The sequence below is a fragment of the Oreochromis niloticus genome, unplaced genomic scaffold (assembly GCF_001858045.2).
Source record: "Oreochromis niloticus isolate F11D_XX unplaced genomic scaffold, O_niloticus_UMD_NMBU tig00007310_pilon, whole genome shotgun sequence".
NCBI classification, from domain to species: domain Eukaryota; kingdom Metazoa; phylum Chordata; class Actinopteri; order Cichliformes; family Cichlidae; genus Oreochromis; species Oreochromis niloticus.
This window is the reverse complement of record NW_020328478.1, coordinates 1-60,843: the sequence shown is the minus strand read 5'-3', so window position 1 is coordinate 60,843 and position 60,843 is coordinate 1. Positions and strand designations below refer to the sequence as shown.

Sequence of the window (60,843 nt, the reverse complement as noted above, 5' to 3'; positions counted from 1 at the left end):
TCGTGATAACTCTGCTAGACTCCAAATTGCTTGTCCATGCGGGAGTATCCCAAAATTAAATGAAACCACTTAACACTTTTCCCCTAAAACGGACTGACATGGGACACATTAAAGTCGGATCGGAACCAGCTAATCAGTCTGAAGGTAAGTGTTTTTTTCACTTATTCGAGAGAAGTCCGAAATGCGTTCTTATTACTGTTTGTTTTGACTTTTCAGCTACCCTACCAGGATATTTTCATTCAAATGCTAAGACAAAATGTCAATATCTATGAATGTGGAGACTCAAAAGACTAGTTAGGTAATAGTTGCCGATGGATTTATGAGACTTGATAGAAACTTGGACGTTTGCAACAGGTAAATCGGTGAACTACCAAGGTTGCGCCCAAATGCTTAAAGCTGTTAGCTGGTCAGTGTTTTCAGGTGTGCTTGTACTACCTGTACGGTGCGGAGTGCTGACTAAGTCATGTTAAACCCATTAAAGCGTCGAGCTCAAATATCTTTTCGTTTTTGTGCACTGTTCTCTTGTCGGCACACATTTTCTGTTTATTGAAGCCTTTTGTGAATAATTTTGATCATGTAAAAACTGGGAATTGGTCCCTACTGACAATACTCTTATTTTTTGCATTGCATATGTCATTCAGGAAAGGTAATTGGTCACTGAACTTTTTGCAACTGTGTATTTCTAAATTTTGTGGCTTCAGTGCACGCAAATTTATATTGTTCAGTTTGCATGTTAAAAGCCTGCCAAGCACCCCAAGGCTGATTATGCTTGGTAAGAAGTCATTTATGAAATAGAGCTGATTAGACCATATTAAAATTTCTGTTTGGCACAGGAGCTTTTCGTGGACACAAGTATCCAGTCTCTGTTTTGTTAGCTCAAATTTCTGTAATTTCCTTTATAAACCAAGGTTGTTGGACATGTGTCTCAGTGAATCCAGCAAAGTAACAATATCAAATTTCACATTACATATTACTGATCAACATAGTAATCTAGCTACACCAACAGCATAAATACTGAAGTCAATACTGTAAAGTTTAACAGCAGAACAAACTATAAACTCCAAAATAACCATACAGTTGATTCATCTCCGGTAATTTAACTGGGCTGACTCTTTGTTAGGTGTGTTTAATGGGCAGAATAATTTCCAATTATGTACAATTATAATATGTTAAAACGGACTTATGTACATAAGGCCATTAATAATTAACTGTACATAGCTATTTGCTTTTTGATTATCTAGACAGTGTGAAGAAGTGAAGTATTGAAATTATTTTATGTTGCATAATGACAACATGTTGCCCCTATACATTTAAGGACAAAGTTCAATGACCGCCACCTGCTGGATGATGAGTGCAGAGGGGCGTGTAATTGTTGAGCTGGACAAAGAGAACATCTTTGCTGATGCAATGTCAGTCTTCTTTGGTTCATTCTATGTATTGAACCTGGAATATCAGGAGTCAGCGTGTGCAAGGTTTTTTGTAAGGATAAACCCTGAAGAGGGAACAAAATGTACCTCCAAGGTTGGGACAAGCAGAAGGACTGGGACCACTGTGAAGCGAAAGGTTGTTCACATTAACCCTCATGTCACAACTTTCCTCCAGTGGCTTACTGAATTTGAGTGGAGAACTTCAAATTAGGTAACTGTTTTTGCCATTTTTAGTGAATTTCTTGTATAATTTAAGTGACCAATGTGTTGTTACCTGTGTCTCCACAGATGATCCATGGCCCATGCTTTCTGGACATTTACACAAGATGAGCAACAATGAAGACAAGCTCTCTTGCCATCTTGCAAGACGCTGTCTCTGTCCAACAGGTTTTTTGAGTGCAACAGTGTTGATTTTTTTTCCTTCTTTTACCCGTTTGTTAAAAATTATTGCATCTACTTACACTTTAATTGTCACATGTATTGGCTCACCCTACAAATCAATGAACTCAGTCCACAAAGCAAGATCAGGGTTCAGTGCAGGTCAGTCAAGTTCCTTCACACCACACACACTCATCCATGTCCTTGTGGACCCTATTTTGTGCATTGATTTGGTGGTGTGAGCCAGTATTTTGGACAAAGTGTATATAAAGGCAGAAGTGTGGGGCTTGATATTATATTCATTACAATTCAGTTTATTTGTATGGTGCCAACAAAATGACTGCCAAGGCACTTCACATTGTAGGTTTAAGACCCTACAAAATATAACTAAGAAAACCCAACACTTGAGCATATGTTGTCTGCCATGATATGGATATGACATAATATCGTTATTGTTTGTACAACCATCTGAGAAAATAATGGATTACATGGTTTAGTGAAAATATGTTTTCAGTTCTTTTTAGTTTTTGATTTTGGAAATGTGTATTTCTGCAGAGGAAAATCAGAACTGAAATAAAAAAGTGGTGTAAAGCACATGAATTATATTTTGTGTGTGTGTGTCTATCTATCTATCCATCCATCCATCCATCCAGTTTTTTTGGAACCCTCCAGTCTCTTACAGTATGTTACTGTTAACTGAAATTACGGTAAATTACGACGTGTTAAACAGTAAATGACCGCCTGTTGGGACACGGTATCCTCTAGCAGAGATGAATATTTTTGGTACTGATGATGCGTGATAACGGTAAGTTACTGGTTAATATATTGCAGTTTATTACCTTGCAGCGGGCTTACAGTGACATACCGTGAATAAACGGTAGTATACCAATTTCTTAATCACAGTATGATGTTACTTTGTTGACGTAATTTACGACATAACGACATAACGGTATCTCACTGAGATACCGTAAAAAAAAAGCTACGGTGCGTTACCATAATTTGTCCAAGAGTATTATACCACACCAGCAAAAAACGGTATCATCCTGCAGAACGGTAAGCTACCGTAACACGGCGTCACGGTATGACGCTGGCAACAGTGACGCCAGAATGTTACCGTAAAGTGGCGATGAAAAGTCTAACAGTGTGGGGGTTTTTTGGTGTTGTGTTTGCTCACAGGCTTTCGAGCGTTTTCCTTATAAAACGCCGTTTTTACCGTTTCTTCCTGCAGTAAATATAAACAACGATAGTATTCAGGAAGAAAACCAAACATTGCAGATATTTTTATCATAACTCTGGTTTTACGTGGCCCATCAACACAATTTAAAAACTGGTATAAAGTCCACACTTTTTCCGTCAATTGTTCCGTCTGTCCTGCTCACATCTCCAATGGTTGTACACGTTGTCATTAATGTGGCTTCACTGCACATCAGCCACGCGGCTTTGCTAGCTAAAACACCGGCACATAAGGACGCTGTCATAGCCTGTCAACGACGTTGATTGGCTGTGTATATACGAATGTGAATCGCATTATTGGCTGGACTATAGGATAAGGTGGCATCGTTCTAATCCCATACAGGAGCAGCCAGTCACTTACTGACTAACACTGCAAAACAGAATTCTTAAAGTTTTAATTTTAATTTCAATTCAGGTTAGATTTTTTTTTGTGCGCAACGCAGATTTTCTGTGCGCAGAGACCGTGCCAGCAGTGCGCAATTGCGCACGTGCGCAGCTTAGAGGGAACATTGATGAAGACTCTTAAAGCACGGACAAGGGTTAAAACCTTTTGTTTTACCATTTGTGAGGTAAAACTGTGGAACAGTTTTCCTGTGGACCTACAGCAATGTTCAAGCATTAGTCAGTTCACAAAGATGTTTCAAAAACTGCTTTTGGAAGAAAATGAAAGTAATAAAGTTGTAGACGTTTAGTCAAGACCGCCTAAACCAAGACCAAGACAATACCAAGATTAGAGGGTATCGAGACCAAGACAAGACAAGACCAAGACCAAGACAGAGACAAAAAGGTCTTTAAACTGCAGCCAGATGCTGCTTTGTTTACAGGTGTCAGGCATATTTCTGTGTTTTTGCGATGCACTCGCACAGCCGTCCTCACCGCTGTCTACAGGGCTGGACTGGGACAAAAAATCGGCCCGGGCATTTTGACTAGAGACCGGCCCACTAGGATAAAGATTGAAAATGTGACGTCATTCAGGGGTAAAACCGCAAAGGATTATGGGAACTTGAGGCAAGAGGTACTAGCGAACGCAGGCTTTCAATTGAACTCAGTTACACAGCGATAAAAAGAAACACAAAAAATGGCAAGAAGCTGTTGTATTATTAACTGCAATAGCCGGTCGCATGACAGCCACGGGAAGCCGACGGGTAAAGAGATCGTTTTTGGGGGTTTTGTCGGATTATGTCGTTGAAGAGAAATTTTTTAAGCCATGTTTCCGAAGTAAGAGCAGACGGATGGTCTGGATATACCAAATATAACATCTCAGAACACTCCAGCTCACATAGTCTGCTCCAAGCATTCCCACAAAGGTCAGTGTTTTGTAGTAGTTAATATGTCATTTTTCTTAACATAATTGGTGATATAGGTTACAAGCAAGTCTGGCGCTGAACAGAAATTGTCGCGCTATGCTCCTTTGTTTATTGTGCATAAATAGTGAATTGTCCTGACACAATATTGCGTTTCGCTTCTGTTATTACCATGGTACATTGACAAAAACATATACTTTTATTCACAGGATAAAACAGTTGTTTTGTATCACTAATTGTCCAGTGCGATTACAGCATACAATATTATTGTCACTGCTACATTTCTGTAATGCGTACCAGAAATTATTTCCACTACTAATTAATTACCGTTGAGCTCAAAGGTTATATTAATAAACGGTTAACGATTGTGTATTTATGACGACGATTTGTGAGACTGGTAAACTTACCTTTGTTTGTAGATGGTCTTTCGTACACGGTGCATTTCAAGGTCCTGTACCCATCCGTCGGTAAACTGTACCTGGGCTTGTTGCAGTGACCTGAAGTTACTAAAAACTTCATGAGTGTATGCACTCACTCCAAGAACCGTATAATTATAAATCTGAGCGTGGTGAAAGTTGGGCAGTACGCTAACGTCTTTTGTCCACTCTGTGTGCTCATAAGGGTCTGACCCTTTCACTCCTTTGATTTTTTCCTCGTATCTTTTCTTTGCCTTTTCGTCGAGTCTGTCTTTGTAAGGACCGGCATTGTTCTCCTTAGTTTTGTACATTCCTTTTTTGTGCGGCAAAGAAAAACCAAGAAGGTATTGGAACCGGAGAATGAACTTTTTGCGGTGCTGCAAATGCTTGCATTTGATGCGGTACTTGGATTGTTTTGCCTCGAGTTCCCGGCATGCAATGCGCGAAAGTCACGTGATCTGTCAATCGCTATAGGAAAAACCTTAAATTAAGACCAAGAACACTAGAGGTGAGACATGATCATTAATTAATATTAAAATTAATAAATGACAGATTTAGTGATTTTTCATAAACACCTCCTTTCCTTTTTTTTGTTCTCCATTTTCTTTAGTTCGTCTATAAGATTGCTAAACAAGGGGGAGGGTGCATCCGGCCTCCTCGGCTGTAATTGGTCCAGCCCAGAGTCGATCATGACCAATTGGCCAATCCAAAACCTTTCATTATATATACCCTTCCTAAAATAATAATAATAATAAAAAAAAAAATCCATCGGCCCATAAAAACAAAAAATCGCCAGCGGCCCACCGGGCAAATGCCCGGTATGCCCGATGGCCAGTCCAGCTATGGCTGTCTAGCCTACCTTCAGCAACAGTTAATTCAACAGTGACTTTGTTCTTACTTTCATCAGTGAATTTGTGACATAAACCAGGGACAGCAGAAAGATGAGGATTAAAACGTTGGTGTTTCTGACACCAGCCAGTCCTCTGCTCCTGAACGCTGCTGCTGCCATCACTGTGGAAATAAAAACAGCCTTTGAGCTTAAGAGAAAATGAAAGAAAATAAAAGAAATGAATAAATAAAGAATCAAATCTATGTTTCCTCTTGTTATGTTAATAATATATTTTTAAAAAACATCTTAGGTATAAACCATCCTATGGTGCAGTTTTGCTGATCTTACCTGCCTGGTGAAGGGACAAACAGCTGTTTCACAGACTGAAAACACAAGGGAATCACACGCTACAAATACTTAATGTTCTCCTGATGTGACTTCCCACTGATCTGTGAGCTGCTCTTTCACTTTTATCTCACAGTAGTGATATGATCTATGTGGCGGGGGTGTGGTCTCCGGCCTGCTGCAGCAGAGGGGTGTTACAGTGAGCTCTCAGGGCGGTGCCGAGGTGTGGCTGAGAGGGCGGGTGTGACTGCTCAAGGTGATCATTTTCTTCTCTCTATTTTTAAATAGTGATGACGGGGACGGAGACTGGGAGGAAGAAGCAGCTGTTCCTGTGTGACTTATGCTGGAACATCAGAATGAAAATAAAACTAACCTATAGTGAATGAAATCCAGTGTGCGTGTCGGGTCCTTACCACAATCTACTTTACAGGAACAGAGGCCCACTTTAAACTGTCCAAGATCATCCCACATATTTAAGTTTTATCAAGAGCCATCGCAGAGTAGTGTAGAAAGGCCCCAAAGTTTATAGGACAAGTCTATTCTGTTCTTATACAGGTGTTTATAAGTTTCAGAACAAACCTCAAGCTTCTTCTTCTACACTCTGAGACAGTTTGGCTTTAATTGGTGTTGTGGCCGACACACCGGGGTGACCGTAGTGCTGAAGACTGAATCACATCAACAACCGTGTGATTAAAAATATTTCTCAGTCACCTTACAATCATGGGATCTCAGGCAATGGGCACTACCATTATATAAGTACCACTTCTATTCTCCAGAAAATATTCATGATATTCATGAAGGTAAAAAAAAAGATCTATTAATCTATTTGGATTTGTTTTTTTAAGTTAAATATTTCTGTTCTAACAGTTTTGTGGATACAAAATAATACAACAGGAGTTGAAGGAAAGTAACACATTTATTCTCATTTGGGGCGACTGAGGATGGATCAGATGAGTTTGCCACCTACCTTGTGTCCTCATACCTGGTGGTAATGGACAGCATGTTGCCTTATCAGCACTGGGGTCTTTTGTTTGATGGTTCCACAGTGCCTCCCTCTGGCCGTGATGAAGTACTACAACCCTCTGCTCTTTCTATTACAGGGAATGTCTAGAAAGCACAAACCTTTAATAATCACAGCTGAGATCATAAACTGTAGTTATCCTTCCTTCCTTTCCTTCTTCCTTCCTCTTAAGGACTTAAGGGTTGAAGGAGATGGTTTGAAGACTATCCCAGCTTTCACAAGGTAAAACTCAGGGTACACACTTGACAGTTCACCACTCATGATCACATTCCCAATAGATGATTGTAATTCCCAAAAGAATTACAATCATCTATTCCCAGTCATCCACCCATTGACACACTGATGATAGCAAGCTACATTGTAGCCACAACCACACTGAAAGAGGCGAGGCTGCCGGACACTGGCCTTCACCAGTAGGCAACAGGTGAAGTGTCTTGCCCAAGGACACAACAACTGTCCGAGCCACGGCTCGAACCGGCAACCTTCCCATTACAAGGCAAACTCCCAAGTCTTGAGCCACGATCGCCTTAACCTAAAGAGCGAGTTGTTGGAGTGTGAGAGGGAGCCGGAGCACCCTCAGACAACACAACATGCAAACAGCAGCCAGCAGATTCACATGCACGACCTTCTTGCTGTGAGGCAACAGTACCAACCACTGCACCACCGTGCTGACCTTAGAGTGCAGTTGTATGGTGGAAAATGTTACTGTGGATGCTTTAGATTATATTACATACAGAAAAAAGTACTGGTTTATTATTTTAGTGGGCAAAAGAGTCAAGATTGGATCTAAAGGATGTAAATGGACAAGCACAGTGCATTTCTACTCAGTCTGAACACTCGACACAGCCTCATTCACCCAACTGCACACACATGATTAGGGGAAACTCAACATTCAGTATCTTCATTTTTTCATCAAAAGACTTTCTCTGTATCTCTGCTCTGTTTGTTTTTGACTTGAAACACTAAATAAAAGTTTTACTCCACATCTGTCTCTATTATTTAATCAGCAGCTGTAATACTAAACTGTCCAAAATTTAAAAGTCTACATTTAGTAGATTTAGAGACATTTATTTCACCACTTTTAGTTAATGATACTTTATAAACCTATTCTGCTGTTTAACAAAGACAGTATCATCATGTTTAAAGCACTTTTCAATCTGACAGCAGCACTCAGTTCTCCTGCACATGTGTGATCTTGGAGTGAACTGAAGGTTCAGATGCATCTCTCAGGTCCTGTGTGGAGACTTTGCTGGACTTTGTCTGTCTGTTAAAGATGTGATTTTCAGATGCTATTCAGCTGGTGTAGATAGTGGGGGTTTAGGTCTAAAACATCTTCTTTTGTCCTCCATTCAGCCAGTTTCATGAGATAACTTTTTGGTACAAGGACTGGACTGAAAAAGACTGAAAAGAGAAACTTTGAAAGAGCTTTAGAAGCCTGGAGGAAAAGCAGTGCTTGTTTAATCAAATGTAATAATACACATTGTTTAAATGTCCCAAAGTAAAGAGATCTCTCTGTGAACCTTTAATTCGTCACCCTCTTGTGGCAGCAGCTGGCTACTGTTACTTGCACATGTGCACTGTGGTTTTTTATTACGTTATAATTTAATACAAAACCCTTTAATTAAATTTGTGAGTTGAAGTAATATATGAAATATTAGTGTTAAGTAAGTCCCAGAGTTCAGTTTATTGGACATTAGCTACATTTAATAAGAAGATATGAGATCCAAATATATGCTTATGTCAACACATGTTCATTTTGATGAAGTTTACTGAACAAATTTGAATCATCACAACAACCAAAATGTTAGCAACACATCATAAAGTTTATTATTCTAACTATGGTAACCATGTTGTCCAGAATCGTGACATCGCACCCATTTAGAATCTTACCACCACTTTGAGCCTTTGATCCTTAAACCCATAAATAGGGGTGAGAAGCAACAACTTTTAGTCTGTTATTTGCAGCATTTATGTTCGCAGCCTTCGACTGTTCGTGACACTGATTTAGAGTCTTACCACCAACGTGATCATTTGATCCTAAAACCGACAAATAACGGTGAAAAACAACGACTTTCAGTCCATTACTGGCAGCATTTCTGTTTGCAGCCCTCGACTGTTTGCCATTTAGAAACATTTGGATCCTGACTACAGACTCCAACATGTCTCAAGGTGAAGAACCAAAAAGGCAAGAAGTTGACCCCGGCGCTCTTCCCTGGGATGAACCAGAAGACCCTTACCTCTCCTCTCTTCCCTGGGCTGAGCAAGTTGAATTAGAGGAGAAGTACTTGGCAGAAATGGAGAATGAAAATCTTCTTAACAGAGAGAAGATTGTCTTATTGATGGAGGAAAATGAGAGACAGAGCGCTCAATTAAAAAAAATGTCCTACCTGCTCCAAGAAAAGGAGAGTATTATTGATGAAAAACAGTGGGATATCAAAGACATGGAGGAAAGGAACCAAGAGCTCCAAGGAAAGCTGGATGAAGCTCAAGAAAAAATTAAAGAAATCCTCCAGGAGAAGAAACAACAGGACATGAGAGAAAGACAGATGCACGATCAGCTTGAAAAGATGGAGATCAAATACAGAGTGGTAAAAGCAAGGGATGATAAAAATCAGGAAACAAATAAAGAGGTTCTTCAAGAGAAAAGGCAGCAGCAGATCAAACAAAAGCGAATGGGCCGCGAGCTTAAAGACATCAAGAAAGAAAATGACGAGCTGCAAGTAAAGCTTGATGAAGCTCTGCAAATAAATGAAGCGATCCTCGAAGAGAAAAATCAACAGGACATAAAGAAGCGAGACATGGAGAGCCAACTCCAACACATGGAGGGAAAAGACAGGATGCTGCAGGCAAGGCTTAAAGAAACAATGCACAAATATGACGAGTTGCTGCAAGAGAAAAAGCAACAGGAGATGAAACAAAAAGAATTAGATTGCAAGATTCAGAACATGGAGAAAAACAATGAAGGCTTGCAAGTAAAGCTCGATGAAGCTTTGCTAAATAATACAGAAATCCTTGAAGTGAAACAACAACTGGTCATAAACCAGGGAGAAATGCAATGCCAGCTCCAAGGCATGGAAAGAAAATACAGAGCACTGCAGGCAATGCATTATGAAACACGGAAGAAATATGAAGAGCTGTGTCAAGAAAAAGAACAACAGGACATAAAGCAGAACGAAGAAAAACTTCTTCTTGTCCAAGACTTTGAGAAGACAAAGCAAAAACTGCAAGAACTTGGCAACAAAATTAAGCACACAACAGCTGAACTGGAAGGAGAAAAGGAGAAAGTGCAAAAACAGGAGGCAACAGCTAAAGAACTCAAAGAAAGGCTCAAAGAAGAACAAGCCAAATCAGAAGAAGTGGAAAAAACATGCAACAAACTTAAGAAGCAAAATACAGAAACAGTGGACGAGTTGAGATCCCTCATACTAGAGAAGAAAGTGCTTGTGGAAAAGCAACTCAAGAAGAAGAAAAAGTGCTTCCGCTTCTTCCTCCGCAGGGCCACTCCTGCCTCATCTTCCTCCACCTCTGTTCCAGCTTAATTTTCCCTTCTCCTCTCCCTCCCCTCTCTCCCCAATAATTTCATAATAAACACAATTGGCTCCTAACACCTGTCCCATCTCCCTCCCCCCTCTCTCTCTTTTCACCCTCACCCCCCAACCAGTCCCGACAGTTGACTGCCCCCTCTAGAGCCTGGTTCTGTCATAGGTTTCTTCCTTTAAAGGGAGTTTTTCCTATCCACCGTCGCCTAGTGCTTGCTCAGAGGGCATTGTTGGGGTTTTCTCTCCTCTATCTCTTTCCTCCTTTCTATCCCTTTCCTTGACCCCCACCCCCTTTCTATTTTCCCAATAATTTAATAATAAACACAATTGGCTGCATTTTAAATATGTCTGATCAATGTCTTCATTCAAGAATGAATTGTCTTTGTCACAGAGTCATGTGTATTTTGTCTTTTCCTCGGGCTGGTGATCCTTGCGGTCGTTCAGCCCTGGAGTCCAGATTATTAGTGTTTTAATCACATTTAGTGTTACATTTTAGATCACCACAATAGGATATCCCAGTGGCGTCGTTAGGCCTATTTTAGGGTTGCCTAAGCCTCCCTAAAATATTCTTAAGTCCCCCTAAATAATTTGGTGTTTTTTTGTTTGTGTTTTTAACTTGTTCGATTTTTTTTTTTACAGAACTTGCAGACAAATTCAATATAAAGATCCAAAATTTAGGATTCAGGCATTTGTTTTAGTTTGATATCGTAATCACTCTATGATTGTGTCGTTAACAGAACCAGCAGTTAGCAGCAATAACTTCAAATCAATGACATTTGCAAGCATTCCTTTATACACAGCATTTCAGTCAGGTTGAGGTCTGGACTTCCATGATGTAGATTTGCTGCTGTGCTTGGGGTCATTATCCTGTTGCATGGTTTAATTTAGAAGAAGCTTTATCTGTCGGACAGACAGCCTCACATTTGACTCTAAAACACTTTGGCATACAGAGGAGTTCGTTGACTGCAAGGTGCTTTATTGCTTGTGTCTGCAGAAGAAGCTGTGACACAAATAAAGTTGTCATGTTTTCACAGATTTTTTTTGATATTACATCATATTTGTAAGAGGAACATTCATTAGGCTTAAACAAAATCATACAAAAGAACTGTAACGCTTGCATATTGTTAACCTAGAAGCACTTTTAGTCTTTGTTAGGTTTATCGAAAAAGAATTTGGCAAACACCCTTTTTTGAATGTCATGCTCTTGCAGGCTGCAGTAACATTTGAGTTTTGTAAGTGCAAAGGTCCATTCAAACAGGTGGTGACATTACAATCCTTGGTTTATGTACATTTTGGAGCTTGTCAACATTCAGCATTTCCAAAAGCAGAATAAAAATTTGAAAGCTTGAAGATATATTTACATGTACATTTATTTTCCTTCCTTGTGGTCATACAAATTCTGCATCTGATGCTTCTGACTTCAGATGTTAGTAAAAAAAATATTGTTAATTGGGCAAAACTGTTTTTCTTTTAAACATATCAGGAGGTTTATTTTCCCTGACATCATCTAAACATGGGGTGTCGAACTCCAGGCCTCAAGGGCCGGTGTCCTGCAGGTTTTAGATGTGTCCTTGATCCAACACACCTGAATCAAATGGTTAGTTCATTAGCAGGCATCTGGAGAAGTTCAAGACATGTTGAGGAGTTAATTTAGCCATTTGAATCAGCTGTGTTGGATCAAGGACACATCTAAAACCTGCAGGACACCGGCCCTCGAGGCCTGGAGTTCGACACCTGTGATCTAAACACAGGTCCTTTGCAATACTGATTAAGTTTCTCTGGACTTTGCCACATTATATTACAGTAGATCTAAAAGTTGTATCTAAATGGCGATTCTCTGTTAATGAATTTGTATAAGGTCAAGTCCTGGATATTTTACTAACTGTAACAACAAACCACTGCTTCCTACTCTATGCATTATAATCTACAACATCTACAAAGACACCTTCCAACAAACGGCTACACTCTATGATCTCAGCTATGATAATTAAAGGTTTGCGCTTTCTAGACATTCCCTGTAATGGAAAGAGCAGAGGGGTGTGGTACTTCATCACGGCCAGAAGGAGGCACCATGTAACCATCAAACAAAAGACCCCAGTGTTGATAAGGCAAGGTACTGTACGTTACCACAGGGTATGAGGATACAGGTAGGTGGCAAAATCATTCAATCCATCATCAGTCACCACAAATCAGAATAAATTTGTTACGTTCATTCAGGTCCTGATGTATTTTTATAGCTGCATAAAACTACTGAGAGAAAGATATTAAACAAAAAAAGATAAATCCAGATAGATTCAATTAAATGTCTCTTTCTTAACCCGTCATGAACTTCAGTGGTATTTTTAAGAGAATAGAAGTAGTTATGAAAGGGTAGTACTTCAGAAAGTCTGAGGATCCATGAGTGCAAGGCCATTCAGAAATAGTCACAATACATCTTGACCCAACTCTAATTTGTCAATGAAAACTATGAAGGTGTGGATATTTAACAGTTTATAAGGTCCTTTCTCTTTGAACCTGCTTGTTGTGTATTTATTCTGGGGCAATGGTTCAGTGAACGGCTTTGTTTATTTTGTAATTTGCAAGACTTTGGAATATGTGCATATAGACTCACCAGTCACGTTTTAGGTACACCTGTTCCACTATCATATGTGTAGTGTTCTGTTGCAGAGTGTAGCAACTCTGATTAAACACCAAGCTAAACCTCTGTCAATGAATACAGGAGTCCGAGTAGAGTTGACTTTTTACTCAGAATCTTCATTTGACAAGCGGTGAAAACTGTAGTTGAAAAGAAATACAGAGTAGAAAAAATGACCATGTTTACATAAATACTGCATCACGAAATAACTCTAAATGTGACCTTACATCTTTGTATTAGCTTGAGCAACAGTAATGATCATCAAAACTGCCTTTTTTAACATGTACAAATCAACCTTCATGAATTACAAATAAAATATAGTTTTTAACAAATACTGCTATTTATGCCTTTTTAACACCTTTATCATGAAATATATACACTTATGGCGTTGCCTGAACAATGTTCCCAAGTGGATGGCTGTGGATAAGCCTCAGAGCATGACCGCATGTCACTCTCCCTCTTAGAGCAACCAGGAAGAGGAAGTAAACAGGAAATGAACTGTAACCCACCAGTAAGTGAGGTCATTAGCAAGTTCACCTTCGAAATTAAATCTACTTAACATTTTTAACTCTTTTTACTGTTCTTTTTAACTTAAATACATACAAATGAATATTTTTAAAGCAAACATTAAAGATAAATGGCATAAATGCCTTTGAGGCATCACAATATGGCAGCTACTCAATACATTTATGCATGTAGACATGGTCAAGACAACTTTCTGAAAATCAAACTGAGCATCAAAATGGGGAAGAAAGATGATTTAGGCAACTTTGAATCTGGCATGGTTGTGGAGTATTTCAGAAAATGCTGATCTGCTGGGATTTCTCAGCACAATCATTTCTAGGGTTTACAGAGAACTGTTCAAAAAAACCTGGAAATATCAAGTGAGCAGCAGTTCTCTGGCTAAAAATACCCTTTTGCTGCCAAAGGTCAGAGGAGAACGACTAGACTGCTTAATGTTGATAGGAAGGCAATAGAAACTCAAATAACAACAGGTTAAACTGAAGTGTGCAGAAGACCATCTCTGAACACATGAGATGCTGAACCTTGAAGCGGACAACTGCAGAATACCACATCTGGTGCCACTCTTTCAGCTAAGAGGAACAGGAAACTAAGGCTACAATGACAGGGGCTCACCAAAAAATGGACAGCAGAAGACTGGAAAAACGATGCCTGGTCTGATAAGTCTCACCTTCTGCTGCAACATTTGGATACTAGTGTCAGAATTTGGCGTAAGCAGATGAGCACATGGTTCCATCCTGCTTTATATTAATGGTTCAGGATATTTTCTTGGCACACTTTGGGCCACATCATTTAAACACCACAGCCTGCCTGAGTATTGTTGCTGATCATGCGCATTTGCCATGTTACAAAACTCAAATGATCAGAATCAGAATCGTGTTTATTGGCCATGTATATGTGCAGACACATACAAGGAATTTGGTTCCGGTAGATGGTGACTCTCAAGCACAGCAATGTAAATCACACACACACACACACACACACACACACACACACACACACACACGTGTCTATATATACACATTACACATGCATACACATACATACACAAAGCTGTGTAAACCAACTATAAATAACCAATCTAAACTTATATACATAGAATACAGGATGACAGAAATGAAATGAGGTGGAATGAATACTACAGAATGTACATAAGGTGCAGTTGCAGTCTGGCAGTGGGAGCAGTACGACAGGTCAACTGTTTAGGAGGGAGATGGCGAGGGGAAAGAAACTGTTCCTGTGTCGGGTGGTCCTGGTCTGCAGGCTTCTGTACCGTCTGCCAGAGGGCAGCGGGTCAAAAAGTCTGTGTCCAGGGTGTGAGGGGTCTGTGATGATTTTCCCTGCCCGTTTCCTGGTTCTTGAGAGGTACAGGTCCTGGATGGAGGGCAGAGGGGTGCCGATGATCCTTTCTGCTGCCCGTACAGTCCGCTGCAGTCTGCTCCTGTCCTGTTTAGTGGCTGCACCATACCAGACTGTGATGGAGGAGCACAGGACAGACTCAGTGACTGCAGTGTAGAACTGGATTAGCAGCTCCTGTGGAAGACTGTACTTCCCCAGTTGTCTCAGGAAGTACATCCTCTGCAGGGTCTTTTTGAGGATGGAGTTGATGTTGGTCTCCCACTTCAGGTCCTGGCAGATGGTGGTACCCAGGAACTTGATCTCAAGCTGGTTTCTTGAACATGACAATAAGTTCACAGTTCTCAAATGGTCTCCACAGTCACGAGGTCTCAGTCCAACAGAGCATCTTTGGGAGGGGGAAGAACAGGATTTTTGCATCATGTGAAACAACAAGTCAGCAGCCACTGCAGCAAAGCTATCATGTCAACATGGACCAACATCTGTTTCCAGCAAGAGCTTAAAAAACAGCACTTAGTTGTCCTGCAAACTGAATGTAAATTGATGATTTTGAAGGGAAATCCTCTTTCGTTCTGTTATTTAACCTCCTAGGACCTGGCGTCCACATATGTGGACATCACATTTTGGGTTATTTAGACCAAAATACTCTGTTCTATCAAAATTTTAAACGAATATCCTCATATGTGACTCTCATTTTTCTTAAAAACAAAAATATGGTAAAAAAACCAAAATCTGGTAATTCTTTGTTTTTACATTCATCGGGCCCCAATATGCCCAAATATCAAAGAGAAATTAAAAATGCATGCTGTGGAAGAGTTCGGGTCTTAGGAGGTTAAACCAGTTTACAGAAGGATGACAGGATCACATCATATATGCAGTACTGTGCAAAAGTCTTTAGCCAGACCTCGTTTCTTTACATTTTGAAAATGTATCACACGATACTTTACCACTACACAATGTAGGGAAAGTTAGGATCTTGGCCTTATGTTCTCTAGGAATCGACGAAGGAGCGAAAGACACACAGCTAAAAGAACAGTTAAGATTTATTTAAACAAAACCATAAACAGTCATTCAACAGTTCACAACAGTTCCAATAGTCTATATTTGTCAGTCCGTGTATTCAGTTTCATAGTCCAGAGTTCAGAGTTCTTTTCAGTCTTTTCAGTTCAGGTGTGTGAAGTGTGTGTGTAGTGTTAATGTTAGTGGTACTACCCGGGTAGTGTATTGTTTTGAGATCTCATAAGCTTATCTGTCAAGAAGTAACAAAGTTGTCACTTCTAAGTAGGCTGGAAACCTTCCTGCATCGCAGCTTGCTGAATCCTGGCTAGCAATTTTAGACTCCAACAAAAACACCAACCTGCACAGGGCAGTGAACACATTTCACATGAATATTATAAAACAACTTAATCAACACTAATGATCAAATACCTCTCACTCTTTGTATATAATGACGTAATGCAAAGCTGGACTTTTTCCTGTTTCTTAAAGACATGACTTTCAGATGCTATTCGGCTATTGGTGGAGACAGTGTGGGTGGTTTAGACCTGAAAAATCTTTTGTCCTCCACTCAAACAATTTCATGAATTTCTTTTAAGGACACCCCAGTCTGAGATATGCTGCAATAAATTTTGGGTACTGAACAGAAAAACTTTGAAAGAGCTTCAGAAAGCCTGGAGGAAAAGCAGTGCTTGTTTAATCGAATGTAATAATACACATTGATTAAAAGTCCCAAAGTAAAGAGATCTCTCTGCTTTCTCATCAAACAGCTTCTGTCGTAAAGCTTGGCAGCCAACCTTTACTTCGCCGCCATCTTGTGGCAGCAGCTGGCTACTGTTATTTGCACATACACATTGTGGTTTTCTGTTCCATTATATTTTAAAACAAACCCCTTGAATTGATTAGTAAATTGAAGTAGTATATGAAATATTAGCGTTAGGTAAGTCCCCCATTTCAGTTTATTAAACTGAGATTGGAGATTTACACTGACAGTAGGTCTGCGTTACATCATTATGTTGGAGAAGCTGATGGAGGTGTAAACTCCCTCCACTACGCTGTTTATTGGACATTAGCTACATTTAAGCACAGTTTTCTCATTTATCTGAATATTTGAGCTGAATCAGTTTTTACTGTGTAAGTTGTAGATTTCTTCCCTCTGTGGAGTCCACAGCTCCATGCAGTCGGTTCAGCTGACTTTCTTGAGGCACTGAGTGCAGTTTGAGTGCATTACAGCAGACTGATCTTCTCTGTTATTGCTGTTTTTCCAGTGTGAGTGCACAAAAGGATCTCACAGATGTGGTCCCTGACACTCCAGCCACCTCTGCTGCCCCAGTCTCACCTCCAGCTGAGGCTCAGAGGAACAAAATAAAGAAAGCTTCCTGGTGGCATAGATGGATTTTTTGTAAGGTGAGTTTAACACTGCAGAGAATAAGCTCTGAGCAAACAAATGGTGCTGGAACTTGTGCATCTATTTGTGTTTAACTGGATTTATTTGTAACTGGCAGAAAAAGTCAAAAGCTCTTCCCAAAAATGAAGACAAGGTAGAAGACACGGTCGTGCCACCTTCTGAGCCAGAACAGAGGTACGATATTATTTTACTGTCTGAACAAGTTCTGCTGGTGCTCCTTCCTTCTTGGATCGTGAAGGAGAATCTTTTGTGTTTTGTCCAGTGTTAACCCCGTCAGCCAGTCTGAGGATGTTCTGGAGAAGGACTCAGCAGGTCCGAAGCCTCCAGTCTCAGCTGTACCTGACAAAGAAGCTGTGGCACATGAAACATTCCTGCCACCTTCTGCTACAGATCTGAGGTATGAGGTCCTTTTACTGTGTTCCTGTTTAAAGCTGATTCATTGCTTTGTGTTTTTCCTTCAGTAAATTCATCACTGTAACTGCACTGTTTGTGTCTTTCTATCACGGTAACATCAGCACTGACATATGTGAAGTCAAGGACGTTGGTGTCCAGACGGAGGTTTCGTGTTCTCCCAACTCGCTGCTGTTTTTCTGCACGGTACGTTCTACGTGGCTCAAGAGTTGGCAGTTCGCCTTGTAATCGGAAGGTTGCCGGTTCGAGCCCCGGCTCCGACAGTCTTGGTCGTTGTGTCCTTATGCAAGACACTTCACCCGTTGCCTGGTGGTGGTGGTCAGAGGGCCCGGTGGCGCCAGTGTCTGGCAGCCTCGCATCTGTCAGTGCGCCCCGGGGCAGCTGTGCCTATAATGTAGCTTGCCATCACCAGGGTGTGAATGGGTGGATGACTGAATGTGTAAAGCGCTTTAGGGTCCTTAGGGACTAGTAAAGCGCTATACAAATACAGGCCATTTACCATATAAGATTTTATTGTGTTGGGTATATGATTTTTATTTTATTTTTTATTTTATTCTCATTTAAAGTATTTAAGTCCTTATGCATATGCTTAATTGTGACACTGTTATAGACTGTTCAGTGAAAGTTTCTAAAACTAGATGAACTTATTTCAGCGTCAGCAGTTTGAGAAAACAACTCCCTTTACAGGTGCTGATAACGCCAAGGGCACAAAACAGCATACCCATTGTTCCGTTAGGTTTCATAGCGAGGTGCGTGATGTCTGGTATGATCAGTTTGTAACTTCCTCCGTCTTCCTTGGAATGCATAAAGGAGTGGGAGCACCACTTCTGTTTCAGAGCTGGCATGACTGTGAACTGTGATGTTTGATGTGTGTGATTGGCTCTCCTGCGCACTAATAAAAAGCTTGATCACGGCTCTTTCCGTGTTGCGGACTTTATTTACAAAATTCCACAACATCAAACCCTCTGTGTGCTAATATTACATCAGCTGACCTGAGGCAGTCCAAAAAAACCACTTTGTTCAGTCAAGTGTTTGTCGGATGTTCTGCCACCCAACCCCCTTGTGATATTAAGGAAACTCTACCTGGTGTGACACCAGTTGGATATTTGATTGTATAGCAATGTTCGTGTTTGGATTGTATTTCTGACCTTGCTTTTCTTAACATTTGACCTTGTAAATTTCAAAGCAGTCAATAATACAGGTACATCTTCAAAGAACATCTCAATATCATGGGCATTGACAGCTGTGTCAAGTGCAGGGACGAGCCTTGCAATTGCCATTTCCATGGTGCTCCTGAATGCCCCGCTGGCAGTTAAAACTGAGATCTTAAACATGCAACAAACCATGGAAGATTCATTTTCATCTCATAAATGTTAGCAACAGTCGTAGAAAAGTAGACAGATTTCTTCCAGTTTGCAGAAATCGTGCTACAAATGTTCAAACTACTGTAACATGGAATATGTATGTGGGAAAAAATCGTATATAAATTGTTTAAGGAACTGACCTTACAGCCCATTGTTCATTCAGTGGTGCTAGTTTCAGTCATTATGCAAATGTACTCTTTATAAGATTGGGGAAACCTGCAGTCAGCTAAGACTGAAGAAGTCACTTGGATGAGTGACGAAATGTTTATCCCACTGAAAACAGATCAACAGAATCAACTTTTGGGGATTTGGACACTTCCTTTCATTGCTTCGACTTTATTGTCATTCTTTTCAAATGTATCAAGGCTTCCCGATCTAATCATTTCTTTAAGCTTAAAGTTAAGCTTTGAGTTCTCTCAACTCATTGCATTCCTTTTGTAAACTTTCAATTGTGTCATTGAATTTCTGTTTTCTTCTGTTCATCCTCAACAAGTGGAGGCTGTGCCACAGATGAATCAATGCTGACATCAACTATGTCCTGCTTCATCTTCTCCTCAGTCCTCTTTTTCCAACCTTTTTCTGCAAGCTACCGCTGCTCATACCTCTGCATGCCTTTTTCTCTCTCTCCCTCTTCTTGGCAGCTGGTGTGTGCAAAGAGTGTCATCAGATTTGGCATCTGTGCTTATTAAGCAGTAGTAAAAAGCATATATTCTTCATTTCTTTGGTCTAACTGCTGAAATCTTACTTCAACTTGTTGTAGCTGCTGAAAGGAAATGAATTGTTCTCTAAGACAATTTTTAGAACAGCTGAAAGCTGAAAAGCTTTTCATAATTTGTACTTGAGAGAGAAATAATTGTGTCATGGCAAGAGGACAGACTCACTCACAGAATATATACACACACACACACTCACACACACACACACACACACACATCAGCAAGAGGTGGTTGCAATCATCACAGGAGCGTGGGCCAAGAGCGAGCTCCACCCAGGCAGGAGAGAGAGAGAAGTGTTACAGGGGTCTGTTTTTATACAGAAAAGTAGAGATAGGAGACATGAGTTGCGTTTGGTCTGCAGGCTCTTCCTCAGCTGTTTTATTGACAGAATTTCACACCATCCTTTTCCGTTCGTATACGCACACATTCCTCAAAAATATAGCTTTCAATCCGTTTACATGTTAAACCCTTTTGGTTACCTTGTTTTTCTCACAAGCATAAAATAATTGTTGTATGTCAGTATCTTTATTTAGAATAAATCTGTAACTAAATTCTACTGCTGTCCATCGTCAATAATATTTCTGTGCAGTACCGTTAACACTGCGATTAACCTGCTTATTATTACCATTGTACATTCTTTATATCTTAACAGATCCAAACATATATTACATTTGGAAACAATGAGCAAACATATCCTGCAATTGCCCACAAAACAGTATACATCAGACTGTTTACTTTTAACAAAACAATGTAAGAACTGAGTTAAGCTGAAACCATCTTTATCAACTGTAAACCTTCCAGTAATGTCAGGATAAAAGAGAGGTGTCCAGGAGCTACATTTGTCACAAAATAAAACCTCTTTATACTGCAGGTGGCAGTGTTTTGGAAATGACAGTCTTCACTAGTGGGGATAGTTACAAAGCGTTCTTCGTTATGAATTAGCATACATGTTTTTATTGAACATTTTAAGAACTAGCAAAAAAACCCAGAAACTCTTGTAGAGGACATAAAGTCTGAGATAGAAACGACAAGGAGCAGGTGAATCTAGTACAGGTAGAGCTGCTGCAAAAACCCACAGAGCTCAGCAGCCAGCGCAACAAATTCTGGATCCTTTGCTTTTAGTTAGCATTAGCAGCACATCCTCCGTCCGATGTGAAAGTACCTTCATGCTCTGCATTGTGACTCACAGCCATGGTCCCGGGTCAGCCCTGACTTTGTTAAACTAATCCTAAAGTAATAATGGTATTTCTAACCACTGATATACCACAACTTTATCCTTTCAACAGCTGCTGAAAGTTAGGGGACCTAGCTGCTATCGGATATTTATATAGAGATCCTCCAACTTCAAACTGTATTACCCTTCAGGACCTGCAGTTCAAAAAAGCGCCCCTCTGACAGCCAAACCCATCTGTTCTCTGATTGGATAGTTAAATTTGTGATTGTCATGACATTGACCATGTGATGAAAGGAAGAAAAATAGGGTCAAAATTCCATATTTGTAACTTGCAGAGTTTCACACGTATTTTTTTGGCCACAGTCCACATACAAATCTTTTTTTACACACACACAAATTCTTTTTTCACATACAAATCTGTTTTACACACACACAAATTCGTTTTACACATACAAATCCTGATTTACAAGTACAAAATATTTATGTCCACAATTTGAGCCCATACATCATCCCAGCAAGGGGCGTTCCTACACTGTAAAAAAAAAAAAAAAATCAGTACAAAAACGGAAAATGTCCTGGTAATTTTCTGCCAGTACATTTTCTTTTTTTTATGGAGGTTTGACGGACTTTTCTGTAAATGATAAAACGGAAAATTCTGTAGATTTACAGTATACTCTGTGTACTATTTACGGACATTTCCATCAGCTATAAAACGGAAAATTCCATTTATTCACAGTATATTTTCTGTATCATTAACTGATATTTTATATAACAGAAAATTCTGTTTATATTACTATTTCCAAGCACCTATAGTTCTTTATATCTTTAAAGATACATTTCTATGTAATTACAACCTAGTATACCATGTGCTCAAAAATTCATAAATTAAAACTTTTTAAATTAATCTGTGCTTCGTACACAACAACATTAGTGCAATTAATGTTAAAAATTATTTTATTCTCCTCAACTCAAAAACTATACTAAACTGTAACGACAGCATCCATCTTGTCATAAAATGACTAAACAGCTGATACATGAACAAAATAACTCACAAGCTTTCAAATTTGAGCATTTTTATTTCCTTGAAATCAGGTTGCCCTCATGTAAATGTATTTATACGTTCACATTTAATAATATCCAGAGTACCTTTAAGCTAGAATCACTGCCTTGTGGTTGTTTTGCCTCAGCCAAACAGTTAATGTGTGGTTTACATCCATGTCTGTCCACTTATGGTACAGTATATGTCATGGTCCTGGGTCATTTTAACCCAGTGTTCTTAGTTTTCCTGTGGTTTTGTATTTTGTTCTTTATGTTCATAGGATTTTTTGGTTTGGTATTTGGATTCCCCCTGTGTCCATGCTTATATTGTGGTGTTTGTTCTGGTACCGTGTTCCCATCCCTTGTGTTCTGTGTTCTCCTCATCCTCTCGTGTATTCATTCTTGTTCTCTGCCTCTCTCTGTGCTCATCTCTGTGTACTCTGTGTTGTGTTTAAGGTCCACATCTTAGTGTCAGTATTTTCAGTTTCGTGTCCTCCCCGCTCTGTCATAAGTAATTGTCCTCAGCTGTGTTCCCCGTGTGTTCCCACTTCCCTCATTACCTTCCGTGTATTTATGTCAGAGTATCCCTTTGTTCCGTGTTGCGTCGTCCCTCTAGGTTGTGTGCATTCCCTCGTGTCTTCCCAGTGCCTCAGCTTTAGTTTCTCCCAGTATAGTTTTGTATGACTTCTTATGTTCCTATTAATAAAGACCTGCCCTTTGAGTTATCCCCGCGTGTCTTGAGCCGTGCATTTGGGTCCTCTCTCGCCTTCACACAGCCGCCCCTTGACAGTATACACATGTAGTCAGTTATAGCCAAACACCTGTGATTACTGAATTCCATTTATTTCATCAATGAAGTAAATGTAATTCACATTTGTGTGAACATTTGTCCGAGATTAACTCTTTGGGGTCTTTACCTTACAATATAACATACTTTGTGTTGGGTTTATTAAAGTACAAAACCCCACTGTGTGTGTGTGTGTGTGTGTGTGTGTGTCACTTCCTGTCACCATTTATGGCGTGACCCTTGAACGAGTGTGAGCATCTTGCTGAACTATAAAAACAGGAACTTGTAGTTGGCTATACTTCCAGTGGAAAATTACCAAAGCTGAAAATAAATCTTCTAATCGGCTAGAAGATTTATGGTGCACAATGACAGCCGTATTAGGACACATAGAAGCAATGGTCATGTGACTTCCTCATATTCAGAAGAACATGTCTTTCTTGTGAGATGACAGGAACTGGCAGGCGCAGTGGCGGTTTCAGTTCCTCTATCTTGCAGGACTCTGTATATATGTACATATATACACACATATATACATATATATGTCCAGGATGAGACAAGAAACATCCACGAATACATCACGAAGATGGCCCCAACTGACAGCGTGCTCAGTGAATACCTCAGGCAGCAGAAACCCAAGAAAGAGGAGGGAGACGAGGAACCATCATGGAAGGACAGGCCCCTGCACGGTATGTACCACCGGCAGATAGAGGAGGTGGCTGATATCCAGAAATCCTACCAGTGGCTGGACAAAGCTGGACTGAAAGACAGCACAGAGGCACTAATCATGGCAGCACAAGAACAAGCTCTGAGTACAAGATCCATAGAGGCTGGGGTCTATCACACCAGGCAAGACCCCAGGTGCAGGCTGTGTAAAGATGCCCCTGAGACAATCCAGCACATAACAGCAGGGTGCAAGATGCTAGCAGGCAAGGTGTTAGGGGAAAATTCCCAAATAGAAGGCTGCCAAAGTAAAACAGAGACACAATGAGACAATATAAAAATCACATGTACATGGGGTGAGCGTCTGAAGAGACAGTCACACCAGTACTCTTCTTTATTGCAGTTTATATAGGCATGTAGGTTACACAGCAGACGGAGGCAGTCTCCGCCTGTTCTCAGAATATAGATTGCTTAACTGACAAATGCATATCTTACTAAACATTCTGTCCGTACTATACTGAACGTCTGCTTAAGTGGAACTTTCCGTTCCTCTTTACACAGGAACTTGTCTTCACAGGCATATGATAAGCATAGGCAAAGCTTCATGTTTATCAGGGTGAATCGTCATTCAGAGTTTACACAATCACAGCATATCATTCAGAAGTTTACACAGTTACAAGCAAAGCATATTTGAATAATAAACAAAATCTTTTCACATTTCCCTCCTGTTGTTTAACTTTCACACTAGTTAAAACACCATTGGTTTATTATCTGTGCATGATTTCTTGCAGCGCATTTTTAATCAGCACGTCATACATTGGTGTATCACAGCATTTCAGTGTCAGGGGGATCATCATCATCTTCGTCCATGGGCAGTGTCAGGTATGCCTGCACATGAACTGCAACAACTTTATTAATCATTGATTGTACACATGGCAAAATACAAGAAGTAAACAACAGAGTAGGAGTAGAAGAACTCCTACAAAAACCAGTCCTTTTATTAAAAGAGATTTCCAGGAACCACTCAACAGCCAGGTAAGCCAATCTTCAGTGTTCGTGACATAGTCCTGTTGCTGAGCGTCCCTGAGTTGTTTCAGCGTGCGTAAGGCGTCGGTCATGTTGGAAGAGTGAACATTATCTGGAATGTATGTACAGCATGTGTTGTTAAAGAGTATACAGAGTCCTCCTTTTTCAGCCAGAATCATGTCCAGTGCGACTCGGTGTTGCATCACAGTTATGCGCAGGGCATCAATCTCTTCATTTTGTTGATTGTTGATTTTGCACGAGGCATTCAGGAACAGTCCAAAGCGGTAATCCAAAGTTTCAATCCTTAAAATGTTCTTTCCGGTGCCCACCCATGGAAACAGTGAGTGGAGGACCTTTTGTCCGGTGGTCCAAAGCTTAAATTCCTCTGGCACATCACTGCCATAGATGGGGTCATGTGGTTGCACTGTGGAGACGTCTCATCGTCGTCTTGTAGTCTGAGAGATATTTACAGCTGACATCCTGAAGGTGTGGTCTGAAATGAAGATTGGGGCACAGGTGCCCGTTCATCCGGGTGGCAGTATGAAGTAGGCACGTTGTCCACACAGCCAGGCCATTCCCTGCACCCAGTAGGTGCCGTTGCTGGGCGCGGACGTGTTTACAGGTGCGCCCTCTCCGTTGGCTGCGGTTTGGTTACAGTTGGTGGTGTTGCCTAGGGGTCTGTTACCGTTGTCTTGTCGGTAGCACATGGAGTGGTTCTTCCCTGGGGTTTGGTCCAAGAACACTGGGAAGTGAATGGACGTGTTCCGATTCGTCACGTTGAAGTTGATCCAGAAGAGCTGGTCACACGTTCCGTTGTCAAGTCCAGCGTTTTCGACGGTGATTACCTCGTATCGGGGTGGTCCCTGAAAGATACTAAGAAAGTTAAGCGCATAGATGACAGAGCTTGTCTCATCAATGATGATTTTCTTATGTTGATAGCCAATGCCCGTGAAGCTGGCAGCGCACTTGGCTTGAGTTTTATTCATGTAGTTTCCATAAAAAGTGGGATGTGGTGAAGTGCATGGCATGTGGGAGCAGACGTAACATGCAGTGTTGATAGGCTCTCCCTTAGTCCTGTCATGTACGTAGCGGTACCATGCGTTATTCATCCATGGGTGAATGTGGTCTTGTGTCATGTCACGGAGGTGTGAATTGTCATGCGTCCATCTCGTCCGTAGATGGTGCTGTTCGTTTTCTGTACCATCCTCTAGAAACATGAGGAGTCCTGCTGAGAGTAGGAGGACAGCCACGAGGACAACAGGAGTCTTCATGGCGACCAAACACACCTAGGTCCTCAGGTGAGTAGACTACTGGCAAGAAGCAGAGGGCGGGATATACCCGATCAGCCCTCCCTTCACCAGTCAGATCACCTGAGGGTAGGGGTGCCGGCGCCTAGGAGTCTGGGCTGTCACTCACTTTCTTGCAGTGGCTTTGGTGAATCCAAGATGGTCTCTCTGCTATCTTACAGGCAGTTGGTGTGGTGATGAGCACTTGGTATGGGCCTTCCCAGCGGGGCGAGCTCCAATTCTTTCTATGGAGAACTCGAATCAGGACCCAATCACCTGGCTTCAACCTGCAAGATACTGGAGAAGATTCGGAAGGCAGTTTATTGTTTAAAACAATATCTTTGTTTTCTAGTAGCTTCGACATCCATTCTGCTAGTGTAGTTTCTCTGATTGATTTATCTAAAGGTTCACTTGTGATTGGCAGTGGAAATGGTCTGCCATGAATGATTTCAAAAGGTGTAAGTTTTTGTGAACCTTGTGTTAATCTCATCCACATTTTTACTAGGCCTATGCACTCTGGCCACGGCCTTCCTGTTTCTTCCATACATTTTCTAAGCCTCTGTTTTGTCCTTTCTACTAGGCCGGCACTTTGAGGATGATAAGCACAGTGATATTTGATGTTAAACCCTAGTGCTTCAGAGACTTTGCTGATTACCTCATTGACAAAGTGTGCCCCATTATCTGATCTTATCAGAGTGGGGATGCCATATGTTGGAATAAAATGGTTACATAAGCATTTTGCTACTGAAATGGTGTCTGCTTTCTTTACTGGATAGATTTCTGGCCATTTTGAGAATACGTCTATGATCACTAGAGCGTATTTTGAGCCTTGGCATTCATTTAGTTCAATAAAATCCATGTGGATTGAGGGAGGTGTGGGAAAATGACCTCTCTTTGGTCTAAGATTCCCTTGTACATTGTGTTTTTGACAAATCATGCATGTTCTGACAAATTCTTTTGCTGAAGTTTCGAAATTTAGAGTGTAAAAGTGTTTTGGAGATTATATCTCCTATCCCTCCTGTTGACGCATGGAGAGTAACTCCATGTGTCACTAAGGCTGCTGTTTTGTGTAGAGATTTTGGAAGTATTGGTTTTCCTTCACAAATCATCAAGTCATCTCTTAGTTTCGCTCCGCATTTCAGCCATTTCTTTTGCTCAGCTGTGGGAGCTGCTTTTTGTTCATCCTTTGTCAGTAAAATTGTTTCCCTTTGTAATTTCATAGTCATTCTTCTGATGTGCTGCACACTTGCAAATTGCTAAATGTCGCATCACATGAGGAGTTTCCTCCCATGTAAATTACCTGTGTTGCATCAATCAAGCAGAAAGCATCTCACAATTTATTGTATTACCAACTAAATTTATTGTCTGGTCACTGCTTGGTCATACCAGACTCTCTCTGTGTCTTTATTTTTCCTTCTCTGTTTTCACAAACGTTTCCTGCAAGCTGGAGAGTTAAATGTCAGTAGTGGGTAAATTCAGCAGTTGATAACAAAACTATTAAGTTTTTCCTGTTTTAACACCAATGTGAGATATAGAGGCGCACATATAGTGTGTGCTCTAGTGTAAGCTGCTCTTCATTGCATGTATGTGTGTTAGTACGCTTGCATGCAGGGCCTCTGGGCCTGTCTCACCCAAAAGGGCATTTTCTTAACAGTTGCCTTTCACTCGCGTGTGTTAAGAAAGGCAAATGTGCTTGTAGCAGTTGTGAGATTATTATGCTGTCATATATTACATTATACCTGTAATCAAAATGAGTGAATCATGATACTGCTGTAGGCCACATCATACTTCTTGTGTAATCAGTATGTAGTTTTAGTTTGCATCACACTTCTGAGTTAAAAGAATGTGGAAATCATTAGATTTATTAGATAGGTTTGTATTATCCTATACTGCTGATTTACTGCTGATTTACTGTGAGTGAGTTACACTGTTTCATGACATTTCATACTGCCGAGTTATGAAGAGAATATTGTATTCAGACAGTAGGGGCCTCTCTCTTTTTGTTTTTCTTTGTGATAGTAAAGAGAACAGAGCACATGCCACGGGAGCGTCACCCCCACCCTTGGTGAAAGCAGAAAAACAGGGAGCCAAGGTCATAACTCAGGCTCACAAAGAGTCAGAAAGAATGTGAATACTTAGTTTTGTGGCTGTGGCGCATTTTGTATAGCTTCTTTTCTTTGTTTAGTAGCTTTCTGCCTTCACCTGAGGGTGTGCCCTAAGCATGTGACTTCAGGTCTCCATAATTGGAGTTTATTTAAAGATAAATAAGATGATTTCATATATTGCTCGCAGATCATGCACTAGACAATATGTTGCAGTATTAGCCTGCTTCAACACTTAAACAAAACATCACTCTTTGTTTCATTATTATTATTATTATTATCCTGTCTCAAAACAGAAAATGAAATTGTAGTTGTTCTTGGCTGAGAAACACAAAACCTCTCCTTTTTTTTTTCTTTCAAAACAAGAACCTAAGTTTTAATCTCTCAGCCTTGTCACATAAAACAAAACAGATAACCCAGCTCTCAGCTGGCTCTGGACTTATCATCATCAAGGACACATGGTGAGAGCTACTTCAGAAGTTACAGTACTCATCACTCAAGCAACATTTCAAAAAACAAAAGAAACAAAAAACAAAACTCAGCACACTGCACAGAGAACAACAACAAGACATAACTGAAGATGTTGTTCTTGTTTGTTCTCCTTGAATTTTAGGATAAAGTTATTACATCTGCATTAGTAAATCATATGCCTAATCATTATGTGTAACTTGCTCATCAGCTTGGTAGTGTCCACATATTTAATTCATTTTATTCAGCTTCTCAAACCGGTAGCTTTAGCTGTTGTATACAGGGTTTGGCTTATTAGTTGTTAGTATAGGTTTGCTCTTCATCTTAACAAAGTCTCATCTAAGATGACAGGTTTACAAGCAGGTCAAGTGTCTCTATGCACCTGATTAGTGTAGTTATTTCCTTATTTTCTTCATTTCCTATATCATTGTACTGAGTTTGAGCAAACCTTAAGCTTGAATCAGACTACTTTTAATAATCTTCCACCTCACATCATAACTGACTGAGGTGCCTTTTCCTATTAATAGTATGTCATTATTAATGTTATCATTGTATTGTTTTTCCTTTTTTATAACAGCAATAGTATATCACAATACACTACTTTACTACTAATATACAATAGTATATTAGTTTATATTTTATTATGTATCCATCACGGGTTTGTGTGAACCTGCAGCTTCACACCTTCCCAAGCTGGAGACATTTTCCTTGGCTGAACAATGACACAGCCTTAATACACCTTATGCATCTCTCTTTTTTATTTGATATATTTTGTGTGAATTATCTGGTTTCACGCATCCTATTCATTCAGCTTGGTTGTCTTCCCAATTTTGTTTCATTGCTTTAATTTAAGTTAACCTTAATTTAACCTTTTGTTTATTCCACTTTCCATGCTTTAAAATATTACAACTCTTGTGTATGCTTTGATTTCTTTTTAGCTTCCTTTTCAGTATTTATTTCTGCTTGGAGGGTTTCTTATAATTTAGTTAATGCATTTTCCCTCCCACGTGGGACATTTAGTTTTCTTTGGATTTCTCCATCTATATGCACTAATTTGTCCGGCGCCTAGACATTTCTTTTCTAGCCACTGCTCGTCAGCAGTGAGTTTTGTTGCTTTATTTCCCATTTTCTTATTTGTTTTATATGTTTATTTCTACTTATTTTATTTACTTCTTTATGTATTTAGCGCTTAGTAATACACACACACCTGCGGCGCTTTCACTGGCACGAGAACAGAGAGAGGTGGCTGACACGCCCTTCTACTTTCAGCTATTCTTGAAAGCGGTGTCACCTTTACGTGATAAAACACGACCTTCCTCTCGATTCACCAGTACTTCAGCAACCGACAGTAAACAAATCAGTGGAATAGTTCAGCCTCCTTATTGTGCTGTAGAAATCAACTTATTCCACCAAAAAAGACAATAAAAGACAGACAGTTTTAACGCGCGTTCACGCTACCAGCCTCTTAAGGCGAGCGTACTGCTTCCAGCCACTGTGGGCGAGCTAGGCCTATTTTACCCTTTCGGGAGCTACCAATCACTTATGACGAGCTCAATCTTTATTTTAGTGCTTCCAACCCTCTGCGGGCGAGCTGACTACCAGTCCTCAAGACGAGCTTAATGCTTCCAGTCTCTCTTGGACTAGTCTATTTCTTTTAAGTTTCGTTTTCGTTTTTGCGCAAACCTTTATTATCTCAAAGTAGTCTGTCCTACCTTGGCGCTGGTTTCTTCAGATGCACCTGATCAGCCCCCGACGGTGCGGACCGCTTGTAAAACGTTGACCAAGACCCGAATTCACGCTCTTGGGTTTTATCACACACCTAGTATGTGAGCTGCCGGCAGACTTCAACGTGGGCTTCTCGCACCGACGGGACCTGGTGAGGCGCTTTCTGTGAGAGCTGCTTTAAATAGGCCGTCTCATCCGGCTTCGAAGGACCAAGAAATGTTAGGGGAAAATTCCCAAATAGAAGGCTGCCAAAGTAAAACAGAGACACAATGAGACAATATAAAAATCACATGTACATGGGGTGAGCGTCTGAAGAGACAGTCACACCAGTACTCTTCTTTATTGCAGTTTATATAGGCATGTAGGTTACACAGCAGACGGAGGCAGTCTCCGCCTGTTCTCAGAATATAGATTGCTTAACTGACAAATGCATATCTTACTAAACATTCTGTCCGTACTATACTGAACGTCTGCTTAAGTGGAACTTTCCGTTCCTCTTTACACAGGAACTTGTCTTCACAGGCATATGATAAGCATAGGCAAAGCTTCATGTTTATCAGGGTGAATCGTCATTCAGAGTTTACACAATCACAGCATATCATTCAGAAGTTTACACAGTTACAAGCAAAGCATATTTGAATAATAAACAAAATCTTTTCACACAAGGCATACATGGAACGCCATAACCAAGTGGCCGGCATAGTGTACAGGAACATCTGTGCCGAGTATAACCTGGAAGTCCCGAGGTCAAAATGGGAGATGCCCCCAAGGGTGATGGAGAATGACCGAGCTAAGATCCTGTGGGACTTCCAGATACAGACGGACAAAATGGTGGTGGCTAACCAACCGGACATAGTGGTAGACAAACAGGAGAAGACGGCCGTAGTGATCGATATAGCGGTTCCGAATGACAGCAATATCAGGAAGAAGGAACACGAGAAGCTGGAGAAATACCAAGGGCTCAGAGAAGAGCTCGAGAGGATGTGGAGGGTGAAGGTAACGGTGGTCCCCGTGGTAATCGGAGCACTAGGTGCGGTGACTCCCAAGCTAGGCGAGTGGCTCCAGCAGATCCCGGGAACAACATCGGAGATCTCTGTCCAGAAGAGCGCAGTCCTGGGAACAGCTAAGATACTGCGCAGGACCCTCAAGCTCCCAGGCCTCTGGTAGAGGACCCGAGCTTGAAGGATAAACCGCCCGTAGGGGCGTGCTGGGTGTTTTTTTTTTTTATGTATATATATATATATGTATGTATATATATATGTATATGTATATGTATATATATATATATATATGTATATGTATATATATATATATGTACTTAACTTTACGTGATTTACAGGTTTCTTTGAAAAATACTTTCTTATATCCAGGTTCTTCCTTTGTGCTACCATCCTCCTGTCCTCCTTCCAGGTCCTTGCAGCGCAGGCTTGCCGCTGTTAAAACTAAACAGAGCTCCCTGAAAGGCACAACCAAACACATATTTGTCACATGAGGTAGGACTCTAGTAGAGAACGTAATTTAACTCATTGTGCATCGCTGGGTGAGTGAGACGTTGACAGATCATTTTTTTTCTTTCTATCGGTTTTGTTTGTCTTTACTCGAAGAGATCAAATTATTGGTGGGGACAATTCAATAATCGCTGGATATTGGTGAGGACATGTCCCTTCTGTTCACGCCAAATCTACGCACTTGATTTATTGCTGTATCATTATTCCCCCTCACATCTCAACAAATGATTAAAGAATCGAATCAAAGGAAATCGTTACTCTTTTAACACATAAACACAGTGCAGAAAGACCTATAAGGATGCTGAAGAGATAGCAGAAAGCCAAATATTGTCAGACAGAAAAGCACACAGACAAACTTGGAAAAGTTGATTTGTGGAAAATGAAATGCTGTTGGCGGCAATGGACAGCTGTTAGTATACACTCTCAAGCAGTAATGAGGTTGCATGTTGCTATAAGACAGCTGATCGAGCTGTTTCATTTACTACACGTTTAATAAAGGGTACAAGACCCGTGGCAGTTGTCTGGCTTTGAAATGACTGGAATCTTTACATTTCGACTTTTTTCTCAAAATAATATTTCGATTTCAATGTCGAAGTTCCGACTTTATTAAATCAAAGGACATTTTGTTTCTTAATGTGACCTAATACTCCTTCGCACTTCTCTGATTTTTCCGTTATCATCAACACACACACACACAAAAAAAAAGGATGGGCGTGAACATGAGAAAAAATAATAATGTGTTCGCTTAAGACACACTGGCGTGGAGACTTACTTGCCATTACAGTGTTTCTAGTTTACTTGAGGTTATGATTGGTCTGAATCTCTGAAAGAGAGTGTGTTTAGTCGAAGTTTCATCGCCTTTGAATACAGTTTTAAGCCTGTGTCGGCAACAAGGCGGGACCGCTACTTTGCAAAGAACAAGACTCGCTTGAGCGCAGTAAGTAGACTGAGATCTTGAAGGTTCCAAAACCATACTAGTAATACCAAACTGAGGTAGAAACCCACCCAATCCACTAGGAATTAATTTCTCCAGTCTTTATCTTCTATTGTAGCTCCTTAAACAGGAGGATCCGAAAGAAACGGAGAAGTTCTGAGAGGAGCTTACAGACAAGGAGTGCAGCGACTTGACTTCGGTAATTTCATTCTCTTATACTTTTCCTCTAACGATTTTGTAAAATCATCTTTAGATTTGCTTAAGAAAAGCTTAGTTTTACTTCATGTAACAGGATTTCAGGTATACTTGAGAATAGCATGAGCTTTGTTGTGGAAAAATTGAGCCTCTAAACCAAACCGATTTCCTGCGATTTATTGAAAGAAAGTTAAAACGTTTGCTAAGAAATCAATACAGCACAGGTTTCGAACTAGCATTGACAACATAGGCAAAAATATTAACAGCTCCTTTATTGGCATTTTGTGGATGCAATCTTTGTCTGTTCAGCTGTGGGGAGATCAGTTCCCAAAGTCATGCAGAAGTCTGAAAATAAAGTGCGTCACAGTTTACAGTTAGCTGTTTTCAAATCTCCACGCCCCAATTCTTTGTCAAGAAAGTTATATAGAAACAGTGCACAGATCAGTTAGATGACTTGAAACAAAAACTTTCCATTACATATATAAAAAAAAAATCAAAGAAAAAAAAAAACATGGACACAAATATGAAAAATAAAAACGGAGAGCAAACAAAAAAAACCTACAACATTAAATGTGCTTCCAGCACTGACATCTGGGGAAAAGTTCTGCTAACACGGTATCTGCGAATACAGAAATCAAAAGGCTCCTTTTACACATGAATAGCCTACTTTAAAACACAGTTAATGCTTCCAATCTTTCCAAGTTATTATTTTTGCTTGCATAAATCTTCCAGTGTGGCAGCCTGAACAGAATTTTAGTTTTTAAAAACATTTACACACTCAAATAAAATTAACTACTTTCTGCTTCTGTTTACACTGTCCCTATACCAATGGCGTCGGTAGGCCTAAAATTAATTTATTTTTTTTATTTTTTTACTTATTCTATTTTTTACAGAAATTGCAGACAAATTCAATATAAAGATGCAGGAATGTGAGTTTAAATAAATAATAATATACTATAAACTTCAATATGATCATAATACAGTTCGTCCCTTTCACTTTGTAGTGTTAAGTTAGGTCAGTGTTTTGTTATCAAATCCGTTCCAGTTCTTCATAGGGAACGCCCATATTACTGAAAATCCGGTCCACATTTTCACAGCTACTTTACACTCCGCTGTATCTACACTTGCGCACACACTATCGTATATGTTGCACACAGCAACAACATGGATATATGCAAGTTTTTCAAGAAAGTCTTCATCACTGTTGGTAGCATCAATTAGTTAGCTCCAGCTAACAGCAGAAGTCCCATGTAATTAATGAACCAGGTGCTCCCCATTTTGAGAAATAAAAACCTGGCTAGCACACTAAGTTAAATTGCTAGCATAATTTAAATTTCTGTCACTTGTTTTAGCTGTGGAAAAATTGAGCTGAGCTCATTCAGGTATGGTTATCATTCAGGGGCGTCACTAGGTTTTAACGACAGGGGGGCTTAGCCCCAAAGAGAAGCACACGATATGAACAAACGTAGCGCATGAGCACAAAATTTCACAAACAGAAAACAAAGACTGAGAAATTGCTGGTCTGGACCAATGGACTATTTTCACTAGGGCTTGTGACGTATTTCCGTTTCCAAATACTGCCGCTTGAAAAAAGAAAGTATTTAAAACAGAACATTTTCAAAAACAGGAGAAGAAATACTCGAGCATTGCTGTGTCCCACTTTGTTCGGCTTTTAGCGGCATACTAAGTTTCCATGGCTTTCCGACTCATTTCCGACTTGAGAAGACAATGGCTGGTAAACATCGGATCATTTCACGATTACCTCTCACACCAGGGTCTGCAGCAGACACTTTGCCAATGATCAACTCATAGAGCCAACAACCCTTGATGGTGGAAGGCGGCTTATTGAAGGTGCTGTACCAACACTTTTTGAGTGGAATGGCTATAAAGTTGAACCACCACGGCGTAGTGTTTGGGAGCGAACGGAGCAACGCCCTGAGCTGTCAGTTAAATATATCATATAGGAGACAGACACAGTGATATTTGAGAAGTGAAATGAAGTTTATTAGATTAACAGAAAGTGTGCAATAATTGTTTAAACAAAATCAGGCAGGTGCATAAATTTGGGCACTGTTGTCATTTTATTGATTCCAAAACCTTTAGAACTAATTATTGGAACTCAAATTGGCTTGGTAAACTCAGTGACCCCTGACCCTACATACACAGGTGAATCCAATAATGAGAAAGAGTATTTAAGGGGGTCAATTGTAAGTTTCCGTCCTCTTTTAATTTTCTCTGAAGAGTAGCAACATGGGGGTCTCAAAACAACTCTCAAATGACCTGAAGACAAAGATTGTCCACCATCATGGTTTAGGGGAAGGATACAGAAAGCTGTCTCAGAGATTTAAGCTGTTTCCACAGTTAGGAACATATTGAGAAAATGGAAGACCACAGGCTCAGTTCAAGTTAAGGCTCGAAGTGGCAGACCAAGAAAAAGCTCAGATAGACAGAAGCGACGAATGGTGAGAACAGTCAGAGTCAACCCACAGACCAGCACCAAAGACCTACAACATCATCTTGCAGCAGATGGAGTCACTGTGCATCGTTCAACCATTCGGCTTACTTTTCACAAGGAGATGCTGTATGCAAGAGTGATGCAGAGGAAGCCTTTTCTCCGCCCACAGCACAAACAGAGCGTGAGGTATGCTAAAGCACATTTGGACAAGCCAGCTTCATTCTGGAATAAGGTGCTGTGGACTGATGAAACTAAAATTGAGTTATTTGGGCATAACAAGGGGCGTTATGCATGGAGGAAAAAGAACACAGCATTCCAAGAAAAACACCTGCTAAAATATGGTGGTGGATCCATCATGCTGTGGGGCTGTGTGGCCAGTGCAGGGACTGGGAATCTTGTCAAAGTTGAGGGACACATGGATTTCACTCAGTATCAGCAGATTCTGGAGACCAATGTCCAGGAATCAGTGACAAAGCTGAAGCTGCGCCGGGGCTGGATCTTTCAACAAGACAACGACCCGAAACACTGCTCAAAATCCACTAAAGCATTCATGCAGAGGAACAAGTACAACGTTCTGGAACGGCCATCTCAGTCCCCAGACCTGAATATTATTGAAAATCTGTGGTGTGAGTTAAAGAGAGCTCGGAAGCCATCAAACCTGAATGAACTAGAGATGTTTTGTAAAGAGGAATGGTCCAAAATACCTTCAACCACAATCCAGACTCTCATTGGAACCTACAGAGGTTGTAATTTCTGCAAAAGGCGAATCTACTAAATATTGATTTCATTTCGTTTTTTGTGGTGCCCAAATTTATGCACCTGCCTGATTTTGTTTAAACAATTATTGCACACTTTCTGTAAATCCAATAAACTGCATTTCACTTCTCAAATATCACTGTGTGCGTCTCCTATATGATATATTTAACTGACCTTTTTTATTGTAACAACCAACGATTTATACAGGAAAATAATGTCTATTAACAAGGTTGCCCCAACTTTTGCATCCCACCGTACCTTACACCTCCTCATTACCTTCACCTACACTGAAATCTGCTACAGTCACTGCTCGCTTCCCCCTGGAGACACTCTCTTCCACTTCATCCATCTTACTCCAGAACTCCTCTCTCTCTTCTGACATACAACCTGTAGGGCATACGCACTGTCAGCATTTAACATCACCCCTTTGATTTCCATTTTCAAACTTATGATCCTGTCTAATGCTTTCTTCACTTCTACAACACTGTTCACATACTCTTACTTCAAGATGTTTCTTTCTATCTACACCACAGTAGAATGGCTTGAATCCACCACCTTTTCCTCCATCGTGAAAAATAAGTGAAAAAATTAAATTAACACATTCTTCATGCAAATTTTGTAGTACATGGCTAATATTAGTACTTAATTTTTTTATTTTTTGAATTTGCATAGTTTGTATTGTCTATTTTATTACTTAATGTTTTCTTTATTTTAACCTTTGTGACTGTCTGTCTATGAAAAGCACTTAAAAAATAAACCTTACCTTAATTTCTTTCACAGGTAATCTGAAGCAAAGACATGAATTCTGTCACTCCAGGAATTGAACACCCTCCAGTAAGAGAAACACACCCTGTAATAGAGTGTATATTTAATGATGACCTTGAGAAGCTTAAAACATTACTGAAGAACAGTGATGTTAATGAACTTTATCACTGTAAAGACTGGGATGATGATATAACCCCACTGATTGCTGCTGTTGCAAAGCACAACAAACCTATATCTTTTGACCTTTTAATTAATGGTGCGGACTCAAATATAACTTCTAAACACCACTTCACACCTTTGCATTATTTCTCCCTGACCAACACACTTGATTTTGTGGAGAAACTCCTGGAAGCAAATTCTCATCCAGATGGATCTACTCCAATGCAACCACATAAACACACATCAGTGCAAACTGCTGATATTAGAGACAAAGAGGATGTCATGCAAAGACTCATTTCTGCTGGTGCACGGGTCACATTGCTGCCCAAGAATGATGCTGAGTGTGTTAGTAACAATAATAAAAAGTCTCAGATGATTGCATCAAATGAAGATGAGGCATTTTCCAAGATCAGAGATTTTATTGATGTGGAAACTGCTGCTTTTAAAACACCTGAAGAAGTGTTTACAACTGATAACAATAAGATGCTGTTAGAGAATCCAGAGTCACATTTGACCATATATGAAATTCTCTTTACTGGGAGAGGAAAAGAAAAACATGGCCAGAGATGTATTACATGGCTAAAGGAAACTGGAAATGTGAATACTTACATTGCAGGTGCAGCCACTCGTTTTCCAAACATCCCTAAGACACATGTAAAGCTGGCAGTTGAAGGTTTAAATGCAGTTTTCTGTACAATGGATGACATAACAAATGAGCATGCAGTAGCTATAGTTCCACAATTACTGAACCTGCTTGACTCACAAGACAGTGGTGTTTGTGAAGCAGTGCTACAAACACTCTATGTGATAACACAGAAAACAAAAGGCACAAAGAGCTGGGACTTTTTAGAGAACTTATGCAGAACAGTTGCCCCTTTTGTAAATGAGAAGCACCCCACTAACATCAGGGTCTACACATATAGCATAGTCGCAAATCTGATGTCAGTTGAACAGGCAGCTAAAATTTTTACATCAGAGGTTGTAACTTCCGTGCCCAAGGACATACTGACATCAGGTGACATGAAAATGAATCAAAAGCTGAAAGAAGTGCTGAGAAGTCTGAAAAATTATTTGAGCAAACCAAACTCAGAATGTGAGGGAAATGCAGCATCGTCTGTGGCCAGGAATACGAAGGAAATGCCGGAATCAGCTTCAGATGAAACGCCTTTCAACCAACAAGAGTTTCGCAGGACACCAGTGAGCAAGAGGTGGAAGAAGCTCCTGGATAAACTGGAGCGAGATGTTCGCAATGGGAAAAAAACAGTAATCAGAATCGGAAAATGTTTTTATGTGAATGATACAGAATTCAGAATAACGAAGAGTGATGGTACTGAAGTCTTCTTGGGACTGAGAGAGGATGGCACAGAAGTTGCCATTAAGAAAATGTCTAAAAGCAACAGTGGCAATCTGAAGAATGAAAAAGAAATCCTACAACTCCCTGAACTCGATCATCCTTATATTATACGATATGTTGATGTTGAAGAGGACAAGAAATTTGAATATCTTTGTCTGCAACTTTGTGAATACACCTTGGATAGCTATATCAAAAGAATTAATAAAGACACTGGGAAAGATTTCCTTTTACAGAGACTCGTCAAACAACTTCTTGAAAGTCTAAAGGTGCTTCACTCTCACGATCCTCCAATTCTCCACAAAAATCTCATACCCGAGAACATTTTTATTGGTAAGACACATTTAAAATTGAGTAAAATCTATATTCATTGGTAAATTGAAGACATGATTTTGTTTGATGGGTTTTTGTATGTTTTTCCTCCTGCAGATGTTATTGGGAGGGTAAGAATAGCTGGTTTTGGCATGAGCAGCCAGAAACAAGACTCATACACGTCAAGCAGTGAAATAAAGGTAAAATGTGCCACACACAAACTTGACTGAGGTTATGGTGAAAAGTACCTAAACTTGATGTTGTGAAAATGTTCTTAAGGTGGCAAGGATGGCCCAAGAGACGACAGAGAACAAACCATACAAATCAAACAGTGATATACAGCTTATTATGTTTGTTAGAAAATGTTAATGGATGGTTTGGTAAATTAAGTAATTTGTTACTCTTAAGGTGGCAGGATTTCTGATTTCTCATATCCTCTCTGGAGCCCGGCGTAAATTTAAAACTGAAATCAAAAAATGTAAGGACAATTTGAAACATATTAACGATGTGGTGGCAAAGAATCTCATCAAGTGGATGATCAGAGGTGAGCCAGAGGGCAGACCCAAAGCAGAAGAATGCTTGGACCATCCCTTCTTCTGGACTAAGAACGAGTAAGGAAGTCATACTGATTGATTAATTAATAAATAGTTATTATTTGAACAAATTGTGATTTTTGGTTTCACTTCAACTCTCTGTAAAACAAAGATGGAGATGCCCACGCTAGCCTAAAACTCTGATAAGGTCATCCAGGATCAGCCTAGTTCAATATGCATGGTCACGTTTGCTACAAATGATAAATCTTCTTCTTATACATTTGCTGTTGTTTTTAAAGTATTTATTCAGGCTGCTTCTGCTTATGATTAATTTCCACCTATGAAGCATAATTTAAATTTTAATTCAAGGAAATTTGAATACCTGAGATGGACTGCTAACAGGGAGGAAGTGAAAAACTGTCGGAGGGCTGACCAGAACCTGGAACCCTTTAAAGACTGGAAAAATAAGGTGACTGCAACATTGTGGCAAAACTTTTGCATTCCTAAAGTCCATATCATGACCAGTGTTATTTGTTTTTGCAGTTTTCATCCACTATTGTTACGGAGATGGACAATTATAGTCGTGAAACACCTCCCAAACCCAAACCATACCCTGAAAATGTATTTGGACTGCTCCTTTTTATACGTAATCTCCATGAGCATTAGTAAGTTAAAGTCCTATCTATCTATTGTGCATTAAAAGTTTGAATCTTGTTAATCATGATGACTGTGTTAACGCGGCTCAAACGTGTTAACGCTGACAGCTCTACTAATAATGCTTTCCTTTTTCACAGTCCACATTACGCAAAGGAGTGTGATGCAGTGAACAAATTTCCAGATCTCTTTGGTTGGGTTTACAAGTATGCTGAGGACAAGCGCTGGAATTCAGAGTCACCTTTGAAAGAAATGTTTCAAAGAAAAAAAGACAAAGTGGACTTTAGCACCAGTGTTGTGATGCCATCTATGAGCACTGAGGAGTGAGCAGTCTCAACCTACTAAAATGAAAATGAAATGAAAATTGAATTCAGAATGAAGGACCTCTCAGTGGCTGTGGAGCTTGAGAGAAGTAATAAAAATATGTAAATATAAGTATTATTGTATGGCGCTCATCTTACTTCAGTATCTTTTATTTTGTCAGGCTGTATACTTTCAAAGACTTCTTTTAGTTTTGTTTTGCTACTAGTTAACTCCCAATTGAATGAAGATGGGTAGAAACAATGGAGGTTCAGGATGAAGAAGCTCATAAATGACTACGGCTAACATACTGCCAGTGAAAAACAAGAAAAGCAGTTAGTAGCTTTAGAACCACAGATATAATTAAACCATAAGATGCAGGCTGTGTTCTTCTCAGGCATGTACAAGCATGACCCTGAAACTATACCTAAATTGATTTAAGCTAAATTTAAGTTCAATGTATTTGAGCTACAATGTATGATTTGTGTCTGTTATCGTCTGTTATTGTAATTCCCAAAAGAATCACCAATTAACCTAAAAAAGCAAGTTGTTGGACTGTGAGAGGGAGCCGGAGCACCCTCAGAGAACACAACATGCAAACAGCAGCCAGCAGATTCACATGCAGGACCTTCTTGCTGTGAGGCAACAGTACCAACCACTGCACCACCGTGCTGACCTTAGAGTGCAGTTGTATGGTGGAAAATGTTACTGTGGATGCTTTAGATCAGCGGTCCCCAACCCCCGCGCCTCGGACCGGTACCGGTCCGTGAGTCGTTTGGTACCGGGCCGCGAGAGTTGAGGCTCAGGTGTGAAATGTATGGTTTTCAGGGTTTTTATCGGTTTTCAGCGTTATTTTGTTATCGTTTTTATCGTTAACTCGGTTTTCCTGGGTCTTTTCACGTGTGTTATGAATAAATCTTCTTTTTTTCGGTACCGGCACTAGTTTTATTTTGTTGTATTTATCCGCGACATCTCATTGCCGGTCCGTGAAAATATTGTCGGGCATAAACCGGTCCGTGGCGCAAAAAGGGTTGGGGACCGCTGCTGTAGATTATATTACATACAGAAAAAAGTACTGGTTTATTATTTTAGTGGGCAAAAGAGTCAAGATTGGATCTAAAGGATGTAAATGGACAAGCACAGTGCATTTCTACTCAGTCTGAACACTCGACACAGCCTCATTCACCCAACTGCACACACATGATTAGGGGAAACTCAACATTCAGTATCTTCATTTTTTCATCAAAAGACTTTCTCTGTATCTCTGCTCTGTTTGTTTTTGACTTGAAACACTAAATAAAAGTTTTACTGCACATCTGTCTCTATTGTTTAATCAGCAGCTGTAATACTAAACTGTCCAAAATTTAAAATTCTACATTTAGTAGATTTAGAGATATTTATTTCACCACTTTGAGTTAATGATACTTTATAAACCTATTCTGCTGTTTAACAAAGACAGTATCATCATGTTTAAAGCACTTTTCAATCTGACAGCAGCACTCAGTTCTCCTGCACATGTGTGATCTTGGAGTGAACTGAAGGTTCAGATGCATCTCTCAGGTCCTGTGTGGAGACTTTGCTGGACTTTGTCTGTCTGTTAAAGATGTGATTTTCAGATGCTATTCAGCTGGTGTAGATAGTGGGGGTTTAGGTCTGAAACATCTTCTTTTGTCCTCCATTCATCCAGTTTCATGAGATAAATGTTTAGTACAAGGACTGGACTGAAAAAAGACTGAAAAAAGAAACTTTGAAAGAGTTTTAGAAAGCCTGGAGGAAAAGCAGTGCTTGTTTAATCAAATGTAATAATACACATTGTTTAAATGTCCCAAAGTAAAGAGATCTCGCTGTGAACCTTTAATTCGTCACCCTCTTGTGGCAGCAGCTGGCTACTGTTACTTGCACATGTGCACTGTGGTGTTTTATTACGTTATAATTTAATACAAAACCCATTAATTAAATTAGTGAGTTGAAGTAATTGTTGAGTATTGCAGCATCGACAGCGATCAACTCGAAGGAAAATGACGACGGAGGCAAAAATGTCCTTAATATTTTGGGAACTTTATTCCACATGAACAACTTTCCTCATGGGTGCCATTTTGTTGTGGGTATACTTCTTCTTAGGGGCGTGATGACGCAGCATACGTGCCCTTACAATAAACAGTGCCTCCTTGTGGTGACAACTAAAATACTGTCTCTGTTAAACATATTGTACAACATGAGTACACACAATGAATATCTTAACAGCCCCTCTTGTACTCAGGTTGTTGGAATCTAACGAAAAGTTGTACAATAAACAATAAACAGTTGTACACTCTACCACACTTCCTTTTTCTTTCTTTTCTCTTTTTCTTTTTAAGCACCAAACATAACGTCAGCAAACTTAGCAAGTTTTAGCTTAGAAACAGGTTTGGTCATAACATCTGCAACCATTTCTTCAGTAGTGCAACATAACAGACACATTTTCTCTTCATTTACAATGGACCTTACAAAATGATATTTAATGTCCACATGTTTGCACCTCTGTCACCTCACAGGGTTTTTAGCCAGGGCAATTGTTCCCTGGTTGTCCTCGTACACTATTGTTTGAGTGTAATTGTAGTCATCTATACCTTTCTAAAGCTGTTCTAAATATATACACTCTTGCATTATGGAAGCCAGAGCCATATGCTCTGCTTCACAGGTAGAGAGCGCCACAGTGGGCTGTTTCTTGGTCTTCCATGAAACTAAAGAACTGTTGTTACATAGATGTACACAGTAACCAGTAGTGCTGCGCCTGTCGGCGGTGTCACCTGCCCAGTCAGCATCACTGTAGGCTACTAGACCCAAATTTCCATCTGTGTTTCTCCTAAAACACAACTTCTTATCTTTGGACCCTTTTAGATATCTCAACACACGTTTCACAGTTCCCCACTGTTCTTCTGTAGGCTCATGAAAATGTTGTGATAACTTGCTTACCACAAAACTCAGGTCAGGACGGGTACCTGATGCGAGGTATATAAGACTGCCCACAGCCTCTCTATACATCCTCACATCTCTCATCGTAGTAGCACCTTCTGTGTAACACAACTTCTGATCACAGGGAGTTTCTCTGGGTTTACAGTTCTGCATGTTAAATCTCATCAGTATCTTGTTGACATAATGTTTCTTGTGACATTGTTACACATCCATCAGACTGAGTGAAATCAATACCCAGATAATGGTTAAGTCTGCCCAAGTCTTTCATCTTAAATCTGACTGAAAGCATTTCTTTCACGTCCTTCATTACCTTTTCATTGCCAGCTGCAATTATCAGGTCGTCCACCCAGATGATCATAATCACCTTGCCATGTTTTGTCTCTTTGGTATAAACACAGTGGTCTGCTGGGTTTTGCCTGAAACTGTTCTCAGTTAGGTACTCGTGCAAGATCCTATTCCAGTTACGACCAGATTGTTTTAACCCATACAAGGATTTTTGTAATCTACACACTAACCCTTCTCCCTCTTCATAACCTTCTGGCTGATCAACGTAGATTTCATAATCAATGGGAGCGTGTAAATACGCTGTCTTCACATCCATTTGATGGAGTAACAGGTTCTCCTGCGCTGCTTTCTGTAACAAAACTCTTATGCTGGTTAAGTTGGCTGTTGGTGAGAATGTTTCTCCATAATCTATCCCCAGCTGTTGGCTGTAACCCTTGGCTACGAACCTTGCTTTGTATTTGTCGTTTCCCTCAACGTCACTCTTAACAGAATAAACCCACTTCCCCCCCCACTGTTTTCTTTCCCTTTGGCAAAGTGGTTAGGGTGAAAGTGTCATTTTCCCGTAACGAGTGAATTTCTTCATCCATGGCTTTGATCCAGTTCTTTGAGTTAGCTGATTCTATGGCTTCCTCAAATGTGTTTGGGACACCACACACTGCCCTGTAGCAGTCGTCTATGGTAGTGTGGATCTCATCGCTGCCACTGCTGGTAGCTACAAAGTCATTTAAATGTCCCGGTTTTCTTCTCTCCCTAATAGGATACCTTTTGTTGTCAGATCCATCACTTGCCACAGTTGAGCCTTTTCGTTCACTCTCATCAGGTGTACCGCTTTGTGGACTTTTGTCCCTCACAATAGGTTCTGGAACCTCCTCATTGTCCTTGTCACCTTTCTCTGAAGGTCTGTTAGCCATAGGCTGTCTTACTCTGCTACAGTCATCATTTAGTTCTCCCTCATCTGTCTGTGTTTGTCTTTCTACATTTACTTTGCTCACAAACTTAACAAGTCTATGTTTCTGAACTTTCTCAGTTTCGGGGTGGTAAACTAAGTAGGCGGGACTGTTCTTATCATAACCTACAAAGAAACCTTGGTCACATTTTGAATCAAGTTTCCCCTTGTCCTGTTTGTATGCATAGCACACAGACCCAAATTTCTGCATCTTTGACAAGTCTGGCTTTTTACCTGTCAGCATTTGGTAGGGTGTTTTCCCTGTTCGCTTATTAAAGCATCTGTTCCGTGTTACAGCAGCAGTTTGAATGGCATAGTTCCATAGGCATTTCGGTAGCTGACTCTCAATTAGCATGCACTTACCCATCTCGAAAAGAGTACGCCACCCCCTCTCGGCTGTACCGTTCTGATGGGGTGAGTACGGGGCTGATGTCTCATGCTTAATGCCATTTTTTCCTAACAGGGTTTGGAAATCTCTGCATGTGAACTCTGTGCCATTGTCTGATCTAATGCATTTTACATTGCCATATGGTGCAACATCTGCTAGAAATTTCTCTGTTGCCTGCACTGTATCAGTTTTTGTCTTAAGGAAATATACAAACACTGAGTTTGAATAATCATCAGTGAATATATGTATGTATGTATGTATTTGTACCCATCAATAGATTCAGTGGCTATCGGACCTACTAAATCTGTGTGGACCATTTGTAAAGGAGCCTTTGCTCTTGTATCAGGATCTCTGTTTCGGGTTTGTGCAAACTTCCCCTGGATACACACTTCACATTCCTGGTCAGGACTATCAGTTCTCCCCTTAATCTGCATACCGTTAACCACACCTTGCAATCTTACTACATCTTCATAGTTGCAATGACCTAATATCTCATGCCATGCCTGTATGTCATGACAGGTGTTACACTTATTACCCTCAACTTCAGTCTGCAAATAGTACAACTTGCCATACACATGAATGTTAAAGTTAGTACCGTCTTTGTGGGTCAACATGTCCTGCCCTTGTTTAAAGGTGACTGTTGCTCCTAATGCAGTGGCTGACTTTACGGAGAATATGTTCTGGGGGTATGATGGAATAAACAGCGCATCTTTCAGCGTTGCTTTGCGTCGCTGGCCTGTATTGTCAATCAGGAACACCTCTGCGTCCCCCCTCTGTTGGGCGATGCCTCTGCACTGGGTACCGTCTGCCAGTTCCACGCTGTGTGACTCCGGTCTGAACGCGTCGTCGAAGCTCTTGAACTTGGCGATGTCGTTAATGATGTGAGGTAGCCCCAGTGTCGACCAACAGGCCTTTCTCCTCAATGCTGTATGCTGACTGCTGGACTTTGATGTCTGCGCCCTTAATCCTGAAGGCATAATCCGGCGTATCTGCTTTGGATCCGTTGCTGCTCTCATCTGCGACCTTCCGCGCGCCATCTTGTTTGTCTTTATGTCTACATGTGGTATCACTGTGTGTGTTGCTTTTGCAATGACTGCACCACGTCCTCCGTCTGCACACTTTTGCTTGGTGGCCTTTTAGTTGGCCTTTTAGTCCACACTTGAAACACACAATGTCCACATCGCTCTCGTATCTGCATTGTGCGCTGGATCTCGTGTGCTCACGCCCGGTTCTTACTCCTGTTTTCATTACGTTGTCGCTACACTCCGATGCGCTTGACTTTTCAGTGTCTTCGAAACTCCGTAGCTTTGTTTTGAACTCAGCAAATGTCATATCGTCTTTATCGTGGGTAACGTGTATTGCAAATGGTTTAAAACTTCCAGGTAGTCCTTTTAAAACCACAGCAATCAATAATCCATCACCTAAAGTCTCACCCGCATTGCGCAGTGCTGTAATGGCGGCCTCTGCTCTGATGACATAGTCTGTGACAGTCTCTTCCCTCTTTTTCTGAAGCGATGTCAGCGTGGTGTACAGGTTGATGATTTGGGGCTTTCCCTTTCCATCGTAGTACTCCCTCAATATTTCTAATGCTCTTCTCCCATTATCAGGGGCATCTCTCATAATCAGTGAGAGGCTTTTATCGTCCAAAAATTGGATTAACTCGGCGTAAGCATCAGCGTTCTTCTTACCGTCTGCCGCTACTTCAGCCTCACTGTTCGGTTCCTTCAGAACAGTGTCTCTTAATCCCAACAAGTGCAAATATCCTAGCACCTTAGTTTCCCAAAGTTCATATTTGGTCTCATCTCCGTCAAACATGAGTCGAGGCAGCCTGCTTGCTCCTCGTTGATCCATGTTGCTATTTAGCCGTTAGCCCGCTATCCGTTGCGGCTCCAGATCTTCATAAGAAAAAACTCCTCTTCGAGTCGGCCCTGGGCCCATAACCTGTTGAGTATTGCAGCATCGACAGCGATCAACTCGAAGGAAAATGACGACGGAGGCAAAAATGTCCTTAATATTTTGGGAACTTTATTCCACATGAACACGAGGCAAAACTTTCCTCATGGGTGCCATTTTGTTGTGGGTATACTTCTTCTTAGGGGCGTAATGACGCAGCATACGTGCCCTTACAATAAACAGTGCCTCCTTGTGGTGACAACTAAAATACTGTCTCTGTTAAACATATTGTACAACGTGAGTACACACAATGAATATCTTAACAGTAATATATGAAATATTAGTGTTAGGTAAGTCCCAGAGTTCAGTTTATTGGACATTAGCTACATGTAATAAGAAGATATGAGACCCAAATATATGCTTATGTCAACACATGTTCATTTTGATGAAGTTTACTGAACAAATTTGAATCATCACAACAACCAAAATGTTAGCAACACATCATAAAGTTTATTAGTATAACTATGGCAACCATGTTTATGTTTGTAACCTGATAACTCAAATACATTCTGTAGGTGTCACATTCTGAGGACTGTAATTTCACACACTTTCAGACATTTGCAGAGAGAAGTGTTTTGTAAAAACTTTACAAGTCAGAGGGATTATTTGCTCAAACAGCAACCAGTGCAAACATGTTTTGCTGGACTCTAAGAAGGAGAAAGGTACAGCCTGATATGTGAAGTTTTTTAATATTTTTTTTTTACATTTTCTTTTTGTGCAACACAGTCCTTATTTAATCACATGCTGTTTGATTTATTTGATTCAGAAAACAAAAGAGGATACTGTGGGTGTTGAAGAGGAGAAGGCCCCGCTGAAAAAGTAAGATAATGATTTGTAACTGTTTTCTTATGGGGGGGGGGGGGGACTGTTGTGATCATTTGTCCAAGTAAAAAATCCCAGAAATGTCATGTGACAACCTCTTTGGCTTCCATCACGCCCATTTAGAATCTTACCACCACTTTGATCCTTTAATCCTTTGATCCTAAAAACCCATAAATAGGAGTGAGAAGCAACAACTTTTAGTTCGTTGTTCGCAGCATTTATGTTCGCAGCATTGAAACGTTTGACAGAGAAGCCTTTCAAAACAATTGGATCCTTTTCAGAGTGACTTTTTACACTTTCCAACATGTCTCTGAAAAAACACACAAGAAAAGAAAAAGTAAAACCCAGCTCTCCTCTTCTGACTCAAGAAGACAATATTCAAGTTCAGAAGATGTGCTTGGAAGAGATGCATGAGGAAAATCTCATGAACAATCGCAATACGAAACACCCGCCCCAGCCAGAGTACATCTATTACGTCTGGCAGAGTTTTTTTGAACAGCGAAAGGAGATTATCTTCCTCAGAAAAGAAAATGAGAGAAAGACTGCTGAAGTAGATAAATTATTCAGCCAGCTTCTTGAAAAGGAAGATATTCAGAAGGAGAAAGAAATGGAACTCCTAGACGTGCGTGGAAGGAACTTTGAGCTCAAAGCAAAGCTTGATAAAGCAATAGAAAAACTCAAAGAAATCCTCCAGCAGAAGAAAAATGAGAAAGACAAGGACAAAAAGGATCGGGAGCTGCAATTAAAGCTTGATGAAGCTCTGCAAAAAAATACAGAAATCCTCCAAGAGAAGAAACGGCAGGACATAGAACTCCAAAACTTGGGGATCAAATACAAAGCATTGCTTCAAGAGAAAAAGCAACAACCGATCAAACAGAAAGAAAGCAAGCTTGAAGACTCGGAGGAAAACTACAGAGAGCTGAAAACAAAGCTTGATAAAGCACTGCAAAGAAATAACCAGATTCTTCAAGAAAAAGAACAACTGGAAAGAAACCAGAGAGACATGCGGTGCCAACTCCAAAGCATGGAGGAAAAATGCCGAGTCCTGGAAGCAAAACTTGATAAAACTGCAGTGCACAAGCAGAAATATCAAGAGCTGCTGCAAGAGAAAGAACAACAGGACAAAAAGCAGAAAGAAGACAAACGTTTACTCCAAGGCTTTGAGAGGGAAAACCAAAAGCTGCAAGAAGTTTACAAGAAAATGAACTACAAAGCAACTGAAATGGAAGGAGAGAAGGAGAAACTGCGAAAACAATGCTCAGCGATGCAGAGTCAGCTCAATGACATGCTGACAAAAAACACCGAACTCGAGGAACTTTCAAACACCTTGAAGTGCAAAAACACTGAGGTGCAGGTGCTAAAGCAGCAACTCCAGAAAACAAATGAAGACCTGGAGTGCAAACTTGAAGAAATGGAGAGGAAAAGTCAACAGTTAGAAGATGCTCACAACAAATTACAAGAGCGTTATACAGAGATGCAGGAGGCAAAGGTAATGCAGGAGGCAACTTCTAATGAGTTGAAAGAAAGGCTCAAAGACAAACAAGCCGAATTAGAAGAAGTGGAGAAAACATGCAGGAGACTTGAGAAGGAGAACACAGAAACAATCGATCAGCTGAGAAACCTGATCCTAGAGAAAAAGGTTCTCGTGGAAAAGCTCCTGGAAAAGAAGAAGAAACGCTTCCGCTTCTTCTGGAGGAAGGACACTCATGCTTTGTCTGGTTTTTCCACTGCTGATGTCACCTCGTCTTCCTCCACCTCTGTTCCATCGTAATTTTGACCTCCCCTCTCCTGCCCTCTCCCTCTCTCCTGACACCTTGACACCTCTCCCTCCCCTAGCTCCCTTGAACTCCTAACACCTGTCCCATCTCCCTCCCCCTCTCTCTCTTTTCACCCTCACCCCCCAACCAGTCCCGACAGTTGACTGCCCCCTCTAGAGCCTGGTTCTGTCATAGGTTTCTTCCTTTAAAGGGAGTTTTTCCTATCCACCGTCGCCTAGTGCTTGCTCAGAGGGCATTGTTGGGGTTTTCTCTCCTCTATCTCTTTCCTCCTTTCTATCCCTTTCCTTGACCCCCCACCCACCCCCTTTCTATTTTCCCAATAATTTAATAATAAACACAATTGGCTGCATTTTAAATATGTCTGATCAATGTCTTCATTCAAGAATGAATTGTCTTTGTTACGGAGTCATGTGTATTTTGTGTCCAGATTATTAGTGTTTTAATCACATTTAGTGTTACATTTTAGATCACCACAATAGGATATCCACAATTTAGGATTCACGCATTTGTTTTAGTTTGATATCGTAATCATTCTATGATTCAGTCGTTTACAGAACCAGCAGTTAGCAGCAATAACTTCAATTCAATGACATTTGCAAGCATTCCTTTATACACAGCATTTCAGTCAGGTTGAGGTCTGGCCCTTCCAAACAAGCCATACTTGTTTGGTCTTTTTCTAATTAAACTGTCATGAACGTTAACATTTAACATGCTGTCTGAGGCCTGTAGAGGCTCATTTCCTCATTCGCTAATGCACAAGTTTAATTCAAGTCAAGCAGAGTTTTATTGTCAACCCAACAACATGCACTCAAGTATACAGTGCGATGAAATATCATTGTCCTGGATCAAAGGTGCAAACTGTAAAAATAAAATGGGAAAATTCAAATATACATACATACTTACAACTATACAGAAATAAGATAATCTAAGAGTAAGTACAACAGTATTGTACTTGAATACAGAGAGAGTAAGAATAGAAAACAATGAGAATAAATAAAGACAACAGACAGAGTCGATCAGTACAATACAGGGTAGTGCAAGAATTGGTTGTGAAAGGAGAGTGTTATGTAGTCCAAGAAGTGTGTGGAGAAGAGAGTTCAGTGTGGAGGAGCGCAGCATGGTGTTCAGGAGCCGGACTGCTTTGGGGGAAAATCCTATTGCACAATCTTGCCGACCTGCTCCTGATGACGCAGAGTCATCTTCTGGATTAAGGGGTGGTAAACAGTTGGTGGGAAAGGTGATGCGGGTCAGCTATGATGCTTGTGGCTTTCCCAGTGCAGCGTGAGGTGTAAATAGTGGGTTAGGATGCTCTGTATGGTACCTCTGTAGAAAGTGTTAAAGATGGGTTTGGGGATGTGCACCTTCTTCAGTCGTCTCTTGAATTGCAGTCGCTGCTGAGCTCTTTTTGTCACTGATTTGGTGTTGCTGGTCCAGGACAGGTCCAGGGGTGGATCTAGAGAAATTTTCCTAGGGTGGCATGGAAATCAAATGGGGTGGCAGAATCAAAGCCTTTTTTTAAACACATATGCAGGTGTTACATATGGTTAAAATGATTAATATGCAGTAAGTATACACGTTTCATATAAATATGGTCTATAACTTAATTATTTTCTATAACCCACATAATTAAACATTTCAGTTACATAAAAAAATTACATTTTTATTTTATGTACTGTATAGTCTGTATAATAAATAAATATGTACCCAATAAGTATAAAATCCAGAAAGCTACAAAACATTGGGCAAACTTAAGTCTAACTTAAGTTTCACACTGTTTGTTGTTAGACAGAAAATCAAATTGTTCCTTACTACTACTACTAAAATGTCAGAAATCTACTCTGTCACAAACAATAATTTAAACCTAATTTCATGAGGTCCAAAATATAATTGACCATTTTTGGCTACTTTTGATTTTGTGTGTTTTTATCTTGTCTTGCTTGGTATCATTCTTTTCAGCACAACCTCACATGTCCGAATTTACAGTTATTTTTTCATTGACATACTGTATTAACACAACTGATCTGGAATCATACAAACACATAAAATCCTAGTAATAGTTATGTTTTCTTTTAGTGTAAAAACCACAGACATGTTTAGTAAATTATTTTCATAACTTGAAATGCAAATATAAATTGTAAATTTGTAAAACTTATGTAAAACTTTTGTGAATAATAAAGTTATATACAACTATTCATCTAAAAATGCAGCCAATGCATCTTGTGTTCTTTTTTTGTACAGCCATTTAAAAATACTACTTAACTAAAATGAGAGAACAATAAGGTGTCACAATAAGATGCCCCACAAATTATTTGTGACAGTAAAAAAAATTAAAATTGTCTACCACAAGACAGAGAAGAACATCAGAGGGAGAAACCCTGCAGGCCTGACAGCAGGAGGTGTATCACTCCTCCTGTTTTCCACCTGGAGACAGTGTTCACACTGCATCCTGCCTGTGTGACGTTCATTCGTGTCCTCACTGACACACAAACAAAACAACAACTACACAACACAACACACTAACTACACAAGTTAACACAACACACCAACTGTACGCTAAACATCACAAATCTCTAACATCTCAAAACTCGCTCTCTGTCTCTCTCACTCGATCGCTCACTCTGTCTCGCTGCCGTTTACATCACCTGGGCTGAGGCAGTCCAAAAAAACCACTTATTCAGTCAAGTGTTTGTCGGATATTCTGCCACCCCAACCTTTTGATATAAAGGAAACTCTCCCTGGTGTGACACCAGTTGAATGTTTCATTGTATAACAATGTTTGTAATGGGAGTATGTCTCTGACCTCGCTTTCAGGTCTTTAGGTTTTCAATGAGAAATTCAAAGCAGTCAATAATACAGGCACATCTGCAACGAACATCTCAATAACATGGACGTTGACACCTGACGCTGCTCTCTGTGGTATGGTACTCCTGAATGTCCTGCTGGTAGTTGAACCTGAGATCTCAAACATGCAACCAACCCTGGAAGATTCAGTTTAATCTCAACAGCCCTGGTTGAGAGAATAAGCTAGGTTTATTCGTTTTGGTCCTGTTTATGTAAAAAGCTGTTATGTGTTAAGAGTTAACTAAATGAAAGAGACTGGACGAAAAGTGTTTACATTCAAAATAAACTGATTATAACAAAAATATGACCTGACTAATACATTATGTTAAATTCAAAAGTTAGAAAAATCTTTTCAGTAAGGAAGCATAAATGAAAACATTTGTTTAGGAAAGACAAGCGCTGTGACAATGCCAGTGCTTATGCACTTGTATGTGAGGGGAGAAACCATTGTTTACACACGTTATTAAGGATGAGAATTTTGTAGCATGTGGGGGCCGACGCCATTTCCTCTCTTTGAGATCAGCCCTGTGTCACAGGGTACTGATGAAGCAGAAGTATATAAACATTTTAAAGCAACTTTGTAGAGATATGGATATGTGTTGTTGAAGACCCATGTTCACCATGCAGTTCAGATGAAGTAATAACAGAAATTCAACTTATAAAATATATTTATTTATATAAAGAGTGAATTAAAACTGGTAATAGCAGGTGGTTAGTTTGTGATATTACTCATTACTCTGACCTCATTTCACTGCTTATTTATTCAATTTCTGGCCCAGTGCCAGGTGGGTCACACATTGGCCTTAACACTTTGCATATGAGTGGGGAGCATTAGCATTTTCTAGCAATTAGCCAGTTTCGTATATCTTTTGAATAAAAATTTAAAACTCAAAGTAACAGAGAAAAATAGTGAAGGCTTGCGAGTCATGTTGGATGAAGTGATCGGACGAAATACACAAATGGTGCAAAAAAAGGAGCAGCAGGATGCAATGCACCAACAGTTGGACATGCTAGCTTGAAGATATGGAGAAAAACCATGAAGGGCTGAAAGTAATGTTTGATGAATACTCAGGAGAAACACAGAAATGTTGGAAGAGAAGGAACAACTGGAAGAGACACAAAGAGAGATGCAGGATGTTCTCCACAACTTCAAGAAGAAAAATGCAGACTTACAAGTGTTTTATAACGAAGCAAAGGACACAAACATTGAACTCGAGGAAGAGAAACAACAGCTGGAGAAAAAATGTACAGAAATGCACCTCAGAAACAAAGAAATTGTGAACAAAAATACACATTTGCATGGAATGTATCACAAAGTCCAAAAGACAAATGGTGAAATGCAAGAAGAGAAGAAGAAAAAGAAAAAACACAAAAAGACGTATTTGAAGAAATGCAGAGGAGACATCAGGAATTAGAAGCCATGCAAGACAACTTACAACTAAGAAATGAGAACATGCTGAGACAAAGAAAGTGCCGCAAGAGAAATATAAACACCTGAAAGAAAACGACCTAGAGAAGCAAGAAGCATTAGAAGAACCGGAGAAAGGCTGCCAGAAAATGGAGATTCAGCAGAAAGAATGTTTCAGTGAGATGACAAACCTCATAGTACAAAACAAACAGCTGCAGAACTGAGCCTGAAAAAGAAGAAAAAGTAATTTTCTCTTTTCTGGAAGAAGGATTCTGCTGCACCAAATCACAGCAACAGTCGCCTCAAGGCACTTTGTATTGTAAGGTAGAACCTACAATTATACATACAGAGAAGAACCCAACAATTATATGACCCCCTATTAGCAAGCACTTTGGCCACTATGGGACGGAAAAACTCCCTTTTAATGGGAAGAAACCTCCAGCAGAACTAGGGTCAGAGAGAGGCGGCCATCTGCCGCCATCGGTTGGGTGAGAGAAGGAAGAGAGGACAAAAGGCATGCTGTGGAAGAGAACGAGAGATTAATAACAAGTATGATTCAGTGCAGAGAGGTCTATTAACACATAGTGAGTGAGAAAGGTGACTGAAGATGAAATACCTGCCATGGGAATCCCCCATCAGCCTACACCTATTGCAGCAAAACTAGGGGAGGATTCAGGGTCACCTGATCCAGCCCTAACTATATGCTTTACCAAAAGGGAAGGTTTTAAGCCTAATCTTAAAAGTAGCAATAGTGTCTGTCTGTCACGGTACTGGGCCATTAGGCCCAGTGTTTGAGCTCTAATGCATATTTTTGTATCCCCATGTTGTAGTGTAACGCATCTAGTTGTTTTCTAGTTTGCAGTTTAGTCCTTGGTTTCTTAGTCCCTTTTGTCATCTCTTCCTGGTCCGTGCGTCTACCTGTCATGTTTCATGTCTGTATGGCTCTTGTTGTCAAGTTCGTGCCATGTCTTTGTGTTTCCTGTTTTATTTTGGAAGAGTCTGGTGTTCTTTGTTCATTGTAGTTAGTGTTACTCTCCCCTGTATTGTCATTATGTTTCATTCTAGTCAGCTGTGTTCTCATGTGTCTCCACTTCCCCTGATCACCTCATGTGTGTATTTAAGTCCTCAGTCTTCCTGTGGTCGTCGCCGCGTCGTTTGTTCAATTTCCCCCGTGTTACGCCAGGTTTCAGGACTCTGTGCTGGTCATGTCCATGTTGCTTATGTGTATACGTTTCATAGTTGTTTGTTGTTCCAGCACAGAGTCCTGTTCATAGTTGTCTCCCTCATATGCATCATCGTCACCCTGTCTTCGCTTTCCCTGCTGTCTGAGTTAAGTGTCAGTTCTTAGTTTTCCCAGTTCAGCTTCTAGTTTAGTTTTGCTCTGTGCGTTCTGTTGTTTGCCACGTTAATCAGCCCAAATAAAGGCTCGCTTTTCGTTTCAAGTTCAGTACTGTCTCTTCGTCTATGTCTGCACCTGGAACCTCACACTCCCACACACGATCCGCCCACCGCAGACCGTGACACTGTCTCCTGAATCCAAACTGTAAGCTTACTCCACAGAAGAGGGCCCTGAAAACTGAATTCTAACTGGTGCGCTGTGCTTATCATGCGTGTTCATATACTACCAGTGTGACACATCTCATGTGTTACAAACTCAAAATCCTTCACTCGAGCTTAGGAAATTAAAAGAAAAAAGTTAGTCCTATCATATTAGGCATACATGCTCCGGCCCTTCAAACCTGTATTTAAGGAATGAAATCAAATTAATCATCATGTCAAATCCTTTCTTGGCTCCATCCACAGCCTACATCCTTGAAACGTCCTAGAAACAAAAACCTGTGTGTTAACCAGAACATCACCTTTTATACTCAGTTTATCCACTTATGATCCAACCTGTGTTATAACAGAAAAGTTAAAACAGAACAATTATCAGTCATGTGTCCAACCTTAGTCCAGTCTTTTGTCAGTGTCCAGTCGGTCCAACCTATGGTCTGCCTCGTCCGTCCAGTCACCATCCATTTACACACATTCACTCACACGCATTAACATCAGGTATTGCTGACAGTGGAGACTATCTCGCAAATATTCAGTCTTCACTCTCAGCAACATCAACTCATTTATTTGTTTTACTTTGTTTTTAAGAAAATAGTTCTTTCTGCTTTTAGACTGGATTGGCTCGCGGCAATCTTTTTACTTTGTCAGCGCTGTTATCCACTCTTTTGCAGGCCTGCTTAGAACAAAAATGAGAAAAAAGAGAGCTGAGTATTAGCTCATCAAAGTACAAAACAAAATCACCTGACAGGTTTTTCTTTATAAGTGCACTGTTACAAAACCCCTTAAACATGTCCATGTTTATTAACACTCCCTCTTTAAAAATAAAACAACAACCTCAAAAATCTTCAACAATCTTAAATTTCACCCATAGAACACACCCAAAACGTAAAAAAGCTACACCGTTTTGTACACGAGATCCCCCTTTAAGCACTTTACCAAACTCACATTCAACCTTAACATATAAGCACGTTCTCACAATATGTCAACACTAATTTATAAACCTCTTAATCAAATTTGCACCTCTGAACAATCTACCCCTCCTTTAAGGCCTCAATCACACACACACAGCAACCTCCTCTGTCCACATTCACACGAGCTCTCAAACTTTTTCCATACTCAGCCATATCTCAACAATTTAACTTGGCAAAATAAATACATGTTTAGACTTTATCACATTATTCGATTATTTTCATTTTCTTTCTATACTAATCACTTGTTTTGATCACTCAGTGCAAAAGCACTCCTAAGTCACTCTTATAGACACTTTTCTTTTGTTTTTCCATCTATTTTATGAACCATTCACACCATTCTCTCACTCATACAAGTAGCAAGCCGATCTTCATTGCATATGCTTATGTTCTTAGCCAGGTTTTTAATCAATATCTGTTCATTAAGCTTCAGGAGCTTGTCTTTATAAGGTTAATGCATTTTCTGTTTGTGTGTGTATGGGTATATGTTACTTTGCATCTATGACTTCACAGTCTCCCAGACTTCTTCCCAACTCTCCAGTTAAGCAGTCAGTTTTCTTTTTCCCCGAGTTACTAACCCACATTTTGATTTCCCACCTTAAATTACCGCCCTCCTGGTCTTCAGCCAGGAGCTGGGGCTTGCTTTTCAGGTTCCTGGACACATCCTGCTGTGAACAATTCAACCAGAAACTTGCCTTAACTTATCCATAGATGTTAACCTCTAACTTTCTTCCGACTGCTGGATGTGGAGAGCCGGTCCAAGTCTGCTTTACTCCTGAAAATAACAAACTAAGACATTTTCATTATTATCACCAGTGGTTAAATAACCCATTTCTCTGTCTCTGGTCAGAAACACCAATTATGCCAGGCATGTAAGCGTGTTCTTCCTTGCATTATGTGGTCATGTAAATGCAGTGTAAGCTGTTTTCTTCATTGCATCCTTATGTATTCATTGCATTTTCATGTATTCATATTTAATTTGTGCATCTTTTCACTGAGCTCTAGATTCAAACTATCTCACTTCTGATTCATTTCAAAAATAATCTCACATGTAACAATTTGTATGTGTGTTTTCTATTCATTAAGGTAATAACAATTATTTCTTTCATTATTCTTACCTTTTCTAATGTTTACCTCTTTGTTATGCTGTGGTGGACATCCCTAAACAATTCATGAGTTCAGGTTTCAATTTTCAATCCAATTATATCCTATATTCTCGCAGTCAAACTCGTCCAGCTTCATCTCTCACTGGTCCTCTCTGCACATGTCCTGTTCGGGCTTCAAAGCTCCCGCAAACACAGTCTCAACTCAGCTGTTGTCTTCTTCTCTGTTTCTTTACAGTCTTTCTTTCAGATTAAGTCCCAGCATGGCAAAATATCACTCAATGTCCAGTGCTCTTCCACAATTCTTTATCCCACTGTTCAACTGCCCAGCCTGTATTTTCACAGTACATGTTACATTACTCTTACATGCTGCTGCTGGTCGTCAGTCGTCATCAGTGTTACTGGATCAGTGGCACTGTCGTTTGCCTGCTGTATTCAAGTCCACGATGTTCTATCGGTCTCATCAGGCGATTAACTGTCCTTTGAACTTCTTCTCCGCTTCAGGGACAAAGTGAGAGATCCAGCCGCACAATTTCGAGCCAAAAACTGGCTTATTCTCCCAATTCTTTTAATCTACTTTTCTGCTGCTGAACTCAAGGTTCCAAAGTTGAGAGACGCCCACCTGTATTGACACACTAGAGCATACAATTAGTATTATATTCATTTTTTTATCTTAAAACCTCGATTTGCTCCATCTTCTTAGAATTTAACTCTGTCCATCTCTCTGGGTGCTCCCCTGACATCATCAGTCACACACACACCTTCCTCTCACACACACAGCAGCACAGTATTTCCTGTTTCTCTTTCCTGTTTCTACAAATTAATCAAACACTTGTTTTTTCATATTTACAGTCTACAAACCCTCTTTTAGTTTTACTAAGTCTTGGTCTAAAAACAATACACCTTCCTTTCATACACACTTTTAAATAGAGCTCTTTCAAACATAAAAATAAACTCAACCTCTCATACCATCACTCATGCATTTCTTGAATTAAAAGCACCTTCAAACTTTAAAACATCCTACTTTACATCACAAAAGAAATATATTTCATACACACTTTAATGTTCTAACCTCTTTCAGACGCCCTAAATCGTCTCACACGCACTGCCTTTCTCTCTCTCAAACTTCCTCTTTTCACTTACTCAGACAAATCACCCAGTCACTCAATCAAATACTGACAGCATTCACACAGTTAAAATCACACAAATACGCTTTCATACGAGTATCTTGGACATGCCTTCCATGATCAGAAAGAGCAAGTCAAAGAAAAAAGAAAAAGAAAACTGAAACTCTCATAACATCACTGAAGGTCAAATATCTTCATAGACCCAAAAGTAAGCATATTATTTCCCTAGTCAAAAGTCAAACCGTTACTCACAGTAATTTTAATCTCACAGCCTTGTGTTTTGAGTCATGGTCAGTGGCCCCTATTTCACAGCAAACACGCACCTCTGTTTCAACCAGCCCTGTCTGACCATCCGTTATTGGAGTCAACACAAGACTAAACGTAAAGCCAGTCATATCTCTGCTATCTTCTTCCAAAACTCCATGGTCTGTTTCCTCCATGGAGTGTACAGGTTACATTACAAAACTACATTTGAAGCCACTCGCACACATGCAAAATGAGACAGACATGTATCATAAAGTAGTCATCGTATTTAACAACCGTAAGCCAACAAAGTAGAAATAAAAGCAATTCTTCCCTTAAAACACCAATATAAGTCGTCCTTAACCCAGTCTCTGCAGTCAGTCATTAGTTACTCATTAGTAAACAGGAAATGTCACTCTAAATAAGTCACAGGCATCTCATTTACATAGACACAGACACACTCTCAAATAACCAGCCTGCTGCAGTGCCCGTGGCAACAGAGCCTATATACAAACATAGAAATTATAACACAGAGACGTCTGATAATTAAATAATATTTACAAGGCCTTAACTTGCATAACCTACCGAATTTAGACAAAATTTTAACTTAACCCTCCAAGGGACAAACTCCCTGAGTTTTTTGTGATCAATTTAACCAGTCTCGGCCCGGGCCGTGGTCACATATCTAATTTCTATCACAATTTAAAAGCGTCAACCAACTCAACCCTGCCGAAAAGCTCTGTTTTGGGGACACTTCGCATCCCAGGCTTCCCCGAAGTTCAAGTTAAAAGTTACACGCCCGAAACCCGGTTTCTACTGACCAAAAAAGTGCAAACCACCGTCCGGACGGCAAAGTGGTCCAACCACTAGTTATTCTGGAGTGCCCCAAGCTCCACAGTGACCAACTGACTATCCCTCAACTGAGGACAAGTCTAAGCGTCCTTACCTTGGCAACCGTTACGTCTGAGCAATACACTTCTTAGCAGTCCAACTGCCGTTCTAGAATAATTTTAATACTTTGAAAACACCCCATAAAACTACACAAGCAATCTTATTGATGTCCAAGCCCGGCTTTATGTTCAATTAAGACTTAACTGTCACAACTCTTCGCCAATAACCTATAACTCTAACTTACACTCTGCAGTCCAACTGCTTTAAATACACTTATTCTCTTTACTCTTTACTTATTTTCTCTATCTCTTTTCCTTTGGGACTTTAACCCAGTACCTTTAGTGAGACTCTAACTCACTTTACTTATAACTTATCATTACTTCAGCTTCAACTTCTCATGAGATTTTCACCAAAATCAAAACAGACATTTGCAGTAATTCAGTGAGTAGAACTTTAATTTCTCATGTCCAATCTGGCAACATTTGGAAATAATTCAACAGGTAGTGCCTTACCTTTGAATAAGCCGGCTATGTCCACTCACTTCGACCACTGACTCGTGTCTGCCTGTTTGAGCACCTTGGACCTCTCAGTCTCAACCTCCAACTTTCTCCCCTCAACCCAGGCAATGCACCAAATGTTAAGGGTCCGAAATTGAGGATGAGAGTAAAACAATCATGGTCCAAAAGAGGTGGTTCAAACAATGATTTTAATGAAGCACGCAGCGTGGAGAGGTGCAACTGCAAAACAGTTGTACATCTCTACCCAAAAATACACTCTAGATTGCTTTATAACATCAGGGTATTGTAACGCCCATTCTTGCGTTTACAAGCACATAATTGCATGTACAGAACATTCATGTATTTTAAGAATTAACTGCAACATAGAGGTTCCTCCTTGTGGCATACTCTTAAGAATATGGTGATGATCTAAGGCCTTTGAGGTCACCATGGCTGGACATCCTTCCGTCACCTGTAACTAGGCAAACTCAAATGCAACAAGAAGCTGAATACATTCAGGCCTTTGCTCAGCTACTATTTTACTGTAACAATATACTCAGCATATGAGTTATGATACATATATATTTAACTCAATCATTTAAAGTAGTTATAACTGCACCTGTAATAAAATGTTAATATTTGATTATGATAACCCTATAATATAAATTATACCATAATGCCAGCAGCTTCAATAAACACTTTGATGAAATGAATAATTAATGCAATGACAAAGATGATGGTTATGTAAAATAATCCCTGTAATTCCACACCAGATAGGGAAAATATGGTCCCAGCGGGAGTTTCAGATGAGCGAGGGAGTGAGACTCACTGTTGTTTGGATTTCACAAGGAGGATGTCAAACAAAATGTGCTAATTTGCAAAACATCCCGTAAAACTATTGATGCAAAAGTAGAAGACCACTGTCAGGTTTATATTGTTGGATTGTCATTTATGCTAAGAAACATACTCATATGTGCTTAGAGTTATATAATCGAT

At 40.1% G+C, this 60,843-nt stretch overlaps 1 protein-coding gene and 2 long non-coding RNA genes across 5 annotated transcripts; all 3 read left to right on the top strand.

Annotated features, from left to right (window-relative positions):
- The first annotated feature begins 17,278 nt into the window (after positions 1 to 17,278).
- LOC102078301 (uncharacterized) lies at positions 17,279 to 18,008 on the top strand. The gene is made up of 4 exons (XR_268626.4): positions 17,279 to 17,408; positions 17,507 to 17,583; positions 17,672 to 17,806; positions 17,925 to 18,008. It is a non-coding gene; the product is annotated as an uncharacterized LOC102078301 (long non-coding RNA).
- A 13,740-nt stretch (positions 18,009 to 31,748) lies between these two features.
- Positions 31,749 to 40,904, top strand: LOC102079299 (serine/threonine-protein kinase/endoribonuclease IRE1). 3 transcript variants are annotated; one of them, XR_002060488.2, is made up of 8 exons: positions 31,749 to 32,611; positions 32,727 to 32,807; positions 36,795 to 36,848; positions 38,719 to 38,801; positions 39,010 to 39,212; positions 39,504 to 39,603; positions 39,678 to 39,799; positions 39,929 to 40,904. It is a non-coding gene; the product is annotated as a serine/threonine-protein kinase/endoribonuclease IRE1 (long non-coding RNA). The 3 variants fall into 3 exon arrangements; XR_002060485.2 differs by having other exon boundaries at positions 36,795 to 38,622; XR_003218215.1 differs by having other exon boundaries at positions 31,749 to 32,807; positions 36,795 to 38,622.
- A 6,319-nt stretch (positions 40,905 to 47,223) lies between these two features.
- LOC109200305 (trichohyalin-like) lies at positions 47,224 to 49,307 on the top strand. Its single transcript, XM_019355819.2, has 2 exons — positions 47,224 to 47,277; positions 47,382 to 49,307. Exon 2 carries the CDS (start codon positions 47,742 to 47,744, stop codon positions 49,206 to 49,208), a length of 1,467 nt encoding a protein of 488 aa, XP_019211364.1. The 5' UTR covers positions 47,224 to 47,277; positions 47,382 to 47,741; the 3' UTR covers positions 49,209 to 49,307.
- The last annotated feature ends 11,536 nt before the right edge of the window (positions 49,308 to 60,843 follow it).

Bases quoted from the DNA above. Each gene is read 5' to 3' on its own strand.
- LOC109200305 (XM_019355819.2), top strand. From the start codon at position 47,742: ATGTCTCTGAAAAAACACACAAGAAAAGAAAAAGTAAAACCCAGCTCT.